Source organism: Salarias fasciatus, unplaced genomic scaffold (assembly GCF_902148845.1).
Source record: "Salarias fasciatus unplaced genomic scaffold, fSalaFa1.1, whole genome shotgun sequence".
NCBI lineage: Eukaryota > Metazoa > Chordata > Actinopteri > Blenniiformes > Blenniidae > Salarias > Salarias fasciatus.
The window spans coordinates 1474193-1546086 of record NW_021941373.1 but is presented as its reverse complement, the minus strand read 5'-3'; the positions used below and the strand labels follow the sequence as shown (position 1 = coordinate 1546086).

General features: G+C 45.2%; 2 protein-coding genes, 1 long non-coding RNA gene and 2 other non-coding genes across 5 annotated transcripts; 1 reads left to right on the top strand and 4 right to left on the bottom strand.

Moving 5' to 3' along the window:
• Nucleotides 1-9458: 9458 nt before the first annotated feature.
• Nucleotides 9459-9530, bottom strand: trnap-cgg (transfer RNA proline (anticodon CGG)). Its single transcript has one exon. It is a non-coding gene; the product is annotated as a tRNA-Pro (tRNA).
• A 1785-nt stretch (nucleotides 9531-11315) lies between these two features.
• On the top strand, nucleotides 11316-11387 carry trnae-uuc (transfer RNA glutamic acid (anticodon UUC)). The gene has a single exon. It is a non-coding gene; the product is annotated as a tRNA-Glu (tRNA).
• Nucleotides 11388-29860: 18473 nt separating this feature from the next.
• On the bottom strand, nucleotides 29861-30489 carry LOC115384924 (uncharacterized). Its single transcript, XR_003931004.1, has 3 exons — nucleotides 30426-30489; nucleotides 30021-30103; nucleotides 29861-29937 (listed from the first exon to the last, which is right to left on the bottom strand). It is a non-coding gene; the product is annotated as an uncharacterized LOC115384924 (long non-coding RNA).
• Nucleotides 30490-33121: 2632 nt separating this feature from the next.
• On the bottom strand, nucleotides 33122-40670 carry LOC115384895 (scavenger receptor cysteine-rich type 1 protein M130-like; the record flags this gene model as incomplete). The annotated part of the gene is given in 5 exon segments (XM_030087067.1): nucleotides 33122-33140; nucleotides 34088-34127; nucleotides 39096-39380; nucleotides 39465-39779; nucleotides 40565-40670. Coding segments are annotated over 5 exon segments (765 nt in total), but the record flags the coding sequence as incomplete, so codon positions are not given.
• An 8310-nt stretch (nucleotides 40671-48980) lies between these two features.
• LOC115384894 (scavenger receptor cysteine-rich type 1 protein M130-like) lies at nucleotides 48981-67095 on the bottom strand. Its single transcript, XM_030087066.1, has 10 exons — nucleotides 67086-67095; nucleotides 66634-66879; nucleotides 65716-66030; nucleotides 65347-65631; nucleotides 58439-58753; nucleotides 58070-58354; nucleotides 53308-53347; nucleotides 50810-50814; nucleotides 49103-49185; nucleotides 48981-49019 (listed from the first exon to the last, which is right to left on the bottom strand). Exons 1-10 carry the CDS (start codon nucleotides 67093-67095, stop codon nucleotides 48981-48983), a joined length of 1623 nt encoding a protein of 540 aa, XP_029942926.1.
• Nucleotides 67096-71894: the final 4799 nt, after the last annotated feature.

The following is a 71894-nucleotide window of genomic DNA, read 5'->3' as shown; positions in this document are numbered from 1 at the left end:
TCCATGTGTTTCTATACCTGCTTCTGCTCTGTCTCTGTGTTCTGATCTCTGTCCTATAAAGCCTCAGAGTGTCCTGAACAGCAGTAACAGCACAGAGCTCAGAGGAGGACAACGTCCAGCAGAGTCCTGAGCTGCTTCATGTGATCTTCAGATCAGCTCCAGAACAGAGCAGAGAGCTTCATGGAGGGTTTTCATGGCTGAGCAGCTGCATCAAGCCTCACTCTGAAGACATGGACCTGCTCTCTAGCTGGAGACCAACAACCAGAGACAAAGACCAAGAGGTTTTCCACTCTGCCCACCAGATGAGAGCTGCTTTAATATGGCCCATAATCCTCTGCTGCCTGCTGAACCAATACTCTCTGACTCTCTCAGCCTGGTCTTCATGCAGGCTGGTGGCGGGATGGATGAAGCACCGAGCCCAGGAACCCGGTTGACTCTTAGCCAGCTAACAGCCACCTGGACAGTTCTGGAGTGCCCCCCGAGCAACAGCTCCAACCACCTGCTGCACAAAAACAACTGACTGAAACAACAAAAGGCTCCATGTGGACATTAGTGGCCCTCATTGCTGGAACCTGCAGGAAGATGGTTCCCAATGGACTAACAGCCCTCAGCCAGTCAGCAGAGCAGGAAACAACCTCCTCAGCAGGACACACACCAAGGTTTCTTTTTTTGTTTGCTTTTTCTTAAATTTTATTTTCTGTGCTGTGTGTATGTGATCCTTATCAAATCAAACTTCAGAGGAGCAGAGACCAGTCCTGGTGACTGACAGCCTGCTCAATGTCCTGGAGCAGCTCAACACACACCTGCTGCTTCACACACACGGTCCACCTGGCCTCAGCAGCCGGTCTGAAGCTCCTGATGGTCACACGCCTCCTGGGAGAGTGAAGCACATGGCATCAGGACCACAGCCAGCAGTGTCCTCAAAGAGAAGCTGAAGAACCAGCAGCTCTCTACCATGTGGCGACCCGGTGGAGCAGTGTGCTGCTCTGCTACAAGGCTCTGAGCAGCAGCTGCAGTCTGGGGGCCCTGCTCCAACCCCAAGTCCACACAAATGAGGAGGATGTGAGAGAAAGCGGCGGTGAGGAAATATTTGGGATTTGGAAGGAAAGACGCTTCACAGACAAAACTCAGCCGTCAGCAAACAGAGCCAGTGGGAGTTCAAATACTCGGGAAACAACAAACTGAAGCAGCAGCAGGGACTCCACCCCCATGCTGGCTCCGACGTCACGCCAGCTTTAACCAGTTTCTCTCCACAAACACTGAGCAGAGCCTCAGAAAGAGCGCTGAGGAGAACAGACGCCGTTTCAGATTCCATCTGTAAAGATATGAGAGCTCACAGTGTGGTCCAGAATGACGGCTTTCTCCAGCTGCTACATCCTCTGGACCGCCAGATAAAATCCCTCCAGACAGACGATGTGAAGAAGACATCAGCAGCTGAAGACTCGGTTCAACTCCTGGATAGGCATGTGCCGATATGAAAATTTGATATCACGATATTGGTGGCCCAAAATATCACGATTCACGATATTATCACGATATTTGGCGCGTTGCTTTTAATACTATTGAAAATGCTCAAAAACAGTGTGAAATCCATCAACATCTGTCAACAACACTGTGCATTTTAACACACCTGAGCACATTTTGATAAAGTAGAGGGAAAAAATTAAACTTTTACCCTCGCCTGTTTTTTTTTCCAGATTCCATACTGAAAAACACCATGATAACAATGAAGCAGCCATAAAGCTGCCACTGACTGCATTCAGCAGCTCCTGGACTACAACTGGACCAGGTTTCATGAGATCAGCATAAAGCACACAGATTTTATAGTGTTTAGTTTGGACAGAACCAGGAGAACCCTTCATTTGGCCATTTGGAGACCAACCTATGCCAAACTATAATAAGTAGGTTTATAACTTATTTGAAAGGAATCTGACTTTAAAATACTTTTAATTTCCACTACAGGAATCTGTATGCAATGCAGCCTTTGGCTCTGATATTTAGCCACTATATCATACATTTCTGCACAGTTTTTGTGCAGAAACTTATAATTTTGCACAGTACTGTGCACAGTATAAAATACTTTTTTTAATAAATGACTGAGCCATAGCATTTAGTTTCCAACTGAAATATATTTATAATAATAAAATCAATACAAAAATAGCCAATTATATGACAGGGAAAACAAAAAAAATCCCCTTTGCAACATGTAAACACATGAAGAAAAAAACAAAAACAATGTGCAATGAGCTGTAGAAACGCACAATGAAGATAAATGTGCACGTTTCAGAATAAAAAAATTGCCAAATATCACAGAAACAATCACTGATTGTGTGTGTCGCGTGTGTCTCGCTCTGCGGTGCGCACTGCTGCGTCTTTTAGAACCAAGATGGCGGCGGCGCTCGTGCGGTTATGCTAAAAGATGTCTCCCAGCTGGATGATGCCTCAGTCACGTGTATCATATCGTATGAACGCTCACCAGACGCGAACAAGTGTCAACAAACTTTATTTAAACTCCCAAGATTAACGACAAGCCCACAAGATGGCGACAATAACATTCAGGCGCATGACGCGCTGTCACTACTGCAGAGGATTATGAAGTTAGTTTTGGTCAGAGGAGAGCGTGGATAGATGGAAAATGACCACAGAACGGTAAGGAAATAAAACATGTGGTGTTTGGTGTGAATAGCTTTGAGATTTGGTGAAGAAGTGTGAGAGAAACGTGCAATCTGAGGCGCTGGCTGTGAAATGTAAAGATCGGTTTTGGGTTTGTTTTGCCGCTGACGGGAGGCGGTCGGCTCAGAGAAGATTCTGCCTGGTGTCTCTTAAAGAGCAGGTTTTCTAGTTTCACGTGAGGCCCAGTATGTTGGGATGGAGCAGACGGATCTCTGGTTCTGTTGCGTTTTGTGTCGGGATGTGCGCTGAGGGGGTGGTACAGTGTCTGTCGGCCGAACGCGTTAATGCCTCGTTTTAATCATCCTGGCATAAAATTACTTACTTTAGGGGTTTTCTATGGATCTGGGACTTTTGTGGTGGTTTGCAGTACATTTTGCTGCAGAGGCTTTGACACCTTGGGTTAGATCAGTAGCTGTTTCAATAACGGGCTTGTCTCCAGATGAAACAGACGATATCTTGTAAATGACGTGATATGATAATCTCGGCTGTCCAATATCATAAATCGCGATTATATCGTAAATTGGCACATCCCTACTCCTGGACCAGTGGAAAGAGCCACGACCATCATGTGAGGAAGAGCAGCCACAGTGTCTATGACTGCTCCTCTCACAGCTCAGTGATTGGAGCGCTGCATGATCTCAGAGGAAGACTCCGGTTCAGTCAGAGAGATGAAGCAGACCATGTCCCAGGAGCTCCAGCAGCCATATGTCCTGCAGAGAGCCTCTGCCTCAGACACCAGCTTCAAGAAGCTGCCGTTCCTCAGTGATGAGGAGAGAGATCAACTTTCCAGAGTGTCCAACACGAGGCTGAGAGCTGTGGGACCAGACACTAAGATCACATTCTGCTTCAGGATTGCTGCTAGAAATACTGTTGTTCATGAAGAACAGATCAGCTGCTGCTTTATGATTAAAATACTGACATTTGTTTTAATGACCTGCAGAAGGGCCCAGAGCCACAGCTTGAGAACCAGCTCTTCACTCTGCTGCTGATCAGCCTGACCTGGTGACGGCGTCTCAGGTTCAAACCCTGGACCAGGTGTGTGTTTCCCTTCTGTGGGAAGTGTGTGATTCAGTGTTAGAGAGCAGTGAATGAGTTCATGAACAATCAGCTGATCAGTGTGAGGAGTGAACAAACCAGAGATTTCCCTCTGAAAGATTAAAACATTGTCTTCTCTGTCATGTCAGATGATGTCCTGCTTTCTAAAAGTCTCCGGCCCTTGAGGATCTCTGGTCCTCCTTCACTGTGGACCCAGCCGGACTGTCCAGACCTCCAGAGAGCTGGCCCACACTGAGGCTGCCAAGTCTATCAGCTCAGCATCTCTGGTCCTGGAGGGAGGCTGCTGGAGGCTCCCTCCTGGCTAAACCTGGTCCCAGTGGACCCTCTGAGCCTGGATTCAGCACCAGGAGACACTGTGCCTTCAGAGCAGAGTTTTGTCTCCTCAACATGTTGATCAGCTGCTTTTTGGAAGAAAAACCTTCCAGAGAAGAAAACTACAAGACAGCTGTAGAGTAAAAGCCAAAGAGCTGCTGATCATCACCTGCAAAGGATCTGCTGAAGGATTTACCTTTGTTCAACTGCTTCTCAGCTGAAATGTCTCACTTTGTTTGGACTGAGAACTAAATCAAAAGTTCCTCCAGAAGAAGAGGCTCCTGGATCTAGTAGCTCTGATGCAGGATGAGTGAACTGCATCTGGAAGAACAGGGTGAGGAGGGATCTCCGCTCACTTCTCTCAACACTCTTCTGTTTGACACACTAAAACATGAGTGAAGCTTTCCACTAAAATCCTGCTTTCATTGATGGAAAGAGGACTTGAAGCTCTTTGAGTCTGGTTTTCCAGGATGGGAATTGTTCTGTATGACTGAAAGCTCATCAAGGCTCTTTAAGCTCACTGAGAAAAAATGCTCTGAAACATCAGAAATGTGAGACCATAGTGCTCTATTTTCATTTGATTCATTTCTTTTTAACTCCAGAAGAATCCTGTTTGCTCTGTTTAACTCCTGACACCATAAAGACCTTAGAAATAAAACGGTTCAATGGTATTTCAGTGTTTTCAGTGAGTTCATATCAATGTAAATGATGGTGAGATGAGCATCGTATCGACTGCAGGCTGGAGAATCCAGTGGAATTCGTCTGGTGACAGACTTTGTGATCTGGGCCAACATGGTGTGGTGATCCAGAAATATGGACATCATATCATCTGCTGATGAAGCTGGGATTTACTCCCCTAATGTCAATATAAAGCTGGGATTCAGAAAAAAAGCCCCTTCCTCCCTCTCTGAGCTGATCTGGACTGAAATCATCACTTCACTGCTTTGATCTGTCTGAGCTTTGAGTTTAGTTCCTTCTCAACCTTGATTTATTGTGAAAAACCAAGCAGCTGATTTCAGAGCAGTAAAAAGGCCTTTTATTCCCGTCAGGAGTGTTTTCAGTTGACAGGAAGTTAAAGCTTTAATGGCTCTATTTCCTCTGAGGGAGTGTTTAGCTGTGCAGCCAGCAGTCCTCAGTGCCTGCAGTGTGTTTTGATCTGCTGAGATCTGCTCCAATAGTCTTCAAACATCTCCAGGATACACTGCCCTGACTTGAACCTCATTTCAAAGCTTTGACTTCACAGCAGCTGAGCAGCCAGACTTCATTTCCACCAGGACTCTGGCCCTGAACAAAGCTGCTGCTTTCCTCTAGAAGCACTAGAAGCTCAGCCGGGGCTGGATTCACTCCAAACTCTCTGCTCCAGACTGACACACACACTTTAGACAACTGGATGGAGTTCAGGGGAAAACCTGGCAGAGGACACATTTCACTGCCGCCACTCACTTCCACAAGCTTCTCTTTAGCCTGGAGCGCCACCTGCTGGCTGGGAAACTCCCCACATTTCTGAGGAGAACAGCTGCCTCCATGTTAGAAGAACGGCTTGATTGCTGTTCTGCTTTTTATTTCTATGTTGTCAGTGCTGTCAGGGTTTCATCTGGAGCTCAAAAGAAGCTCTAAAGCAGAAACTGAAATGTTTCCTGCTGGTTGGTAAAGAGCAACAAGGACCTTCAGACCGGCTCCCTTCATGGAAATGGACTTTCCAGTCCTAGAAAAGGCTCCAGATGCTGTCTGAAGCAGCTCCAGAGAAGTCCCACATCACATTCTGAAAGAAACACAGCTGCAGCTGCTCAACAGGAAAAACGCCTCCTCCTTTAAAACCTCCTGGACTGGATGGTGTGTGAAACCCACAGAGCTCTGATCTGGACAGAGGACCCAGACCTGATCCTCCAGACACAATGAGAGCTGCTGATCAGAAGAAGACAGGAACCAGGTAGAGACTCCCTGCTTCCTCCTGGACGCTCTTTCTATTGAGGAGGCTGATCTGAACAGTTGCTGAGAGCATCAAGTTCCTACCAGCACCCTGGATCCCAGCAGGACGGAGGAGACCAAGGGGCTGGAGGACATGAAGACCAGGATGGAGGCAGTGGAGATCCAGGGCCTGAGGAGAGGAGGATGATGATGAAGAGCAGGACTGACTGGAGGAACAGTCTCAACAAGATTCACTCCCTGCTCCACATCTACTGATTCACTCTCACATTTCTCTCAGCACCAACATATGAAGCTCATATCAAACCATTTCACATTTTAACAGCATTTCTTCACATTTCTCTTCATCCTGACTGAATCTAGTCTGTAGATCCTGATAAAGCAGTTTACTGAGGCCAGCAGCAGCATCAACACACTAAATATACAACACTGCTTCACTTTAACCTCCCTGCAGCCTGATTTAAGGCTGGAAACAGCTTCACCAGCTCACTGCTTTCATTCTCAAGGTCAACATGTGCTAATTAGCTGTTAGCATGCAGCTAGCTCACCGGAAGTCCTCCAGAAACGTGGCTTTGAAGGAGCTGCAGCTCCGTGGCTGTGGTTCAGCTTCTCCAGCAGCTTCCAGCAATATTTCCACCTTATCAGGACTTATTTTCTCCTCCAATCCAAGAGCTTCACTTTCTTCCTCTGGCAGCAGGACGCTGCTCGCGGGGGTTTCGGATTAACTGGTCTCCGTGTTAACTGGTGCCCCACTTCCTGTAGCGTCTCTGCTGCTGCTAAAAGCAGATGTTAAAAACCGACAGGAATCAATCCGGAGCTTCCTGGAAAACTCACTTTAACCGCTCTGAACACAAAGTTTAAAGAGTTGGACCTTTACTGAGTCTGGATCCTTGTTGGACCAGCACGTGTCAGACCAGGACTGGCATCAACCATAGATATCATATAAAACTCGATGCCTTAAGGCGGAGTCAGCAACGTCGTTCACTGGCAGCCATCTTAGTACAGTGGACCACTCTGGGGCGCTCTGTGTAATCGAAGGGAAGGTGAGTGATTTACACGAACTAAAATACTCAACTCACTGAATTCTTCATGGATTTACAGACAGTTCGATTCATTACTAACGTTACGTTGCTATGATGCAGACTAAATTTTAATATCACAACTTTTCTTTTTGCATGCAGTTAAATGCCTACATGTCTGACGCTTATAACAAACCAAGTCGTTTGAAAATCAATTGAAAATTGAGCAATCTATGGCTATTTCAAAGTTGACGCTCAATTGACATTAGTGTGATGAGTGAGCGAACGGCCCTGTACCAAGATGGCCGCCATGTGACGACGTTAGTCCCCATTGGGTTACAGCGCGCATGAGCCATCTAGTGTTTCTATATATATCTATGGCATCAACTGCAGCTGCAGCTTCTTCTTCTACTGACTTCCGGCAGGCTGGACGCTGGATCAGCGGAATGCTGCCCCCACCTGGTCACTGTTCATACTGAGAGGTTGGGGGAAGAAGAAACTTTACAACTGCCTGATCTAATGGCGAGTTCAGCCCAGACAGAAATATCCTCTTTAAAGAAAATGAATGAAGCCGAGGCCTGAAAGCTCTTTAAAGTCCCGCTCCAGTCCTCTTTTGGAGCTGTTTTAAAGTGTCCTCAGGAGTCTTTACATTGTGACCAGGAAGTTTTTAGCCAACATCACTAAACCTGAGTCATTTTCCAGCCTCTGTATCTGCAGAGCTCCAGAGATCATTAACTATTTGCTGCTGGGTGAAGACCGGCTGTGGGGGGGACTGTCCCCCAGTGTCCAGACTGAAGGCTGTGGGGGGACTGTCCCCCAGTGTCCAGACTGAAGGCTGTGGGGGGACTGTCCCCCAGTGTCCAGACTGAAGGCTGTGGGGGGACTGTCCCCCAGTGTCCAGACTGAAGGCTGTGGGTGGACTGTCCCCCAGTGTCCAGACTGAAGGCTGTGGGGGGACTGTCCCCCAGTGTCCAGACTGAAGGCTGTGGGGGGACTGTCCCCCAGTGTCCAGACTGAAGGCTGTGGGTGGACTGTCCCCCAGTGTCCAGACTGAAGGCTGTGGGGGGACTGTCCCCCAGTGTCCAGACTGAAGGCTGTGGGTGGACTGTCCCCCAGTGTGTGTACAGTGTTGTCCCCATGTCCGTCCACAGAGCTGTGGTCTCCCGTTGTCCTGGACTCCTCCAGCGTCTCCACTGCTTCTCCTCTGTTGATCAGCAGCTGGTGAGCATCACTCCAGTCAGCAAAGCCGTCCTCTGCAGAGCAATAAAGACTAACGTGGCGTCTGCAGAGGGACGTTCCAGCTGTTTTAAAACAGCTGCATTAGAGTTAAAACAGCTTCACTCGTCCTCCGGTTCCTTTTGTATGTGAATGGGGGAGGCAGGGGGGGCACCGGGGACACCTGGGCGTACGTCATGTGGAAGCGCTGGCTTTATTGTTGTATTCCGAATTTCAGAATTCCGCTCGAGGGCGACCGAAGTTACGCACTATAGTTTTAACAACTCAGAGCACACAGGTTTTTTGTGTTTAAATGAGGCAGTTTTCTTTGTAAAGAGCTGTTAGAGTTTCCTCATTACAGTTCACAGTAACAACAGTCCAGCTTGGTGGTCTGTCCAGACGAATGTCCAATCCTCCCATTGTTAACAGTGAACCCAGAGCCTTCCACCAACACACACCTACAGCAACCAGACACACAACACAATCAAAGCTCTGACAGTGAAGGTGAAGATCTGCTTTTCAGGAGTTTTCCTCACTGACTGTATGACGAATCCTACAATAATGAAACAGGGGATGCAGCTCAGTGGTTTAGCATGTATGAGGTCCTGGGATCAATCCCCAGCATCTCCAGCTTTATGTCAGTGTATGACTGTAAAACCTCAGCAGAGGAACTCACTCCAGCTCAGCATCAACTCTTCCAGCTCTCCACTGACAGTCATTCAGCAGCAGAGCTCTGGAGAAGATCAGTCTTCATTCTGGTTCTCAGGAAGCAGGAACCCAGGTCAACAATGACTTCAGACCAGTGGCTCTCACCTCTCATCTTCTCAAACCACTGGAGACACATTTTACCGTTCCAGCTGAATCAGAGGGAAAGAGGTTGGTGTGTCTAACACTGGAGCCAGTTCAGCAGAGAGATCCCAGAGCTGCTCTATAGAATCTAGAAGGGATCATTATCCAGTCACCATCATGGGCCAGGAAGTCTTGGAGCTCCCTAAAAACTCTCTCCATCCATCCTGTTTCCTCCAGAACTCACTGCCATGGAGGAGAACTTTCCTGATGACAGCTCTGATCATGTGAAGGTTCTGTCTTGCTGGAAGGATCCTCTGGGATGTTCTGAGCTCTTTGTTTTGAGATTGATTTTATCTCACAACCACCAAGAGACACTCAGCCTCCATCAATGTGCTTGATGATTGATGTTCGACCTGAAGCTTGGAGACACTGGGGGTTGATCCCAGGAGGACGGGGATGGTAATAGAAGGGCTCGTCCGGGAATTGAACCCGGGACCTCTCACACCCGAAGTGAGAATCATACTCCTAGACCAACGAGCCGACAAGTTCAAGAAGCAAAAGGACTGAACTGACTGTCATAAATCAGGCAGGTGATCCAGACTCCTGACAGCCTGGACAGAGCTCAATGAATGACGACATCCTGACTAAAGGACATGAAAACAGTCATGATGACCTTGTGTTCAGGTTTATGCCTGAATATTTTTGGTTTCTAATGAATGAAAGAAGCTCTTTCACCAGTTGATAGTACCTTAGTTTGTCAGGAGCCTCTATGTTCAGTAGAAATGTTCTCTCAGTTGATGGAATCAGGCAGAGGTTTCCTGACCAGCTGGCTCTGGGTGGAGCCCGGAGAAGCTGCCTGCAGAACTTCAGCCAGAAGCTGCAGAAGCTGCAGACTGCTCTCAACAGGAAGTGGAGTCCTCTTTAACACCAGGCTCACTGTTTGTTTCCACACAGGAGCAGCAGGCAGCTCAGCGGCTCAGCAACAGTGAGCACAGAGCTGTTCACATGTTTCTGAAGTCTCTGACAACCTTGGAAAATGTTTCCAAAATGCTTTTCCATTTTCAAAATGCTCCTAAAGACCTTCCAGACATTACAGGGAGGCCTTCATACAACGAACAACAAACATTCACTCATTTCTGTCAGAGATTAATTTAAGTATTTGCTCACATGGGGTCTCAGATTTAAAAAAAATACTGGTAATCCAGGTTCCCATGACTGCATGTTCTATAAACCTTCTGGTGTTAATAACCAGATGGACTCCAGGAAGAATTAAAAGTCAGATTGATTTTCTGATTCATGATCAGGAATGAAGTTCTCTGTTGAGGAGTTCCAGCTTCTTTTATCCACTTCATCTTCTCAAATTCTAACAAACAGACGTCCACTGGTTTCTATTCAGTCACTTTAGAATCATGTTTGGTGTTAAAGTCCAGCTCCAGCTGTGTTTTTCTCCACACATCTGGTTTGTTCCAGTGGTCTCTGTCTCAGTCCGACTGTCAGACACACAGGAGGAGGAGCTGTGAAGGAGTCGGCTCCTTCTAAAGACATCTCTCTGTTCAGGAGCTGATTGATCAGAGAACATCAGCTTTACTTTACGGCTCTTTGATGAACAGGATGACAGCAAAGTGAGAGCAGGGCTTCACTGCTGACATGAGAGCAGCATCAGAAAGGATCCTGACCGTTATCAAGAACACAGAAAGAGGACTGGTGTCCAGCACCTCACATTAGATCTGAGTAGAACCAGAACCAGGGCAGTGTGGTCAGAATGGAGCAGAAACACAGACTGAGCCTGGATCTGGATCCATTCAGAGGACTGCTGGCTCCAGGGTCAGGGGTCAGGGGTCAGGTCATCTGTGGAAATGAAGTGTGATGATTCTCTATCAGAAGTTCAGCTTCAGGTGTGTATTGAGGCCAGTTTTAGTCCTGCTTTAATGATGTTTCCATGGTAACAGATGAATATAACCTGCAGAGCTCCACTGAGTTCCTGATCACAGATGATGGAGGCTGCAGTCCAGTGAGAGCTGGATTCAGAACAAACAGCTGAATGACAGGTCTGATTTCTCTGGATCACATTTCTATTGATTATTTCAGACACTGATTGATGAGCAGATCCACTCAGGGAGACTCCTGCTGCTCATCTGGTCTTCCTGCTTTAATCAAGTCAGGAGCCACAAACTGCAGAAACTGACAGACTGACCCTCATCTTCAGCTGGACCAGAGTTCACCTGGTGGTCCAGAACAGAGTCTGGGGGAGTTTTCTCACCTGACTGAAACTAATTCTGGTCCAGACTGGACCAAACAGAGCTGATGTGTCCTGGTCCCTCAGTCTCCCATATGGTCTAGTGGTTAGGATTCCTGGTTTTCACCCAAGTGGCCCGGGTTCAACTCCTGGTATGGGAAAGCTCCTTTCTTGATATGGAATGATGCTTTGTTCCAAGGTTTCAGGAACACAGTGACATATGCAAGGCCGCCCTGTTTGTCTCCACTTGTTATTCTCGCGTAAGATATAATCTGGCATCTCCGGAAGTCATGCCAGAACTGGGTTGGATCCTCTTCGGAGCAGCAGCCTCGTTCTCGATCAGCTGATCTGTGTGTGTTTCCTCTGCAATCCTGAATAAACTCTCCTTGTGCAGCGTCAACACCTTGACTCGTCATCTTTGGCTCTGTAGCACCAAAAATTCCACAACAGTTTGGGGGCTCGTCCGGGATCTAAATACAACATAAAAGAGGTAAGTGCAAATGTTTCCTTCTTAATTCTTAATAAGGAAGTAATGCCTTACCTGTGGGAATGTTTGACTAGATAAAAGAACTATTTCAAGGTTGATTGGAATTGTTAAAGCAAATTGCTAAAAATAAAGAGCCAAGGATGTCCCTAAATTTTTGATTGATTCTTATCAATCAATTGTTAATCATTGATTAGTAACGATTGGGTTGTAATAATCATTTTATCCTAATTCGGAACTGTGGCTGAGAGAGCTTAGGAAGAGTTTCTAGACTTGGAGTCTGGACGGCCCTGGGGGCCACTGGCGTGGAAGGGCTGAGCCCCTGAAGCGACTTTGTTTTCACTCGGATTGGATCCGAGATTGACGCACCGCAGAGCTTGGGGGGTATCTTAATATAGCCTCTTCACCAGGGCGGGCCTGGTGCATGTAACAGAAGGGTTGATGATTTCCCTAACGGGCTGACCTGTACTGTTGCAACTGTGGGGGCGTCGCATGTGGAAGTTTCTACCGGTGAAACTTTTTTTTGAAAACTGGGTGAGTGTGAATTCTGCAGGTCACCTCACGACTCTGACTCTCTCTTTCACTATAAAAAGGGTAAATAAAAAGACGGTCACGATGCTGGAGAAGTTTTTCAGCTTTGTAAAGGACGTGTGTTGTTGTTTGTGTTGCTGTTTTGTGTGTTGCTGGTTTTTTTGCTAACCCGTTATTCAACATGGGAACAAATCAGTCCAAGCCAGAAAAGAGGACTGATAAGCAACAAAATAACAAGCATGTAAAAAAAAGAGGAACGGCACGGCTTAGCTCGCCGTGGCCGGGTGTAATGTCTGATCCTGTCGAAAGTTTTCAGAAACTATTTGACGAATTTACACCAGCTGGGGTTGTCGGCAGAGCGGAAGGCTGGAGATATGTTTTTCCTTTCACTTCTGTTGTGTTTGATAAGACGAAGGGTCAGTGGCCCTATGAAGGTTCTTTCAGTAAAAAGAAGCTGAAAGTTGTCGAGGAAGCGCTGAATTCCAAAGACAGCTATGATGCTTCTATCTGGGATGGCAATTATATCTCAGTATGCTTGGGTGTGTGGAAGCGTGTGGCTGAGCGTGTGAAAGACAGAGAAGACCTGCAAGAATGGATCACCAGTGAGTTGAGATCTGCTGTGAATGTTGCGGTGAGGAAGATGAGTGGTGTGCATGTTCCGATGCTTGCTGCGGTTTTACAGACAAGAGCTGCAGAGCTGGATAAGATTTTGGAGGATTCTGATGATGCACAATCTGCTGCCCGAGCGATAATTTTCGGCTGGTTACGCAGACAACCGAGTAATATGAGAACACCGAGAGAATTAAGGTACACTTTAATGCATGGTGGTCTGGCATTTGCTGGTTCTGTGTTAAATGCTGATTGTGATTCCTCGCTTGTTCAAGCCACAAAGACGGTTGTGGAAGACAAGCAGAGGGAGAGAGACGCTGGGGTGGGTGAAGATGATTTGTTTTTGTTAGCAGCAGCGGCTGTGGAGAACGGACGGAAACAGAGAGAGAAAGAAGTGAGAGGAGCAGAAGGAGGAGAGTCAGGAGAGTCGGAAGAAGATGGTGAGAAAGAACATAAAGTAAAGACTGAAGGAAAGAAGAAAGTGAAGAAGACAGTTGAGCCTAGAACCATGCACCTCAGGTCAGATCAGGAGCAAGCAGGAAGTTCAGGGGCACTGCAAGGGCCTAAGATCATGATAGGTGATGCTGCAGTGTGTAAGCCGTGGACTCCAGGTGAGATTAGAGAAGGTGTAGCGAAAGCTCCGTCTCCTACATCTCAGCCTGTGCTTTTCTTCAAGTGGCTGAGACAGTTGTGTACCATTTACAACTGTTTGATCCCTGATGTAAAGTTGCTTCTGGCATCCACATATGGTGTGGAATGGTCAATCTGTCAGAAAAGGTTTGTCTTTCCGTCGACTGATGATGGGCAGTGGCCAGATGATCAATCCGCGGAGGTTTGGTTGGACAATGTTGCGATTCACGCGATTAAAGCATGTGCAAGGGAAAACAGTGATTTTTCCAGGATTGTAAATTGCGTGCAGGGGGAGAATGAGACGCTGATTGAATTCATCGGCCGGTTTGTGAAAGTTTGGGATGAATATGCTGGATTGGACCGGGAAGCAAATCCTGAGTTTGCAATGCAGTCATTTTTGCTTAACGTCAAACCACATATTGCATCTGTGTTTAAAATGACAAACAGAACATGGAGTTCTAACCCTTGGGATAGAAACATTGAAGAGCTGTTGAAATTGCAACGGGAGAAGGCATTTGCCCCCCCGAAACGAACTGCGAAGCAGTTTACTCAGCAGCTCCCTGCTTGTCAGCTTGCGTCAAGGACAGAAAAGGAGAGGCCTCCGAGGCCTAACAAAACATACGGCACACAGCCTAGGGAGAGAAACAGGGGACGCAAGTCTGGGAACTGTTTGGCTTGTGGGCGAGAAGGTCACTGGGCTAAACAGTGTACGTTTCCAAAAGCTGATGGGGGGAAATCAGATGACAAGGGGAACGAGAGCAAAAAGGAACAACCACCAAGCAAAGGAAAGAACGCATAGGGTTGTCATGGGAACAGTGAGACATTTCAACTTGCAAAAACCACATCAACTACTTTCAGATTATCCAATTCTCCCAGAGAAAATCCTGTCATTCCTATTGAAATTGATGGCAATGTAATTGATATTTTGGTGGATAGTGGAGCAACCCTGTCAACAGTCAAAACAAATGAAAATGTTTGCACACCAAGTAAGCATACAGTTCGGACAATTGGAATTTCTGGAGTTCCTATTATTGAACAGTTGTCTAAAAACACTCCTGTAAATTTGAACAGTACTGAATTGCATCATTCGTTTGTAATTTCAGATACCAGTCCCACCAACCTGCTGGGGAAAGACTTGCTTTGCAAATTGCATGCATCGATACATTGCACTCCGGATGGATTGTTTTTGTCAGTGCCTGAGGGGAGAGTTATGCAAGCTATGCAGGCTCTTGAAGCAATAAATGATAAACTGTACTGCTGGACATTGTCTAACTTTGATTTGCAAGATTTCTTTTCAGTTCAAAACATCCAGAAGCTTGCCAAAGATTCACCGGCTTGTGCGGCGATGATGGCAGCAATGAGGCCTTTGCTGAACTGCCATTGTACGGCCGCGTTTAACCCAGTGGTAAGCTATGAGGAGAAAGTTGCAAATCTTCTAAATTCTAATGATTCTCTCACTTGTGATCAGGTTCTATTCGTGGGTCCACAAGGCTGTGCAGTGCCGGTGAAATTGAGTGAGAGACAGCAGTCTGCATTCAGTGTGAGTCACTCCTATCCTCATATCACTGTGGCCTTGACGACTGGGTGCGAGGCACATCATCTGGGTGAGATGGTCTTAAAGTGCAGAACTTTAAGAGAAAAGATACCGGGGACTAACACACAGCAAATTGTTCATTTGGGTGAAGATTTGTACATGATCAGGCCACAGACACCAATTGATTTACCAGAAACCAAATTCGAGCTTCAGCATCCACCAGAACGGGTTTCATTTGCCCCTCCATCTGATCTGGCTGAAGTACCTGCTAAATTGTGGGCTAAACATAAAAATCATGTAGGCTTAATCACCTCAGCTAAGCCACACAAGGTCACACTAAAACAAGATGCCAAACTGCCACAAATTAGACAATATAACCTTTCTCCGAAAGCCGTTAAAGGTATTGAAGGTGTTATAAAGTCTATGATTGATCAAGGGGTTTTGGTTGAGACAGAAAGCCCATGCAATACACCAATTCTTCCTACGCCGAAACCGGGTAGGCCGGATGAATGGAGATTTGTCCAAGATTTGAGGGAAATTAACAAAGTTGTGGTGCCAGTCACACCTATGGTTGCTGATATTAACACCATTTTGTCTTCTCTACCCCCAGACGCGTGCTACTATACAGTCGTTGACCTGTCTGCTGCATTCTTTTCAATCAGATTGGATCCTGAAAGCCAATATTTGTTTGCATTCACCTACAAAGGTAAACAGTATTGTTTCACAAGGCTTCCCCAGGGCTTTGTCTCTAGTCCGGGAGTGTATGCATCAGCGGTGAAGAGGGATCTGGAAGATCTGGAACTATCAGGAGGGAGCACTCTGATACAGTATGTTGACGATCTTTTGATTGCATCGAAATCAAAGGAGGCCTGTAAAGCTGACACTATTTTGCTCCTGAAGCGTCTTGCTGAAGGGGGCCACCGAGCATCCTTAGCAAAGCTGCAATTTTGCCTTCCAAAGGTGAAATACCTTGGATACGTGCTGGAGGAGGGAAAACGACTCCTCTCCCCGGAGAGAGTCGCACTGCTGACCAACATGCCACCTCCACAAACTAAGAAAGAGATGTCCTCTTTTCTCGGTATGACAAACTATTGTCGTCACTGGATTTTTGATTATGCAGCTATGGACTCTGTGCTCAGAGCGGCAACAAACAAGGATGCTCCAGCCAAAGTGCAGTGGACAGAGACGATGTCGCAAGCCTTCCAAGATCTGAAGCAAGCCCTAACATCGGCACCAGCTCTGGGATTACCGGACTACAGGCTGCCCTTTCATCTCTATGTCCATGAGAAAGGGGGGTTCGCTACAGGTATCCTGGTTCAGAGACATGGATCACATTTTCGCCCTGTTGCTTATTTCTCTTGCAGACTTTCGACTGTAGTCCTTGGGATGCCGAACTGCTTGCGTGCCGTTGCGGCCACAGCGGAGATGATAACCAAAACAGCACCCTTGGTTCAGGATAATGACTGTGTAGTGCACGTGTCTCACTCAGTGTGGCTGTTGTTGAACAAGTCGCAGACGCAACACATTTCAGCTGCCAGAAGGTCGGGGTATGAAACTATTATTCTGGGCAGTCCAAACATTACCTTGAAGAAATCAGCTCCAATTAATCCTGCTACTTTTCTTCCAATGTACGAGGAGGGGGAGGGGGAGCATGACTGTGTGCAGACTGTTGAAATAAGCACTTCCCCGAGGCCTGACTTAATGCAAACACCGATACCAGAGTCAGACATGATTCTGTATACTGATGGATCTGCGATCCGACCATCAGATAATTCGCATTTTGCAGGTTACGCAGTAGTTAGTGATGAGGGGGTCCTGGAAGCAGGTGCTTTACCTCCTGAAACATCGGCACAGGCTGCAGAGTTATATGCTTTAACCAGAGCCTGTACTCTGGCAGCAGGCCAGGTTGCTACTGTGTTTACAGATTCCAGGTATGCTTTTGGTGTTGCACACGACTTTGGCCACATGTGGAAAATGAGGGGTTTCCTGACATCTTCCGGTAAGAAAATTCGACATCACGCATTAGTCGCAGATTTGTTACAGGCCATACTGCTTCCAAAACGGTTGGCTATTGTTAAATGTGCGGCTCACACTTCAGGTGATGATCCTGTCTCACGTGGAAATGCACTGGCTGATGAGTCAGCCAGACAAGCTGCATTTTCCTCTGTTCCTGTGATAACCCAAAGTTTGTCAGCCTCTTCTGATACTACAGATACTCCTTCCTTCGATGATGTGCTGGGTTTGCAAAACCGTGCTGATGACCAGGAAGTGGAGTCATGGGTGAAGAGAGGTTGCACCAAAGATCCAACGACCGGCTTGTGGTCAAGCTCTGATGGCCGAATGGTCTGTCCGCGCGCTTTACTTCATGTTTTGGCCCGTGTTGCTCATGGACCGGCTCATGTGGGTAGGAGTGGGATGGCGAGGATGATCAGCTCTCAATGGTTTGCTCCAGGTGTTACAAGTGTGGTGCAGACACTTGTAAACAGATGTATGATTTGTCAGCAGACTAGAACGAGAGAGAACGTGATCAAACATGACCATTTGGTGCCTCCTACGGGGCCTTTTGTAAATATGCAAATTGATTTTTCACATATGCCTGCATGTCAAGGTTATAAATATCTGCTTGTGATTACTGATCAATTCAATAAGTGGACTGAAGCATTCCCTACGAGGAAGGAGGATGCAAGAACTGTTGTGAAAATTCTTCTGAAGGAAATCATTCCTCGATTTGGTGTGCCCTTGGAAATCAACAGTGATAGAGGCCCAGCCTTCACTGCCAAGATAACACAGGGACTCTCTGACCTGTTGGGATTTAAATGGCAACTGCATGTTCCTTATCACCCACAGAGTTCTGCACAAGTTGAGAGAATGAATCGTGCGGTGAAGGAGAAGCTCACGAAGACAATGATGTCAACGGGTCTGAAGTGGCCAGATGCCCTTCCACTGGTATTGTACGCTATGAGGTCTTGTCCGAATGCTACTACCGGGTTATCACCCCATGAAGTGTTGATGGGAAGACCGATGAGTACAGGAGTCACACCTCCGCTACCGCCTCATAAAGCTTCTTTGATGTGGACTGAAGAGTTTCTGTCTGAATATGTCTTGAAACTAACAGACTCACTAAGGAAGTTTCATTTGCAGGTGCAGAAAAGGTTGCCAAAGCCTTAGGAGGAGCCGATCCATCCCTTCAAGATTGGTGACTACGTGTTGATTAAATCACTTGATAAAATGTGTTTAACCAACAGATGGAAGGGTCCGTTTCTGGTCCAACTCGTGACCCGAACAGCCGTGAAGGTGGAAGGAAAGGGCGAGTGGATTCACACGACGCGGTGCCGGCTGGCACCCAGGGAGGCTGGGTCGGACGACACCAGCTGAGATGCGGCATGGCTATGCTGCTTACCCTGCTGCTGGGAGGCGTGCTGATATCCCATGGGATGCTGGGAGGTGATGAGAGGTCCTCTCTACCGAGAAGGGAGGAGTACAACCGAGACGGAAGTGATCACCGAGGTCGTGGACATCTTCCTACTGCTGGACCAGCTGTGGGTTCTGGGGGAGTCTCTGATCATGCAAGGGAGAAGCGTGACATGGACATGAGGCTGCCGGCTTCTTACGTGGCTTCTTACGTTGCATGGTTTGGGAGCCCCACTGAGGACAATGACATTGTGCCGGCCAGCGGTGATGGAAAGAAGATGGGAGCTCCTCGAAGGAGGGCAGTATCATCTTCTAAGGACAATTCTGCGTTGCGAATGATGTCTGACTTTGTGAGAGAACAGAAGCTGAAGGACTGTTGGTTGTGCCAGAACATGCCACAATCGATGCATTCACCAATGTTTTCCCCTGTCCCATTGACCAAGGCTCAATACAAGTCACTGGACTGGAATGATGTGGCTGTGAGAGTCGAATCGAGCTTTGACAATTGTTTGTTTCCTACCCACCCGGTGGTGGTTAACAAGGATGTGAAATACGCCAAGATTGCGAAGTTGGTTACAAATGAGGTCAATGAGAAATATCTGCCTGCTGGGTTTAATCAAACAGAGCTTTTGAGAATAATCTATGCACAGTTCTATGTTCAGGTGGGGATTCAGTACAGGTTACAGGTGTCTTTGATTCAGACTAACTGTTCGAAACCTGATGTGAGGCGCAGTTGTATGCCTCAACCTTTTTCTCCAGCTATAATTGCAGAAGCGTTGGTGGAAGCTGCTCCATGGGTCGGGTCCGTTAAAGTCGCCTCGGTTCACATCCAGGTGAAGGACTGCGAGAAGCCGATTTATGGTGCTAAAATGGTTCTGCGTGACTGCAGTGTTGATTTGCCACCGATCCCGGTGCATAAGCTGGTTAATGTTTCAGTTTGTTTCCAGGATGAAGCTAAGGTGATTCGGGAATCAGCTGAGGATGCATGTTTTTCTGTGTTTAATGTCACATTGAAGGAGAAGGCGTTGCCTGAGGGGCTGTATATGATCTGCGATGACCAGGCTTACAGGTGTGTGCCGGAGGATGTGGGAGCCAGGTTGTGCTACTTAGCCTATCTGATTCCGCTCATCAGGAAGGTAGATGCTGCCGAGATTGCTGGTCTGTATGCTCCGTTGCACAGAGAAAAGAGAACGATTTTGACTGCTGATGAGGTTTTCAGCGTCCTGTTGCCGTGGTACGGTGTTTATGTGACTGAGGAGGAAACCAAGTCCTTATCCACTGTCGTGGAGAGACACATGAATCTGTCTACCAAAGCGGAGGTTGCGGTGAATGAGGAGTTGCAAGAGGTGAAAGGTGTAGCGTTGGGGAACAGGATGGCATTGGATTTGATATTGGCTGCCCAAGGGGGTACCTGTAAGGTTATTGGTAGAGAATGCTGTACTTACATCTCTGATGCTACTGCTCAGGTTTTGGATTTAGCTCATGACACCGAGCTTGGGGTTAAAGAACTTCACGTGAACCATGGGTTTGAACTGGGCAACTTTTCAAAGTGGCTTGGATCCTGGGGAGCAGGTGTTCTGAAACTGCTGGTGACGGGTGTGGCTGTACTGGTTGGCGTTGCTCTGGTTTGTGTCTGTGTGGTTACTTGTGTGAAGATGATCTGCAGGAGGAGGAGAGCTGCGGGTGCTGTCATACAAGCCACTCAGAATGTGGAGGTTGAGCTGAAACTGAGGGGCTTCCAGTATTAGTTCACAGACGTTGCTGAAGTGAGTTCGGTATTGGGTGTATAAGATCTAAACCCGTTTGCTTCTTTACTCTTGATTATATATCTTGGGTTATATCTTGTTGATGTCATTCTGATACTTTGATCAAATTCTAATCACTTGGAGTGTTGGATGCGTACGGAGTACTGAAGGAGGATCATATCCGGTGGTTTGCGTTTGGGTGTAGTAGTACTACAACAATGATTTTTGATAATTTCTAGACATACAGTATCAGAATGTCAATATATATTCACCGATAATTTCTTCCTATGTTTATCACACGTCTGTAATCGAAATGCAATCAATGATGTATTCGCTATATGTAACTCCTGATCTTGCTGATTTTTTATTTTTTTTCCTTTAGGTTAGTTTGATTGGACACATCGCGGCCACTGATTGTCTTTTGCTTTCCTGGTTGATTGGCCTGGGCCAGGACTGTTGTTTGGCATGAAGGTATTTTCAGCTGTCACTGTCCCATGGTATGCTGGTTTTTTTAAATTGTGCATCCATGACTAAGTGTTACTTGGTGTTTTTGTGCCAGTGGATCAGTTGGAAATGGTCGTTGAAATTTAGATAATATAGGATAAAAAAAATAATAAAATCTCTGAAAAATGGCGCTGCATTTGGAGGTACTGACTTGTTAGTGTGCTGCTGTACATTAATATTGAAGTGTGACACAAGTATTTGTGAAGTTATTATGTCTGACTCTGCTGTCTCCGATAGTGGGTTGGGTTATTGTTAAAATTCGAAATTGTTTTGTGTCCTGCTTAATTTGAAATTTAACAACAGGGGGGATTGATATGGAATGATGCTTTGTTCCAAGGTTTCAGGAACACAGTGACATATGCAAGGCCGCCCTGTTTGTCTCCACTTGTTATTCTCGCGTAAGATATAATCTGGCATCTCCGGAAGTCATGCCAGAACTGGGTTGGATCCTCTTCGGAGCAGCAGCCTCGTTCTCGATCAGCTGATCTGTGTGTGTTTCCTCTGCAATCCTGAATAAACTCTCCTTGTGCAGCGTCAACACCTTGACTCGTCATCTTTGGCTCTGTAGCACCAAAAATTCCACAACAGTTGAGGTTCAAATCTCATCTCTGAAGTGGTCAAACCTGAGTTCCCTGCTGATCTGTCAGACCCTTCATGCTTCACACTGCAGATTCACTGTGGCCTCCATGCCATCCAGAGTTGTTTGTTTCATAGAGACTCAAGCTTTGTGTTGTGTTGCTATGTCGACTCCACCCACACCAAGTCAGTACTGAGCGGAGTAAGGCTGAGAAGGAACCAGTGGAGAAGGACTGATAGAGCTGTCCATGGTGCTGAAGTCTCAACTTCATCTGCTGAAATGATGTGAAGACATCAGATCTGAGCAGCAAGTGGCTGCAGGACAATATTTACATCCAAGCAAGTCCCTTCTTCCTGGAGTCCATTAGGAGGAACAACAAGGACACGGCTGGCAGACACATGTGATATGGACCCACAAAAGACATACCAACATATCAATACTGACTATTTGATCAGTGTGTCAGTAAAATGAGAAAAACTAACAGCAACCAGCAGAGCAACAGCTTTGTTGAGAAAGCTGAAAGAATAAACGATGAAAGGAAAAACTCCAGATCACATCCATAAAGCCAGTGGATTCTCTGAAGATAAAGTGTGTATTTGTCTTTGTTTTTTTGAGGTTCATCCTTTGATCAGTTTCAGAAACTATTTTAAAGATTTGGTGATGTTTTGAAAATTAAACTGAAGTCATTATTCAATGCAGAGCATCGTGTTTATGGTCAGATGTAACGACTTTCAAGAGCAACCTGCCCCTTTAAAAAAAAAAAAAAACACTCCGTCTGGTCCGTGATCACATGTGTCTGTGACATTATCGACATGTCCACTAGGGGGCGTTTGGTGTGAACCATAGCTCTTGGTGAGAATTTGGGGTATGAATTAAGGAACATTGTGGTGGTTTTCTCAGGAGGACAGTCTCTTAAAGCAACACTAAGGAACTTTCAGTTTTCATTGATTTTGGCGGCGCCAGTGGACAAAAGCGGTAGTGTTTTGCCTGAAGGAATACTACAGTTCCCATGAGGCCTAGGCCTAGTGCGTGGCGTGGTAAAATGCTGCTCCTGGTGGCGTGCTGTCGGACTGAACTCACCTACATTTGTTTCCAGTGGCTGTGTGAAGGACGGATAGCGACGAGGTCATGAATCTAATGGTGGATAAACAATGTTCTATCATGATGTGACTCATGCCGTAAAGCAGTCGTGGCTTCTGCTGCTCCGCCATCAGAGCACGTTGTGTGGATGTGCCGCAAATCAGTCGACAGTCGTAAAAGCGTCATCAAACCAACAACATAAAATACCCAGATAACAAAACACAGTGTGAATAGATTACAACAACCTAAAATGCAAATTACAGCTGGGTTTAAATAACATAAATTACAGTTGAGTTTAAATAAAATGAAATAAAATAAATTACAGCTGGGTTACAGAACCACTGCTGAATATCTGACAAGCTGAACCATGATGTTCATCCACAACTAGTGACCATGAATCAGAAACCACTGAACAGAAAGTACTGGAACAGTAAGGTTACCTAGAAAGACATGACAGCATTAAAATAAACATACTGACTAATATGTGTCAAGAGAACGCTACACTGCCACAAAAAGATTGAACTATTCCAGATTAACAGTTAAAACTATGTTTTCATGAAGACACACTTAAGAAGATGGAACATGAAGTCAGAACTGGTGAAGATAATGGTAATTAATAAACCTTTCCAGACAGTCAGTGGAGAAACGAGAATGAAAAACACGCAGGAAGCTGCTGGAATAATGAAAGGATGACGGTGGTTTCTTTCTTAGATTTATTACCATCTGACATGCATGATTTAAGGAACACTTTCAAATCCTTGCAGTTGAAAAGCTACATATCCTCTAAATACAAACAGATCATGTGTCTGCCACCTCCAACAACACTTGAGGAAATAACAAAGACAAATGAAGGAAGAGGCCAATAGCGAACAATTATCGAACACCTCGAACGGATGGAGCAAATGGATTAAATGTACAAAGTGTCTTGTGGGACGAGACCCAGGCTATGCCAGGTGTGTGTCTGTGCCTCGGCTCCGAGGCACTGGGGGCCCTCCTGACCTCTCATACTATTGTTTCGATACGAGGCAGGAAGAAAGCTGCGACATCCTTGGATGGCGGCTCTTCCTATCATTGTGAAGCAGAATTCACCAGCATTGGACTGTTCACCCACTAATAGGGAACGTGAGCTGGGTTTAGACCGTCGTGAGACTGGTTAGTTTTACCCTGCTGATGATGTGTTGTTGCAATAGTAATTCTCAGAAGTCTGAGCAGAAACCTCTGTGGTGGCGACGGCACGTTCATTAATCTGCCTCCTGTAGCGATCACGGATCAATTGGACAATCGTCCGGTGTCCACTCGCTACCGTAGGCCCCTCTGTCCAGAGCTCTGGGTTTATTTCAGATGGCTCAGGCACGAGGAAGGGGAGAGGAGCGCAGCTGTTGAGTTTACTTAAAAAGATTTAAAGGGACTGAAGGCAACTTTACAAAATGTACCTCAGTGCTGCCGTGATAGGCGCTGTGGGGAACTGCAGCCAGCAGCCAAGGTGGCACGGGAGCGCACAAACATTTTACAGAAAGTCAGTCTTCACAGCGCTGCACCAGGGATGCTCCTGCTGTTTACAACCTCATGGTTTACTGCAAGACCGCAGTGCATACTATGTGATTTTCACTCCCAAATGCAGCTGAAGTTCCTCCATGAATCAAACGCATATCCAATATTTATTCGGGTGCCTGCGGCTTTGGTCTTTTTTTTTTTTTTTTGGACTCACGACATAATGCTGAAAAAGTCCTTTTTTTCTTTGTGGTGTTTTTTGTGGGCTTTGAGTGGATGCAGTTATCCGATTGCATAGAGGGGGGGAGGGGGAAGGGGTGCTCGTGCTTTGATTCACAGATGGGAGCAAATATATAATATTACCGGGAGAGCGGACAAATGAAACAACAAATAGAACTACAGATGAACTTTCTTCTGTTGATTCTTGGTTTGTCAGCAAGTGAGCAGTGGCGTATTTGCGCAGCGTGATTCATTTGACGTGTGGACGGAGCAGTGTGGGTCTGCTCTCTGCTCTGCCTGCAGCAGGGGGCGCTGCTGAGACTGGCCGCCTGTGAGATCTTTGGGACGGGGGAGGGGCTCACACAGCACCCGCTGCTTGCTGAGGACAGCGGAGACGTCCTGTCACGTCTCCAGAGCACCAGAAAAAGTCGCTAAATTTGTCGCTAGTCGCTTTTGACAAAAAAAGTCACCAAGAGGCTTTAGAAAGTCGCCAGATTTAGTGAGAAAGTCGCCAAGTTGGCAACACTGCCCGCCCCTGATCCCAGCAGTGTTTGAGTCCGTGTCCATGGCGGCCATGTTCTTCCTGTTTGGCAACGCACATACAGCGTCAATTTATGTCACATCCCCACGATTGCGCGGGAAATTCGGACCCCAAACAGCAACAAATTCTGTGGCACACAGCCTGTATAAGGCAACAGACAGATATGCGGATTGGCCTGTTATTTTAGGTTTTTAATGCTTCACGGCCCATTAGCACTGAATAAACTGGAAATGCATGTAGAGTTTTTCACAAATCTTGCCTTAAATCCCTTTAAAACTATTTATTCTATAGCTGGGCTGTTAACGGCGATAACGTGCTGTGATATCGCGAGAAAAAAATGCCGTCGTTAATTTAATCCAGTGGTTCCCCCCCCCCCCCCCCCCCCCAACCCCAAGGGGGGCGGGTGTGACTGTGGGGAACATGCTTTTTTTCCCGCCGGACTAAAATAAAGGGTAATTGCACATCCACTCCAGTAGTTGGCAGTGGCGCTCTCACTGTCAGAGTGTGCAGCTCTACGTGGAGGTTTTTTTTGCAAGAAGCTGCGATGTGAGGCCAGTAAACAAACCCTGAGACAACAGGAAGACATTTTTAACAGGGACGAATAGAAAGGCGGAGAGAGACGAAGACAGTGAGTCAAAAGAGAATTCTGAGTAGAGAGGCAGGATCCACTCTCAGGGCAGAGGTCTGTGGGCTTTGCTTCCTTTAGCAACATCTTACCTTTGTGAAGCCAAACCTCCTCTGAGAAGCTGTGCACTGCAGAATGTGCTCATTGTAGCCATTAATCCTGGCTTCCTCATTTTGATAAAAAAAAGGAAAAAAAATCAGCACAAATTGTTTTATTCGTTTTTTTTTTGTTTTTTTTTTGTAGGTTAAAGCTCGGGTTGGCGATCTTTGAAAAGTAGCATGTAGCACGAATGTAGCATCTCCCCAAGGCTCCGCCCAGCTCCCACCCCATTGGAGGAGCTCTGTTGGGAGCGGAGACGCAGAGACGTTCCACGCGCGCGGTGCGCGCGGCACTTCCGCGTCGAGTACGTTCCTGGCGTAACCTGTCCTCAGCGCTTCGTTTCTTGATTTTTCTTTATTTGCACTATGCCAAGTATTGCGCACTCACCGGTAAGTAAACCCCCAAACATTCTTCTCCGCCATTCTGCAACGACGCTCCGTCCTTCTACGCGCGCACTGAACCAGGGTCAGTGCACGCCATTGACATGTACGCGCAGGGGGCAGGTCGAACGGCGAAGGGATTTGATTGGTTTAAAAAAAGGTGTCCCGTCAAGACGATTGGTTGCTGTTTTTCCCGTTTTACTCCTGCTGTAGATAGTGGATATTTTCCAAACTACTTTAAGAACACGCAATGAATTGTTTCCCATCGGGTCATAAAGATCATTTTAACCAGTATTTAAAAAAATGTATCTCATTCAAATCGCCAACCCTGAGTTACTGAGTTAATGTTGCTGAAGTGAATTTGAATTTATTATTTATTGATTTTGTTTAATTTTATTTTCCAGCAGCAAATGGTGCAATAAGTCTGTCAAAAATGTTTACAGTTTAAACAAGGATATTAGTATTTTTTGAATTTCAGGCAAATTGATGCACTTAAAATCTTTTCTTTTACAGACTAATAAACTGTAAATAAAGTCACTCTTGTAAGTTGAACGATATCTCTTTCTTTTTTGTTTTCTTTAATGTCAACAAGGATGTTATGCAGAGGTGTACCCAGGGCCGGCGATTAGCCTGGGCACCCGGGGCACTTGCCCAGGGCGCCGAACCACTGGGGGAGCCTGCGGCCATGAGGCGCGCGGCCCAGGGTGCGCCGCTGTGACGGCCAGTTTGTATGGGTGGCCGTTTGTGCCATACATCGCCTGCTGCAAAACGCCGTTAAGAACGGCGCTTTTGACGCTGAACGGCGCCAGGCGCTTTTATTTTGAAACGCCTTCCAGCGGCGGAAGGCGTTTGAGACGCCGGAAGGCGTTTCAAAATAAAAGCGCCTGGCGGCGTTCGGCGTCAAAAGCACCGTTCTGAACGGCGTTTTGTACCAGGCGATGCATGGCACAAACGGCCACCCATAAGTTTGCGCAGCGCACTGCTTGGCTTCGCTCGCTCGCTCACTCGCCCCCACCCTCGCTCGAAAACTACCGCCGACTCTCTAATCTGCTCTAATCTGTCCTGTGCCCCGAGCCCGAGAGACACACCGCGCTCCAGCTCAGCGTCAAAAAAACACACACGCGCTTTTAGCGGTGAAACACATTATTATAAACACTCATTATTTGCCATATTGAACTCGGCCGAATTATCAGAAAAGTCACGAGGAAAATGCTGGTTGGTGATTCTCTGAATTCGGTGCTCTTTGAGTTCTCTGAGTATTAAAAAATATTTAAAAAAAAATTGTGTTTCTAATAATTGCATCTGATGAAGGCATATTTGAACCTCAGAGAAAATAGGAATTCCCACCTTTAGGCATGAAATCCAAATGAATGGGAAATATTACTGATTTAAAAGGGACTGGCTGGTGCAACATTCAGCCCCGTAGCAGCGCTTCAACCATGTAAAACCATGTTCCAGGGTTGAATGTTACGGGGTTGAAGATTTTAAATAAAAGTAATCACACATCCACATTAACCAGGGTGTAGAGCATCATATACCATGAGGAAAACAAGAAATTCATGTATTTTACCAAGACAATTATTTGCTTTTACTCAAACAATAGTAAGTATCATTTATGTATGTAACAGAGTTGAAAGGTTGAACTTGACGATGTCACTCTGATGATAAAAACAATTAAATATCACAAACAAAGTATGTTAACTCTTACCTCTCTTAACAGAATGTGCGGGAAAATGATGAGAGATGTCACTTTCTGGATGCTGAAGAACTTGGGCTGAACCATTATTTTGAAAAGGCTGACGGTACATACGTTGTTACGGGGTTGAACAAAACTGAGGGACATGGTTAAATGTAGCCATTGTATAAATTTTTAATGTATTTTTCTTATATTTCTTCAATTTAGGTAATCATAGACAGGAAAATTATTATATTAGCAAAAAAATATATAGTTACTGGATATTTTTATTTGGTTTATATTCAATGAAAAAGTAACTTTGGTAAGTGGGGACATGTACATTTGGCAGACCTCTGGGCCTCGACAAGTCATAAAATTTTTCTAAACATAATTTTTCAAATATTTTTGTGTGCTATAATGCAAATACACATGGATCCTTCAATTTGTTGACTTAAAATGCCTTTTGTGATTCACTTTATTTGAAAACCTTTGAGGTAAAAGCGTAGGACACCAAAGTGCACCGAATTCAGAGAATCACCCTGGTATGAGGCACAAACTGAAATCAGGAGCGCAAATATGAAGAAAATGAAAGTGAAACTTAAATCACGAGTTTTGTCGGTGCAGCTTTCGGCCAGCTGGACGTTTTTCAGGAGCTGAAAACACGCAAAATAAAGTACATTTCCCTTCAACACACAATCTGGCTTAATAAAGGTCAGTATGAGGCACAATTCGGCGTGACTGAGTTTAGGCTGTCTCGGAGATAGGATGAAGTTTGAGGAAGTGAGCGCTCATAAGAAACTTCTATTTTTCATCTGCTCTGTTATTGGTGGTGTGTGTGTGTGTGTGTGTGTGTGTGTGTGTGTGCGTGTGTGTGTGTGTTGGGGGGCAATCTTGGTAAAGACTTGATATTTTAAGCTATTATAAATCATATTTGATGAATTGTAAAATTAATTATGTAACATACACACATTTTGAATGGAATTGGCAGACTTCAAATGAGCCATTGTAATCGCAATTAATTGCGATTAACTCCAGGATTTGGGTGTGATTAATCGCGATTAAAAAATTTAATCGTTGCCCAGCTCTAATTTATTAAAAAAAAAAAAAAGCTTAAATGATGCTATATAAACAACAAAAGGTAAAAGTCCAGTCTTAAAGAGACCAGGAAGGGCGTGAACAGCTGTCCCACTTAACTTCAGTACTAAAGAATTTCATCCCCTCAGAGAATGAAGCTTCTCCCAGAACTCTGGATCCCCTGATGGTCCTGGTGAGGGGTTCTACTCCAGGTTCCCTACCCTGTCCATGTGGTGTGTGTGTGTGTGTGTGTGTGTGTGTGTGTGTGTGTGTGTGTGTGTGTGTGTGTGTGTGTGTGTGTGTGTGTGTGTGTGTGGGGTCAGTCGTGTGCCGTAGTTTGGGTTGTACTGGAGGCTCAGGGCCAAAGAAACGTCTCTCACTTTTGAAGAAGAAACCTGATTCCAAGTACCATTTTAGTCTCACTCAGAGAAATAACACCACTCCACCGGAGGTTTGAAATTTTCACAGGATCTTTATTCACTCAAAGGATTACAGGTTATAATTCAAAATTGGTAAAAAGGTAAAATAGCAAAAAATGAAGAAATCAAGAACTAATTTTGTGTTGGTTATTACATGTCTCAAATTTCAGACGTGTTATTTGAATATGGCGAATTTAGGTGAGCGGTTTTTAGATTTTTCTGCTCATAATAATCTGTTTTTAGTCTGAATTTAGTGTCTGGCTGACATCTACCTTGGAGGTCTACTCTCTGCAGATTTCAGGAAATTTACAAAGATCTTTCTTCTGCCAATTCAGAAAGGGAAAATTGACAGCGTATCACCCAAAGAGCTCCGGCGGCGGGGGGGGGGGGGGGGGGGTCTGAGCACCACCCACTGGAAAATAGGGTCGACTGATAGTCATCCCGTGATGCTGTGCACCTTTTTCATTACCAAGGAAACCAACTGCAGCCTCAGTTCTCAAAAAAAAAAAGAAAAAAAAGAGAGATAAAGAGAGGAGAAGCAAACACATGCAACACAGCACACATGAGATCCACACGTGAGTTCTTCAGGCCCAGATCAACCACTCAGGACGAAATACAACCTGGTGAGGTTCCATACGGTCCAACACCTGCTGCAAACCACATTCTGCCTCACCTTGGTGCTGAAAAAGCTAATAAGTTGGATTACAGTCACAAAAACATCTCATCAGTTAAACACAGTCATCATCATGAGCAGGAGCAGATGATGATATATGATTAGATGAGCACACATGATATGACTGAAAACAAATGAAAAAGGAGTAAAAACGGTAAAAAGGAGATTAAAAAAGACATCCACCGTGGTCCAGTTTACGGACCACAACGCTCTTTTTTTCACCACAGTCCTCAAAAGGAAAAGGAACCTTGTTCCACTGTCTGTAGGAACGTGATCAGATTCATCATTTCTGGAAAAAGCTCATAAAAACCATCTGGTCGTCACAGCAGGAAGGTTCAGAGGACCGACTTCATCCCTCCACTGCACTCCGCTCAGCGTCCGCCCGGTCTGCCGGTCTGCCCCCTGCTGGCCTGCAGAGACATGACGACACAGGAGTGAGGAGAGTCTGGCTCCACCCAGAGCTCCAGAGCATCAGCAGAGAGGAGAACAGTACCTTACAGTACAGCCACAGCGCCCCCTGCAGCAGCAGCAGAGACAGCGGCACCACCACCCATCTGGCGATCACAGCTGTTGGATCTGAACACACAGAGAACAATCAGCATCTGTCTGAGGACTGCTGGAAGTGAGACCATCAGAGTCCTCCATCTGGGCTCCCTCTTGGTCTGGATCAGGTCTGGGTGGCGCTACAGAGACCAAACCCCTCCAGACATGTCTGTCCCTTCCATCTTCCTCCAGCTCTGCTGGCTGGACTCCAAGTCTCTCCCAGACCAAAGCAGAGAGTCCTGGACCCCCTCGGGGCCTCCTCCCAGTGGGACCTCCTGCTGGACCTCTAAAGGGGGGAAAACCCACACATGTTCTCTGGAAGGGTGGAGTAAAGGAGGAGTCAGCTTCTTCTTACCGAACACAGACAGAGACAGCAGGCGGCTCTCTGAGGAGAAGTTGTGTCCAAAAACATGGAGGTGATAAACACAGCTGTAGTTTCCCCGGTGGGCGGGCTCTGCGGCAGGAAACAGGAAGTGTGCAGAGTGATTGACGGCCGGCTGGGTGGAGTTGTAGGAGGTGTTGGAGGAGGTGAAGGTGAGCTGGAAGGAGCCTCCTGGGTACTGTGGCTGGATGGAGCAGCTGATGGTGAAGGTGGAGCCCCAGACCACCTGGAGCCCCTGCTGCTGGGCCTCAGAGACCCCGAGCATGGAGGAGGAGGAGGACGCGGAGAGGACTGGATGGAGCAGCAGGTCTGGAACACACACACACACACACACACACACACACACACACACACACACACACACACACACACACACACACACACACACACACACACATCATTCACAGAACTTAACTCTGACTGTGGCGAGTGAGGAACACACCACTGATGAACTTACCTGAGCAGATGAGATTACTGATGAAGTTAACTTCATCGAAGTCTGAACACTTCATGACATCAAACCCAGGCTGAAAGCAGTAGTCCCAGATCGTCACTGTAAGTGTGTAGTTGACTGAACGTGTCGTATCTGCAGACACGGCAGAGCCGCAGTGAAGATGTGAACAGAGAACATCTGCTATCTCCAAAGACAACACATCGATAGATATTGGTCTCCAAACTCCAGAGCTTATGATCTGCAGAGAACCTGCACAGAGACTGTTTTCTCCCACCAGCCTGATTTCAGGAAACCCTGAACGAAGAGAAGAGAGAGAGGATGGAGTGAGAGTGAAGAGAAGAGCAGTGGAAGCTGCAGCTCCTCTTCTACCTGAGCAGGTGAGTCCAGCAGCTTTACCAGGTGAGCAGCTGCTTCTAGCTGAGCCTGAGCTTCTACAGTCCAGCAGAGCAGACTCATGGCCTCCACACTGGAACTCTGGGCTCCACCTGGGAGTCTGCACGTCTCCATAGAACGCCCCCTGCAGGACTGAAGGAGCCCCGCAGCCCAGCTCCCGACACACCACCTGTGCATCCTGCAGGTCCAGGTCTGCTTCACACACTGAGGACCAGGTCTGGTCAGACGGGTTAGTCTTCACCTGCAGTCTGCCTGAACAGCCACTGGATCCATTCAGCAGCCGCACCGAATCTGAACACCAGGGTTGGGGAGGAACGCAGTACATGTGACACAGTTATGTTAATAGGACACAAAAGAAGTGTAACTGTAGTCCTTTACTGTACATAAAACATTTGTAATCGCATTACAGGTATATCTGATAAAAACATGGATTACTGAGTGGGATTACATTTGAAAATCAGAGTGAATATTCCAGACATATGAGCTGTCCAGACTTTACAGCACAAACCATGACCCTACCATAGATACATGAAGAGCAGTGATGGGAGGAGCTGCATTAAAATAAACCTCGTTACTATTTTTAGTCTCAAGTAATCTAACTACTGACTTTTCCCAGCGTTATACCGTTACCATTACTGACAATGAAATTCTGTGTTTCCGTTCCTTATAATTCACCCTTTCAGCTGGTTCGTCCTCCTCCATCGTCCAGTGGAGTTTGTTTAGAGAAAGAAGGAACCTGATTGGTCCAAAGTGTGTCACGTGACGTGACAGAGATACAGCCACAGAGCCCTGATCATTGAAAGGCTTTTAAACTCAATGGAAGTTCAGACCTCTACTGACAAATATCCATGTCAGTAGCTGTGGAAATGTGATCTGCAGAGACAAACCAGATTTGATGGTGTCTCAAATTATCACACAATAACATTTGAATCATTTAGATTAATGGAGTTCTTCCTGTTTGTAGTTTAGTCTGTCAAGTGTCCATTTATTTCATGGATCATAAGTTCAGTTTTATAATAAATAACTGATCAAGCATCTTAAAGTTACATTCAGAGGGATCCAGATTCTTTGAAGGATTTAAACTATTTTATCTTGCGACAGTAACACAAGAGTGATTTTCCCTTGTAATAAAAAATATTATAACTCAGTTACTTTCTTGAAGGAGTAACTAGTAACTATAACGAATGACATTTTAAAAGTCTTTTGCCCAACACTGATCAAGAGTGGACTGTTGGTCCGGACTGCATTTGAACTGACTGTTCTTCCTCGTGGCCACCAGGGGGCACAGCAAACCAAAGCAGCCCAGCAGTGACTGTATGAAGAGCAGCTGCTTCCAGCTGATCCAGCTCCTGGACAGTTCACCTGTATAGAGCACAGCTCCTCCTTCAGGGACTGCTTCCTGGACGCTTGTCCACACTGACCACAGCAACAACCGCTGCTGGGAGCAACTGAGGCTGAGCACAGAGCTCAGCAGGTAATCAAATTACTCAGAGTATTCTGTGTTTGTGGAGAGTGAGAGTTGTCAGAACACTGAATGGATGACACACTGTGTTTGTCCTTGTCTTTATTTCTGTTTACTGGTCTAAAACTAACGTAAACTACTCTGATACATAACTTTGTCTTCACTATTTCAGTAGTTAGAGGAAGTTACTGACTACATTTCATACAGGTAACTTGTAACTGTACTGGATTACATTTTAACATAACCCTCCACACCCTGCTGAACACATAAAAGAACATCAACCAGGGGAAACAGTCGAACCTCAGATGAATCAGGAAAAGCTCAGGGGAAAAATAGAACCTCAGATAAATCAATAGAACCTCAGAGGAAACAGTAGAAGCTAAAAGTAAAAAGTCAAAACACAGAGGAAAGAGTAGAAACTCGTACAAGACGATAGAAACTCAGAGGAATTGATAGAAACTCAGGAAACAGTAGAACTCAGCTCAGCTCCAGCAGTTGAGGTATTTTCATCCTCAGATCTTTGTGGATTTGAGGTTTTTTTCTGACAACATGATTTTGTTGGAGACCAATCAGCTGATCTCTGGTTTGAGGAACAAACTGAAGCAGCAGAGAAGCAGCAGGAAATTAATCTGCTGTCAAACCAGGAAGGAAAGATTCATTTTTTGAAGTCAGCAAAACATACCTGAGCAGGTGAGTTTCAGGGTGTGAGAGGATCTCAATGATTCCACACAGTTCCACAGACTAGATGGAGATTTAACACATTTTGAGTCGATTCTCCACATAGACTGATGGGACACACCAGTTTTTTGGATAGAAACAAGAGAGCCACAGTTCAGATGTTCACAGATGAGAGCTGCTGTCTTCAGGGTGAAGCCATCATCCCTCACAGGTCTCTGTTCACCAAGAACTTTCAGCTCCAGACTTCCTGCACAGCGACTGGCTCCTCCCACCAACCTGAACTCATCCCCTGAACCCAGAGCAGAGAGAGAAGAGAGAGAGGATGGAGTGAGAGTGAAGAGAAGAGCAGTGGAAGCGGCAGCTCCTCTTCTACCTGAGCAGGTGAGTCCAGCAGCTTTACCAGGTGAGCAGCTGCTTCTAGCTGAGCCTGAGCTTCTACAGTCCAGCAGAGCAGACTCATGGCCTCCACACTGGAACTCTGGGCTCCACCTGGGAGTCTGCACGTCTCCATAGAGCGCCCCCTGCAGGACTGAAGGAGCCCCGCAGCCCAGCTCCCGACACACCACCTGTGCATCCTGCAGGTCCAGGTCTGCTTCACACACTGAGGACCAGGTCTGGTCAGACGGGTTAGTCTTCACCTGCAGTCTGCCTGAACAGCGACTGGATCCATTCAGCAGCCGCATCCCGTCTGAACACCAGGGTTGGGGAGGAACGAAGTACGCGTGACACAGTTACGTTAATAGGATACAAAAGAAGTGTAACTGTAATCCTTTACCACACATAAAACATTTGTAATCTCATTACAGGTATATCTGATAAAAACATGGATTACTGATCAGGATTACACTTGAAAATCAGATTGAATATTCCAGACATGCGAGCTGTCCAGACTTTACAGCACAAACCCTGACACTACCTTAGATATATGAAGAGTAGAGGCCAGACATGTATAAAGAGAAGACACCATAGATATATAGCGAGCCTTGATGGGAGTAACTGTTAGTTTGTCTCCAGTGGTTTGGTTCATTTCTTCAAACAGAAATTACCTTTCAAACCTCTAAGATCATTTGGCAAAACAGTCTGACAGTTCTGCACAACACCAGATTAATGTAGCATTTCCTGTTTGTCACTTTTTCAGTCAAGTGTTCATTTATTTCATTAATCATATATTTAGTTTTGTAATAAATAACTGAACATGCACCTTAAAGTTCCAGTAAGATTGGATCCACATTGTTTGACACATTTAAAGGGACTTAAGGCAACTTTACAAAATGTACCTCAGTGCTGCTGCCATAGGCGCTGTGGGTAACTGCAGCCACCAGCCAAGGTGGCACGGGAGAGCGCACAAACATTTTACAGAAAGTCCGTCTTCACAACACTGCACCAGGGATGCTCCTGCTGTTTACTACGTCGCGGTGTACTGCAATACCACAGTGCATATTATGTGATTTTGTCAGCATCCGTTTTCACTCCCAAATGCAACTGAAGTTCCTCCATGAATCAAACGCATATCCAGTATTTATTCGGGTGCCTACGGCTTCGGTCTTTTTTTTTTTTTTGACTCACAAGAGAAAGCTAATAAAGTCCTTTTTTCCTTCGTGGTGTTTTTTGTGGGCTTTAAGTGGATGCAGTTATCCGATTGTATGAGGAGCGTGGGGGGGGGGGGTACAAATAGAACTACAAATGAACTTTCTTCTGTTGATTCTTGGTTTGTCAGCAAGTGAGCAGCGGCGTATTTGCGCAGCGTGATTCATTTGAAGTGTGGACGCGGAGTGGTGTGGGTCTCCTCTCTGCTCTGCCTGCAGCAGGGGGCGCTGCTGAGACTGAGACTGGCCGCTGGGAGTGCTTTGGGACGGGGGAGGGGCTCACGCAGCACCCGCTGCTGGTTGAGGACAGCGGAGACGTCCTGTCGCGTCTCCAGAGCACCAGAAAAAGTCGCTAAATTTGTCACGAGTCGCTTTTGACAAAAAAAGTCGCCAAGAGGCTTTGGAAAGTCGCCAGATTTAGCGAGAAAGTCACCAAGTTGGCAACACTGCCCGCCCCTGATCCCAGCAGTGTTTGAGTCCGTGTCCACGGCGGCCATGTTCTTCCTGTTCGGCAACGCGCATACAGCGTCAATTTACATCACATCCCCACAATTGCGCGGGAAATTCGGACCCCGAACAGCAACAAATTCTGTGGCACACAGCCTGTATAAGGCAACAGACAGATACGCGGATTGGCCTGTTATTTTAGGTTTTTAGTGCTTCACGACCCATTAGCACTGAATAAACTGGAAATGCATGTGTATTTTTTCACAAATCTTGCCTTAAGTCCCTTTAAAGGTGCATTAAAGAGTTTAAAACAATAAAAATATTTATTTTCCACCATGAATATGTCACAAATATTCAGTGATGTGTAGAATGTCCCTGACATATTCATTGCAAGTACTGCTAACAGCGCTAACTTGTCACTTGAATAGTTACAGTGCCGGTCCGGCAATTTGTGTTTCTTGGGGAAATTTGAGAGGATGTGACCTAATGCGCCTCCAGCTGGTCTGACTTGCTTAGCTTCCGTTTTGTCTGCCATTACTCTGCCAGATGCTTAGCGAGCAACAACTGAGCAGGATGAGGATGGATCTTCCAGAAAGTAAGAAAAGACCGGCTTCCAGCACTGCCACAGCTCCAGCACAGACCCACCAGGCAGAAGAACCTTAAAGGTTACTGCAGCGCTGCCAACAGAGCGAGGGAGGAGGCTGACCAAAAGTACTTACTTCAGTTGAAGCCATTCTTGTGAATCAATCACCTCTTCTGCATGCCAAGGCTGCTAATGCAGGTTTTTTCCCCTCTTCTGTGCACGTACATGGACGCAAGCCACAGGCACCAGTGTTTCACTGAGCTGCAGTTACGCCCAAGGCCTGAAGGGGCCGCTGTTTCGCATGAAACATGCAAACTCCTTAATGAACCTTTAAACACATTTGTTTTCTGAAGTAATGCAAAAGTTATTTTACCAAGTAATTAGTGATTTTCAAAATATTATAACTCGGTCACTTTATTGAAGGAGTAACTAGTAACTATAACTACTGGGTTTGAATCTGCCAAATCTTCAGTGGTACTACTGGGCGGCTCAAATACGAGCCTCAATGTTCTATTTTGACAGGAATCATCTGCCAGCTTGGGTTCTAATAGAAACACATCTCCTAAATATTCCTCCAAACCTTTATATGTATTCGGCTAATAAATGCAAACTTCTTAAAAACACTAAAAATCCATTTCTCAGAAACGCGTTGTCAGTTTGGAATACTTCTCTCGCATATTTGGGAGAGGTTGCTGAACTTTCCCAGTTCTCCTCAATCTATGGCAATGATGATTTTGTTCCCGGCAGAGCAGGGCATCGCAAAGATGTCAGACTTATATGATGAAAACGAAACCCTTATGTCTTTTGAACAGTTAAAAGCAAAATACAATATTCCTATAAAACATTTTTTTTAAATACCTGCAACTTAGAAGTTTCATTCTTTCCAGGCAGAAAAACAATTTGACACTCCCAACATTAACTGCTCTTGAAGACTGTGCTTTGAATGGGTTACACTCTAAAGCCCAGGTTTCAATTCTGTATCGGATCTTTGTAAGCAAATCCAAAGAATCATCTACTCAATCTCTTCAAGCATGGAGACAGGATTTATCTGAAGGAGTAACGGGGGAAGAATGGTCACGAGCTTGCTTATTAGCTCAGACCCAATCTATTAATACAAATTCAAAATTGTTACAATTTAAATGGTTGAGCAGGTTATACATTACACCTGTTGAACTCCACCGATTTAACCCCTGCATACCCGATTTCTGTGTGAAATGTGGGGATCAGAAAGGCACACTTTTTCACTGCATGTGGGAGTGTCAGCATGTTTTATCTTTCTGGGGAAAAGTGTGAAATCTTGTGAGTGAAATTATAGGCAGGAAAATTCCTGTATTTCCTAAAATGTGTCTGTTGAATATTTATCCAAAAGAAGTTGTCGTGTCTAAAAAAGTGAAATCTTTGCTCAATACATGTTTACTAGAGGCTAAAAGGTGTATCACTTTGTCATGGAAATCAGAGACTGTTTGTCCAGCTTCACAGTGGCTGAAGGGATTGACTTTCTATCTCGCTTTGGAAAAAATAAGCTACACAGCAAAGAACAGACTTGACAAGTTTCAGGAAATATGGAGTCTTTTCTATAAATTTCTTGAGAAAAATAACATATCTGTTGATGGCTGGATGGATGACTGCTGATTTTCTTTGATTGATTTTTCTGTTCTAAATGAGCAACTGCCTTCCATTATAGTTTCTAATGTCATCACTGTTATTTCATCCGGTTATTAGAAATGAGGTGCCTCGCTGTGTGTGTGCGTATTTTTTTGTTTGTTTGTTTGTTTTGTTTTGTTTTATTTTGTTTTTGCTGTTTTGTCTGTTTTTTGTATGTTCTGTTAAAATAACAAAAAATTAATAAAAACATGTTTGACAAAAAAACTATAACTACTGACTTTTTAAAAATAACTTGCCCATTTGACATCCCAGTTTACAATGCAGGACTGAGCTGTGCTCGGTGTACAAGTTGAAAATGTGCTGGTTGTTGTTTTGGTGGGGTGTTGTTGTACAATGTACACACTGTTTGATGAGAATGTGGTGCTTGATTGTTCAAAAAAAAAAAAAGAACCTAACCCGCCCAACACTGATGAAGAGTGGACTCTTGGTCCGGACTGCATTTGAACTGACTGTTCTTCCTCGTGGCCACCAGGGGGCACAGCAAACCAAAGCAGCCTAGCAGTGAATGTATGAAGAGCAGCTGCTTCCAGCTGATCCAGCTCCTGGACAGTTCACCTGTATGGAGCACAGCTCCTCCTTCAGGGACTGCTTCCTGGACGCTTGTCCACACTGAGCACAGCAACAACCGCTGCTGGGAGCAACTGAGGCTGAGCACAGAGCTCAGCAGGTAATCACATTACTCAGAGTATTCTGTGTTTGTGGAGAGTGAGAGTTGTCAGAACACTGAGTGGATGACACACTGTGTTTGTCCTTGTCTTTATTTCTGTTTACTGGTCTAAAACTAATGTAAACTGCTCTGATACATAACTTTGTCTTCATTGTTTCAGTAGTTAGAGGAAGTTACTGACTACATTTTATACAGGTAACTTGTAACTGCACCGGATTACATTTTTAACATAACCCTCCAAACCCTGCTGAACACAGAACAGAACGTCAACCAGGGGAAACAGTAGAACCTCAGAGGAAACAGTAGAACCTCAGATGAATCAGGAAAAGCTCAGGGGAAAAATAGAAGCTCAGAGAAATCAATAGAACCTCAGAGGAAACAGTTGAAGCTCGAATTAAACATTCAAAACACAGAGGAAAGAGTAGAAACTCGTACAAGACGATAGAAACTCAGAGGAATTGATAGAAACTCAGGAAACAGTAGAACCTCAGAGGAAAGAGTAGAACTCAGCTCAGCTCCAGCAGTTGAGGTATTTTCATCCTCAGATCTTTGTGGATTTGAGGTTTTTTTCTGACATGATTTTGTTGGAGACCAATCAGCTGATCTCTGACTTGAGGAACAAACTGAAGCAGCAGAGAAGCAGCAGGAAATTAATCTGCTGTTAAACCAGGAAGGAAAGATTCATTTTTTAAAGTCAGCAAAACATACCTGAGCAGGTGAGTTTCAGGGTGACAGAGGAACTCCATGAATCCACACAGCTCCACAGATCAGATCCAGATTGAACACAGTCCGAGTCGATTCCCCACATAGATTGATGTGACACATCAGTTGGTTGTACAGAAACAGCAGAGCCACAGTTCAGATGTTCACAGATGAGAGCTGCTGCCTACAGGGTGAAGCCATCGCCCTCCACAGGTCTCTATTCACCAAGAACTTTCAGCTCCAGACTTCCTGCACAGCGACTGGCTCCTCCCACCAACCTGACCTCATCCCCTGAACCCAGAGCAGAGAGAGAAGAGAGAGAGGATGGAGTGAGAGTGAAGAGAAGAGCAGTGGAAGCTGCAGCTCCTCTTCTACCTGAGCAGGTGAGTCCAGCAGCTTTACCAGGTGAGCAGCTGCTTCTAGCTGAGCCTGAGCTTCTACAGTCCAGCAGAGCAGACTCATGGCCTCCACACTGGAACTCTGGGCTCCACCTGGGAGTCTGCACGTCTCCATAGAGCGCCCCCTGCAGGACTGAAGGAGCCCCGCAGCCCAGCTCCCGACACACCACCTGTGCATCCTGCAGGTCCAGGTCTGCTTCACACACTGAGGACCAGGTCTGGTCAGACGGGTTAGTCTTCACCTGCAGTCTGCCTGAACAACGACTGGATCCATTCAGCAGCCGCACCCTGTCTGAACACAGGACAGGAGGTCACTGCAGCCACTGTACCTACAACCAGAAACACTGTAGCTACACTCAAACACAGGACAGAAGACAGGATCACAACACAAAACATGTTTTCACAACAGCTGTTTCCTGACAGTGAAACTGAAGACAACTGAGATGGAAATATTTTGTGTGCATGTGTACACACACACACACACACACACACACACACACACACACACACACACAAACACACACACACACACACACACACACACACACAAACACACACACACACACACACACACACACACACACACACACACACACACACATACACACACACACACACACACACACACACACACACTTTCATCTGGTCCTCTTGTTGTTTTGTGTCTATTCTTTATCTCACTCCTCCTGAGTCTTTATTTGATTCTGCTTTTGATAAATGAATCTGTTTTTTTAACTTGACTCCACAGAAACATGAAAGCCTGTGTGTCTGAGCTGCTGGTTTATGTGAACAGATGGAAAATAAAAGCCTTGAATCTTTCCTGACTGATCCATCCTGATGTCATGTTAGAAGCTTTCTGTCTGAACTCACCATGTAGAGAACATGCAGTTAATGAAACCTCACTGGTCTTACCTGAGCACCTGACATTAATGGAAGAGGAAGAATCATAGGGCCAGAAGCAATTCTTCAAATCTGACAGAGGCCCTGAACATCGAGGGAAGACCCTCCACACAGCTCTGATTGAAGACTCAGATGTTGTATTGATGGAAACAGCAGAGCCACAGTCCAGACGTTCACAGACTGCAGTTAATAACTTCAGGTTCCAGCCATAGTCGTCCACTGGTCTCCATTCTCCGAGGAGTTTCAGCTCCAGTTCACCTGAACAGCCAGAGCTTCCTCCCACCAACCTGAACTCACCATCAGCCTCTGAGCAAAGAGCACAAAGTCAGCAAGAACACAGATTCTCTTTCTGTCTTCATCTCTGAGGACTTTCTTTACCAGCTGGATGGTTTCTGTCTTCCAGATGGACTCCTGAGGGGAGACAGAGACAGAGTTCAGGACTCATCAGGTTTCAGTGATTCTCACTCATCGTTGTTGAAATGTTGTTGTGTGAACAGGACCAGAGAAACTAAATCTGGGAATATCGTCTGAAACCATGACGTGGTTCAGCTCTCAGGCAGGTTTTGGAGTCACAGCAGGTTCGTTTTGTGCTGGTTTGGGGATGGTATCGATGTGACGATCAGCTGTCTGTCTCTGCAAACTGGTAAATTCCCAGGAGATGAAAACGACTGAAGTCATTCCACTGGACAGAACTGGAGACACCAGATCAATAAAACAGGCCCGTTTCTTTACTCCCAGTTTTCCAGAACCACAGAAATAGTTTTCACTGGATGAATCCACTGACAAACACAAGCTGCTGTGTGGAAGTCACCATGGATCCAGATCACAGAGATCCACATCACTGCATGAACAGAGTCCATGGAGAGAACCAGCAGCTCCACACACACAAAGAATTAAAGCATTTGTTTAGGTTTATTTGAGCATTTGAACATTTCGGGAAACCAATTCATACAATCTTCGAACAAATAAATTAAAAAAAGTTTAAAACACGAAAAGAAAACAAGAAAAGAAGTCAAATAACTCAAAAGGAGTAGGCTGAAGCTAGATAGATAGATAGATAAAAACTTTATTAATCTCCCAAGGGAGAAATTCCGGTGTCCAGCAGTACACAGATCATTCACATGCAAATAAATAACAACTACTGCTTATATATGCCTCATTACAGTCTCTTAGTGCTGCTACGTGTACTAAGACTTACGTGAGAACTGCAACTGCAAATATATTTACGTTTTACATGCACATGACCCCACCCATAGAACCAGAACCCACAATTTCCATCCCAGCCACGTACACACTGTAGTGCAGAAGTGTCTGTCCATGGATCCATTTACTTGTTTTGGGGGTGAGTTCACTCATTGCTCTTTAGCATATTCTTTAAGGGCATATATTTTGCATAGTTTTTTAAATTGTGATTCACCACTTGGTGTTGTCTAATTCATTCCACAAGTGCACGTCTTTTCTGGTGATACATTGGCTCTTCAGGGTTGTACGCATACACTGGACTTTAAGGTTTTGTTTCCACCAAAAATTATCTCCACCTTCTCTTTCTAAGAACCTGTTTTGGATGTTTCCAGGAAGTTTACTGTCAACGGCCTTAGTAGGGTTTTCAGCTTAATAATCTCCTTAAGTTTTACAATTTGGGATCTTTGAAACAGTGAGTTAGTATGTTCACTAAAGCCAGTGTTGTGTACAATCCTTATGGCCTTTTTTTGTAATCTAATAAGAGGTGACAAGTGGCTAACATAGGCCTTTCCCCAGATCTCAGAACAATAAGTCATGTAAGGCAGAATTAAGGAACAATACAACAGAAAAAGGTTTTTGATCTGGTATATCTACAATCTACATTTGCCTATTATTGCAGTATTTTTTGCTATTTTTTGGCATATACTGGCAACATGTGATCTCCAGCTAATGTCGTGAAGCATTTCACACAATAAATCATGAAATACTCATCAATAAACTGGAGTCCTGCTGTCAGGGGCGTGGCTTCACACTGGAGGAAAAGTTAATGAAGCAACAGACAACAGTTTGTCACAATGGGAGAGTTTCAGTCTTCATGCTTGGACATTGCTTGTGGTGTCCACCAGGGGTCAGTATTGGGAGCAAAATTCTTTATTCCAGACATGACAGGTTTCAGAACCTGTGGAGTGAGGAGTGATCAGAGTGATTGATCCTGTGGAGTGATCAGAGTGATGATCCTGTGGAGTGATTAGAGTGATTGATCCTGTGAAGTGAGGAGTGATCAGAGTGACTGATCCTGTGGTGAAAACTGAGTAGAAAACCTGAAAAAACGTGTCACTTGTTCAAAATGGAGAGTTCATTCCTGAAAAGCAGGTTTTCCTGTCATTAAAAGTGTCTTTAACATTAAGTCCTTTCAACACAACTTGTTGCAGCTAAGAAGATCAGATCAGAAAATTCTCCACACACTCATCAGTGAAAGCTGAAGTTCACCTGAGGATAGTACTTCAATTTAAAAGACATTTTCAGGAAAAACAGATTAAAAATGTCTCAAATCTGCTTGACGGATTTTGACAGCCAAAATGTCCACTGAGCGTCCTGCTCTTCTCTCAGCTCCAACAACGCAGCGCTGCGCTCACCACCTCTCTGGATCCTTCAAACAGCTGCTTATCAGAGCACATCAGCCTTCACAGGGCCCAGCCCACGTTTACTCCTTCATCCTGCAGACTTCATTACCCATACTGCCCTGGGCTTCACCACAGAAGTGCGCATGCGTCATTCAAAGCGTGTGTGGAACCGGAGCTCTTAAGTTAATAAAACACAAGGAGAACTCTGCCATGCTCTCCTGGCTCAAAGCTCCAACAAGAAGAGAAAGACGATTCAGCATCACAGCAGAGTTCATCTGGACTGACGGGACATGAGCAAACCATCATGTTATCACACAGCACAGAGCTGGAGGACAGCAGCTGAGGACTGTCCACAAGCAGTGGACACTTGTTAGAAGGAAGAGAAACTGCTGCTGTGATGAGAACAAATGACTGAATGTTGAGGAGGCTGAACTGACTGCTGAGCAGCAGGAAACAGTCCTGAGAGAAATGCTCCAAAGCCACCGAGAAAAGCTGTCATGAAGGAGGTAAAACCTGGAAAATACTGCAGTTTATCTAGTTTTCTGATGACACAGATATTTTCTGTCCAGGGAGAATTTAGAGCAGCTCTCAGAGGAAAAAGCTCACATCAAACATGCTGAATCCAAAACATCCACAAGTCTTCCAGTCCTCAGCAAAGCAGAATCCTTCCTGAACAGCAAAGGTCTCCAGATGAGATCTTGTTCCCTGATACTGTCGTACTGGAACCACTGCCTGGAGGTTTGGAGCAGCAGCTCCACATCCTCACCGCAGAACAGAGCCGTCAGGAGGATCCATGAAGCAGCTTTCAGGACCACACTAATGTCTTCCTTCTAGTGTGGAGCAGTAAAACTCCCAGATGGAGGAGAATTCCCAGCAGAGAGAGAAGCAGCAGAGTCCTACCTGAGCTCCACAGCAGCAGCAGCAGCAGCTTCAGCTCCATGTTCCAGGTCGACCACGTCTCTCTGAGAGTCTGATCAGCTCTGTCTCTGGATATGTCTCCAGGTTGCGAAACTTTTTTCACCACGTTGAGCAAGAAGTCATTTCCTGAGAAAGGGACTTGTATAATCAGATCTGATAGGAGGCTGCTGTCACGTCAGGATGCGGTTGTGTTTCCATGACAGAATCAGAGATCTCCTCTCAGATTAAAGCAGTCTGATTTATCTCTGTGTGTCTTCTGCAGGCTGAAAACTGACGTTCAAACACCCCAAAATGTTTGTTTCTTCATTCTTTATGTTCTCAAACAGGATTTCAATCAGTAAATTCCAGTCAGGCTGGATCAATCAGTAAAACCTTTCTACAGCTGGAAGATCCAGAAGCTCCCAGCTTCATGCAGAAACACTGCAGGATGGATTTAGTCCTGATCTCTGATGATCAGCGTCAGCAAAGGCCGACTGATGGATGAGAGAGAACCACATGGTGTCTGATGGTGCTGTGTTCTCAAAATACATTCAATATACATGACAGTGAAATATGTTCACGATAAATGACAGTGAAATATATTCAGTGTTTAAAGTGGCTCAAAAAAGGTGCCGGGACTCTCTTTTGCATCAGTCAGTCTTTAAAAAATGAAATAAATCCATTACAAACTGCACGCATGGCGCATCCTGAAATGAACTTGCCTCTTGATACAATAACTGCTCATTCAAGTCACTGCTGCAAACTCTTTTTTTTACGCACTGGGCTGCAACAACAACGTTTGTTGAACTTTACTGAACAGGTCAAGGAGCAGGAAGAGCGATCTGAAGGATTAAAGTTAGGCCAGGGGTTAAAGTTAAAAAAAATGATTTGACTGAAAATTTTCGAAAAAAATTTTTCAAGTGAAACTTTGTGCTTTCTTCTCAATTTAGATTTGAACAATGTCCTTTATAACAAACAACATCGATATTATGGTTCAGCCAAATCTACACCACAGTTAACTTTCTCTTAAGATTCATAAATTTGTATTAATTGAATCTTTTGTTTTGACTGATTTGCTGTCTTTTTTTTACACAGGGATTTAAGAGCATCTCTTTATAAAGATAAAACTGTCCAGAAAGGATTATTGAATTGCTCTGATATTTATACCCTCAAATGGAGACTGAATGGACTCAAATATTTGTGACAACCTCTATATGTCAGTGGCTGCATACTGGTTGACTCTCTGTAGGATACATCTGTACTTAAATTCCTCCTCATCTCTCTCTAAGGCACACACAACGGCTGGTGGATGCCCTGTGCACGCCACTCATGTGGGTTCAGTCGCACAGCTTTTTGTCATAGTTTAACACACAACCACATCCATGCACACACTGATAACTGACAATCTGTGAAGTTTTTCACATTTTGTAAATAAAAAGTGTTTAGCCCTGCATCCTGGCCTCTTCGCCGGTCTTTGTTGCAGACTTGGAGCTCCTGGTTGTAAAACACACAGCTTCACTGCCAGGTAAGGCTGGTCTCTGCACAGGTAGGTAAAACAGTCTCTCTGGTCTCTTCACTGCTTTAAGAGCAGCAGAAACCAGTATTAATGAAATCATAGATATGAATCAATATAATTAGACTGGGAAATATTAAAAAAGACTGGCTTGAGTTTGAAACAGTTTAATACAAAAATAAAATCTTTATTGACAATGATATTCTGCAATAAAATCATTCAGGAACTGACAAGAATTTATAGTGAAAATAAAACTGCATGAAACTAAAGAGGAGAAAACACAACAGAAGGTGTAAAGCTGGCCTCCACACAACTCCAGAATGAGGAGGAGATTTTGACAGGGTTTCCTCATCCTTCATCCCACCAGCATCTTTGTCCACCTGCCACAGTAAAAACAAAAACTGAAATTATCAAAGAAAACACCACTGAACAAGCCCTAAAATAGTATATTAATATAATATATAATCAGGAAGCAGTCTTGGGTGTTTTACTTGTCATCAATAGGATAACGCCTGTTAGAGCTGGAACAGAGCAGAACCTTCCTGCAGTCAGCATCAAACAATCCATTTTTTCCAATTCAGGAAGACCTTAAATTTCACTGTGGTTCACTTGAAGTCCCAATTTCTCCTTTACTGTGTCATAATTCATTTATTTTAACTTAATTTTGTAAAGAAAAAAAAACACAAGCAAAGAGTCTGCCTTTTTTGTTTCACTGTGAATTCAGACAAAACATTAGTGAATTTATTCTATTTTATTTGGATGTTTCAGACTTCCAAATACATCTAAAGTTTCTCAAGCAGGTTCCAGTCACCTTGCTCTTGTAAGTTAACGTTGCCTGTGACTGATGATTCTGTCAACATAGAATCATTTGAAACAGTGACTTCTATATCTTTTTCTGTAATGAGCATAAGGCTGTGGCTGTACAGCTACAGCAAGTAATAGCAGTGTGTATCAGTTACCTGTTCTTCTGCCATTGTTCCCACGAAGACATGACTTCCAGCAGTTTGGTGAACAGAGGGTGAAAGGTTTGCCACGCTCCATCCTCTACAGTCATCGCTGTAGCTGTTCTAAAAATAGAATCTTCTTCCATGCCGTCGCCGTGGCTGTGCAATATTTCTCCAACTCGTATCTTAAAGCACTGAAGCCCACTGGCTGAGGGCGCAGTAACATTCTCCGACCTGAGCATCACCGAGGCACGCCCTCTGAGTCCCCTGACATGATGGAGTCCGAGTTTTAACTTGAGCGGGCCTGAAAACCAATGACGTACAGAATTACTGGACCGCTCGCTGCTCGGCGGACAGCAGCGGCGCCATGGCAAATCGGCGCTGACTTCCGGTAGGGGCAAGAAGCTGTGGGGCGCTGTGGAATCCAGTGTAAATACACTGACTTCAAGGCTTGCTTGTCATCACTGATGGGACAATATGTGTTATGTTATGGCTTTTACTGTTAGCAGACAGTAAAATCTCTGTCCTGGGCATGCTGTCATGGCGACCACAGCGCTGTTTAGCCTCACAGACAAGAAAAAAACAAAGCATGTTTGTAGTTGACAGATACGGAATTTCAGTCTTAAACAAAACGTCAGTAACTTACAAAGGGCGCCTGCATCCCATCGCTGTGAGGTGGACGACATGCTACAAGCTCATTTTTATTAAAAGTATGTGTCTATCAAGCATCAGAAACAATATTGATTTCTATAAGCAGCCGCTCCTGCTGTGGGGTTAAGGGACCGTCTACAATTTACAAGACGCTGCAACAGTGAAGATAAACACCAAAAAAAAAAAAAAAAAATAAAAAAAATAACACAAAGAAAGAAAACGTAATGCCACCAGTGGGATTCACTTCAGTGTCACCATAATCACCACAACCTTCATTTGTCTCCTATCAAATTTATTGGATATGGCGTTTGTCTTCACTGTTCCAGCGTCCTGTAAATTCTGGATGGTCCCTTAACTGCTGATTGAAATCAATGTTTCTGCCAAAACAGAAATAATGCCAAATAAGAAAGTGTTTTAAACAATTTTTCTCCAATTCAAATTATTCAGTTGGACTTTCACAGCTGCTCAGACCCACATACCTTGGAATGGTTGCTTTTTTCCTCCCACAAAAATGGCGATAAAAAGTTTCTGGAGGAGCAATTGTTGCAGTCAGAACATGCACAGTATTTATGTAGTAATGCTTTAATGCTCAATAAGAACTGAACTGAACTGAATACCTTAACATACACAGAGGTTTCTCAGAGTAAAATGTAAGAGATAAAGTAGTGTAATAAAAAATGAAGTCAATTTAAGCAGTGGGGGTCCATTGAATACAACGGACACTTATTTCTACAATAATTACAACAGATTGAGTGAAACAGCCAAAGGAAGACAAGAAATGGAAAAAATGAAAGCATGAAACACAGTAACTGCAATAAAAATTAAAAGTTTATTCACAGTAAATGAAAAAATGCACACAATGACATATTATTAATTGCACATTCCGTAGTCGCAGGTTACACTTGTCTTTGTGACTTCTGTTTCAGAGGAGATAAATAAATAAAAAAAAAACTCCTGGGTCTCCTGGCTTGGTGTTCACAATGTATCTCAAGCATTGTGACTTGATTCCAACACAGAAGTTTACTGTACCTTGGTAAATCATGAAACACAAAGTCACATACCGTGCTGGCGTCCCACTCTGAATCCGCTTTTTGCCCCTACCGGAAGTCAGCTGCGATTTGCCGTCTCTCAGGGGGCAGTGAGCGGTCTAGTAATTCTATACGTCATTGCTGAAAATGGACAGCCTCCATGCGTTGGTTCACAGACCCCGAGCAGACGCTCTGACTCCCGCGGTGTCCTCCCCCGGCTGGAGCTAGCTAGCCTGAATAAGTAGCTCCTGATGTCCCGTGTGCTTTTAACGCTGCATTGTTCTAGTAGATTGTGTAAATCAGGTCATGTCTTCAAAACCGCAATGATAAATGTATTCCTTACAGCGGAGAAACTCTTCTTCGGCTGTAAATTCATGGCAATGTGAATATGTACATGTACTTCCCGCATCACCTACAAAATAAAAGTCCCCATGTACTCCTGCTATCACGGTAGATTTATTGTGATGAGGTGCGACAACAACAAAGCCTGTAACCTTGCGCATATGACATTTTAGACCAAATGAATGAAACAACTTCATTGAAAAAGTACGCAAGCCAGAAAAAGAGGCACCCAGTCAATATGCGCTCATGATACGTATTTTTTTTTCTCTTAATTTTTTCAACTGACGGAATTCCGTCGTGGCAACGGAACTCTTTAAGCCCTGCATTAAACACAGTCAGCCAGAGCGGAGCAGATGATAATATATGATTAAATGAGCATCCATGATATGACTTAAAACCATAAATGAAAAAGTGTTAAAAGGGAGCTTAGAAAAGGACATCCACTGTGGTCCAGTATTCGGCAAAACAACACTCTTTTTTTCACCACAGTTCACAAAAGGAAAAGGAACCTTGTTCCACTGTCTGTAGGAACGTGATCAGATTCATCATTTCTGGAAAAAGCTCATAAAAAACATCTGGTCTTCACAGCAGGAAGGTTCAGAGGACCGACTTCATCCCTCCACTGCACTCCGCTCAGCGTCCGCCCGGTCTGCCGGTCTGCCCCCTGCTGGCCTGCAGAGACATGACGACACAGGAGTGAGGAGAGTCTGGCTCCACCCAGAGCTCCAGAGCATCAGCAGAGAGGAGAACAGTACCTTACAATACAGCCACAGCGCCCCCTGCAGCAGCAGCAGAGACAGCGGCACCACCACCCATCTGACCACTACAGCTGTTGGATCTGAACACACAGAGAACAATCAATCAATTTATTTTTGTATAGCCCAGTATCACAACAACAGTTGCCTCAGAGAGCTTCAAGAAGTTACATTGGTCGGTAAAAGTAAAAACAGTGAATAAGCATAATGGTAATATGTCAATATTTACAGTAACGAGACAGAACGAAGCAACCACCGCCTTCGACCCTCACATCCGATCAATCAGCGTCTGTCTGAGGACTGCTGGGAGTGAGACCATCAGAGTCCCCCATCTGGGCTCCCTCTTGGTCTGGATCAGGTCTGGGTGGTGCTACAGAGACCAAACCCCTCCAGACATGTCTGTCCCTTCCATCTTCCTCCAGCTCTGCTGACTGGACTCCAAGTCTCTCCCAGACCAAAGCAGAGAGTCCTGGACCCCCCCGGGGCCTCCTCCCAGTGGGACCTCCTGCTGGACCTCTAAAGGGGGAAAAACCCACACATGTTCTCTGAAGGGTGGAGTAAAGGAGGATTCAGCTTCTTCTTACCGGACACAGACAGAGACAGCAGGTGGCTCTCTGAGGAGAAGTTGTGTCCAAAAACATGGAGGTGATAAACACAGCTGTAGTTTCCCCGGTGGGCGGGCTCTGCGGCAGGAAACAGGAAGTGTGCAGAGTGATTGACGGCCGGCTGGGTGGAGTTGTAGGAGGTGTTGGAGGAGGTGAAGGTGAGCTGGAAGGAGCCTCCTGGGTACTGTGGCTGGATGGAGCAGCTGATGGTGAAGGTGGAGCCCCAGACCACCTGGAGCCCCTGCTGCTGGGCCTCAGAGACCCCGAGCATGGAGGAGGAAGAGGACACAGAGAGGACTGGATGGAGCAGCAGGTCTGGAACACACACACACACACACACACACACACACACACACAGGTCATTGATAAAACTTTAACTCTGACTGTGGTGAGTGAGGAACACACCACTGATGAACTTACCTGAGCAGGAGAGATTACTGCTGGAGTTATCTTCAAAGAAAACTGAACACTTCATGAAATCAGATCCAGACTGAAAGCAGTCATCTCTGATCACCACTGTAAGTGTGTCGTTGACTGAACGTGTCTTATCTGCAGACACGGCAGAGCCGCAGTGAAGATGTGAACAAACAACAGCTGCTGTCTCCAAAGACCAATCGAGGATATATGTTGGTCTCCAAACTCCAGAGCTTCTGATCTGCAGAGAACCTGCACAGCGACTGTTTTCTCCCACCAACCTGAACTCATCCCCTGAACCCAGAGCAGAGAGAGAAGAGAGAGAGGATGGAGTGAGAGTGAAGAGAAGAGCAGTGGAAGCTGCAGCTCCTCTTCTACCTGAGCAGGTGAGTCCAGCAGCTTTACCAGGTGAGCAGCTGCTTCTAGCTGAGCCTGAGCTTCTACAGTCCAGCAGAGCAGACTCATGGCCTCCACACTGGAACTCTGGGCTCCACCTGGGAGTCTGCACGTCTCCATAGAGCGCCCCCTGCAGGACTGAAGGAGCCCCGCAGCCCAGCTCCCGACACACCACCTGTGCATCCTGCAGGTCCAGGTCTGCTTCACACACTGAGGACCAGGTCTGGTCAGACGGGTTAGTCTTCACCTGCAGTCTGCCTGAACAGCGACTGGATCCATTCAGCAGCCGTACCCCGTCTAAACACCAGGGTTGGGGAGGAACGCAGTACATGTGACACAGTTACAGTAATAGGATACAAAAGCAGTGTAACTGTAATCCTTTACCATACATAAAACATTTGTAATCTCATTACAGGTATATCTGATAAAAACATGGATTACTGAGTGGGATTAAATTTGAAAATCAGATTGAATATTCCAGACATATGAGCTGTCCAGACTTTACAGCACAAACCATGACACTACCATAGAGATATGAAGAGCAGTGATGGGAGGAGCTGCATTAAAATAAACCTCGTTACTATTTTTAGTCACAAGTAATCTTACTACTGACTTTTCCCAGTGTTACACCGTTACCATGACTGACGATGAAATTCTGTGTTTCTGTTCCTATAATTCTCCCTTTCAGCTGGTTCTTCCTCCTCCACAGTCCAGTGGAGCTTGTTCAGAGAAAGAAGGAACCTGATTGGTCCAAAGTGCATCACGTGACGTGACAGAGATACAGCCACAGAGAGCCCTGATCATTCAAAGGCTTTTAAACTCAATGGAAGTTCAGACCTCTACTGACAAATGTCCATGTCAGGAGCTGTGGAAATGCGATCTACAGAGACAAATCAGATTTGATGGTGTCTCACATTATCACACAATAACATTTGAATCATTTAGATTAATGGAGTTCTTCCTGTTTGTAGTTTAGTCTGTCAAGTGCCCATTTATTTCATGAACCAGAGGTTCAGTTTTATAATAAATAACTGAACATGCATCTTAAAGTTCCATTCAGAGGGATCCTGATTCTTTGAAGGATTTAAATGATTTTATCTGGCGAAAGTAACACAAGAGTGATTTTGCCTGGTAATTAAAAATATCATAACTTAGTTGCTTTCTTGAAGGAGTCACTAGTAACTACAACTAATTTTAAAAACTAACCTGCCCAACACTGATGAAGAGTGGACTGTTGGTCCGGACTGCATTAGCACTGACTGTTCTTCCTCGTGGCCACCAGGGGGCGCAGCAAACCAAAGCAGCCCAGCAGTGACTGTATGAAGAGCAGCTGCTTCCAGCTGATCCAGCTCCTGGACAGTTCACCTGTATGGAGCACAGCTCCTCCTTCAGGGACTGCTTCCTGGACGCTTGTCCACACTGACCACAGCAACAACCGCTGCTGGGAGCAACTGAGGCTGAGCACAGAGCTCAGCAGGTAATCACATTACCCAGAGTATTCTGTGTTTGTGGAGAGTGAGAGTTGTCAGAACACTGAGTGGATGACACACTGTGTTTGTCCTTGTCTTTATTTCTGTTTACTGGTCTAAAACTAATGTAAACTGCTCTGATACATAACTTTGTCTTCACTGTTTCAGTAGTTAGAGGAAGTTACTGACTACATTTTATACAGGTAACTTGTAACTGTACCGGACTACATTTTTAATGTAACCCTCCAAACCCTGCTGAACACATAACAGAACGTCAACCAGGGGAAACAGTAGAACCTCAGAGGAAACAGGAAAAATCTCAGGGGAAAAATAGAACCTCGGAGAAATCAATAGAACCTCAGAGGAAACAGTAGAAGCTCGAAGTAAACATTCAAAACTGAGAGGAAAGAGTAGAAACTCATACAACACGATAGAAACTCAGAGGAATTGATAGAAACTCAGGCAACAGTAGAAACTCCGCTCAGCTCCAGCAGTTGAGGTATTTTCATCCTCAGATCTTTGTGGATTTGAGGTTTTTTTTCTGACAACATGACTTTGTTGGAGACCAATCAGCTTATCTCTGGTTTGAGGAACAAACTGAAGCAGCAGGACATTATTCTGCTGTTAAACCAGGAAGGAAAGATTCATTTTTTGAAGTCAACAAAACATACCTGAGCAGGTGAGTTTCAGGGTGACATAGGAGAACAATGATGATGACGACACACAGTTCCAGAGATCAGATCCAGATTGAACACAGACTGAGTTGATTATCCACATTGATAGAAGTGACACATCAGTTGGTTGTACAGAAACAGCAGAGCCACAGTTCAGATGTTCACAGATTAGAGCTGCTGTCTTCAGGGCGAAGCCACTGCCCGCCACAGGTCTCTGTTCACCAAGATGTTTCAGCTCCAGTCTTCCTGCACAGTGACTGGCTCCTCCCACCAACCTGAACTCATCCCCTGAACCCAGAGCAGAGAGAGAAGAGAGAGAGGATGGAGTGAGAGTGAAGAGAAGAGCAGTGGAAGCTGCAGCTCCTCTTCTACCTGAGCAGGTGAGTCCAGCAGCTTTACCAGGTGAGCAGCTGCTTCTAGCTGAGCCTGAGCTTCTACAGTCCAGCAGAGCAGACTCATGGCCTCCACACTGGAACTCTGGGCTCCACCTGGGAGTCTGCACGTCTCCATAGAGCGCCCCCTGCAGGACTGAAGGAGCCCCGCAGCTCAGCTCCCGACACACCACCTGTGCATCCTGCAGGTCCAGGTCTGCTTCACACACTGAGGACCAGGTCTGGTCAGACGGGTTAGTCTTCACCTGCAGTCTGCCTGAACAGCGACTGGATCCATTCAGCAGCCGCACCCCGTCTGAACACCAGGGTTGGGGAGGAACGCAGTACATGTGACACAGTTACATTAATAGGTTACAAAAGTAGTGTAACTGTAATCCTTTACCGTACATAAAACATTTGTAATCTCATTACAGGTATATCTGTTAAAAACATGGATTACTGATCAGGATTACACTGTAAAATCAGATTGAATATTCCAGACATATGAGCTGTCCAGACTTTACAGCACAAACCCTGACACTACCATAGATATATAAAGAGTAGAGGCCATAGATTAAATAGTAGACCATAGATATATAAAGAGTAGAGATCATAGATATATAAAGAGTAGAGGTCACAGATATATAAAGAGTAGAGGTCATAGAAATATAAAGAGCAGAGGCCATAGATATATAAAGAGTAGAGGCTATAGATATATAAAGAGTGGAAGCCATAGATATATAAAGAGCAGAGGCCATAGATATATAAAGAGCAGAGGCCATAGATATATAAAGAGTAGAGGCCAAGGATATATAAAGAGAAGATACTATAGCTATATAGCGTGCCGTGATGAGAGTAACTGTTATTTTGTCTCCACTGGTTTTTGCTCATTTCTTCAAACAGAAATTACCTTTTCAAACCTCTAAGATCATTTGGCAAAACAGTCTGACAGTTCAGCACAACACCAGATTAAGCAGATGTAGCATTTCCTGTTTGTAACTTTTTTGGTCAAGTGTTCATTTACTTCATTAATCATATGTTTAGTTTTATAATAAATAACTGAACATGCACCTTAAAGTTCCAGTAAGTGGGGACCCAGATTCTTTGACACATTTAAAGGTGCATTAGAGAGTTTAGAACAATAAAAATATTTATTTTCCACCATGAATATGTCACAAATATTCAGTGATGTGTAGAATGTCCCTGACATATTCATTGCAAGTACCGCTAACAGCTCTAACTTGTCACTTGAATAGTTACAGTGCCGGTCCGGCAATTTGTATTTCTTGGGGAGAACTTGAGAGGATGTGACGTAATGCACGTCCCGCTGGCCTGACTTCCTTAGCTTTCGTTTTGTCCGCCATTACTCCGCCAGATGCTTATCGAGCAACAACTGAGCAGTACTGAGGATGGAGCTTCCAGAAAGTAAGAAAATACCGACTTCTAGCACTGCCACAGCTCCAGCACAGACCCACCAGGCAGAAGAACCTTAAAGGCTACTGCTAGGGGTGGGCGGATCGATCCAAATATCGATAGTATCGATACCAAAGTTAGTATTGGTATCGGATCGATACCAGGACGTTGAGATCGATTCTTTTTTTTTTTTCATCTGCTCTGGCAGAGTTAGCGCAGCCTCTCTGTCGGACCTCAGCTCACTTCAGTGCTCAGTCGCTGTTAAGGCGCTCTGCGCTGCTCCTTCCTCGCTCTGCTCTTCACTGCCCTGTCAGAGCAGAGAGAGAGAGGGAGAGAGAGAGAGAGGAAAAGCGATGGTGGACAGATAAAGAAGCTTCGCATGAACTTATTTCACAGCTTCAGACAAAGACACTGCATCACGTAAGGTGTGCAGGAAGGTAATTCTCTGCTGTGGTAACACCACCAACCTGCACAAACATTTAACAGCAGCGTGAACGGAGGGAGGAGGAGGGAGAACCCCGATTGACCAGACCCCGACACAGACAGTGGTCTCTGTCTGAGGTTTTCAACAGAAGCCTCCAGAACATTCAGGGAGTGTTTTAGAGAAGTCAAGTTAAGATTTTGGTATTTCCAGCATAATATGACGTTACTTTTCAATTGGTCATCAATGTCATTTCAGCAGTGATTAAACTATTTTTAAATATTTAGTCAATTGAAATAAATCCTGATTGTGTTAATGAAGCTAAAAAATATATATAGTATATATCGAAGGTGGTGGTGAATGACAACCAACTATAGTTTACAGCATATTTAAACTGATGACTGGAGCTGTTTAATGTGGTTCAGCATGTGACTCTGAACCAGATGCTGTGTCTTGACACAGCAAATGTGTTTTTAAAGTTTTGTTTATCGTGTTATTTGTTGTGCATTTTCAGGTATTTTTTTTAAAATGTACTTATTTACTGTAGTATAACTGCTCACGATACCGAGAGCAAAACAAGGGACCTTAACTCTCTTTATTGGAAACCATTTCAACATAACATAAGACAGAGAGAACTTAAAGAATATTACATTGTTCTGGTATTCGTGTGTTGGTTAATAAAATTGTTTCTTTTATTTGGTTAAAATCTTGGTCCTGTGTTTTATTGTCCAGGTGAGGTCGTTCACTCAGGCTCAGTGAGACAGTCAGACAGACAGACAGACTGGCTCATTAAGGCAATGACAAGATGAGGAAGAGGAGCAGGAACTGTTGGGAGCTACTTTACAGCGTCAGACAGCGTTACTGCTACCTGTGATGTATGTAAAATAAACATAAAAATATATTTTAAAAAAATGAGTGAAAAGTATCGGAATCCGTATCGGTATCGGCGATACTGGCCCAGTAATTACTTGGTATCTGATCGATCCCAAAATTTGGAGTATCGCCCACCCCAAGTTACTGCAGCGCTGCGGAAAGAGCGAGGAAGGAGGCTGACCAAAAGTTACTTCCGTCAGTTGAAGCCATTCTTGCAAATCCATCACCTGTTCTGCGTACCAAGGGTGCTAATGCAGTTTTATACCCTTCTTCCGTGCACGTACATGGACGCAAGCCACAGGCACAAGCGTTTCACTGAGCTGCAGTTACGCCCAAGGCCTGCAGGGGGCCGCTGTTTCACATGAAACGTGCAATCTCCTGAATGCACCTTTAAAGGGGCTGGATCATGCTTTTTTAGCTAGTCCAAACCCTAGAAATGGCATTAACATGGTAATAGTTTATTTTTGGCGCTAAGGAAAAGTCATTTTGTGTGAAATAAAAGATTTTCTGGGGCTAATTGTGAAACCCGGAAGAGAAAACGCTCTGATTAACTGAAAATCCCGCCTCTCCCCCTGTGGACTTTGACTGACAGCGTACTTCAGCCAATCAGCGCTTCAAAACAAATACGCTAGCTAGCTTTAGCTCTTTAGCTCTAGCTTGTCTACACACAAAGACACGTGAAAACATCTTTTCCTGTGAGAAACTCACCAAGTGCAGACCCTTCAGACCCTTCAGACTCTTGTTCTTGCTTGACTGTTGCTCTCAGATGATGGTTAAAGTTTATCTCCGTAATCCGAGTTACAAAAAGCAGCAACGCTGATTGCTGAGGGCCTGCGGGGTGGGGGGGGGGGGGGGGGGGGGGGGGGGGGGGGGGGCTCAGGGGAGCCATCTCCACCTTGTGACGTCAATGTGGGAAACAGAGCGTTCTCACAGGTGCGGGAGGGGCTGCCTCTCTGAGCAGCACAACAACGAGGAAAGCTCAAACACACAGGCACGAAGGAAAAAAACCCTTTGGGGGTGTTTTTGGTGAGTGTTTGGTTAAAACATACAGAAACTGAATTTTGCATGATACAGCCCCTTAAAACACATCTGTTTTCTAAAGTAATGCATTAGTTACTTCACCAAGTAATTAGTTATTTTCAACATATTATAACTCAGTTACTTTGTTGAAGGAGTAACTAGTAACTATAACTGCTGACTTTTTAAAAGTAAGTTGTCCAATTGACATCGCAGTTTACAATGCAGGACTGACCTGTGCTCGGTGTACAAGTTGAAAATGTGCTGGTTGTTGTTTTGGTGGGGTGTTGTTGTACAATGTACACACTGTTTGATGAGGAAGTGGTGCTTGATTGTTCAAAAAAAAGAAAAAAAACTAACCAGCCCAACACTGATGAAGAGCGGACTGTTGGTCCGGACTGCATTTGAACTGACTGTTCTTCCTCGTGGCCACCAGGGGGCGCAGCAAACCAAAGCAGCCCAGCAGTGACTGTATGAAGAGCAGCTGCTTCCAGCTGATCCAGCTCCTGGACAGTTCACCTGTATGGAGCACAGCTCCTCCTTCAGGGACTGCTTCCTGGACGCTTGTCCACACTGACCACAGCAACAACCGCTGCTGGGAGCAACTGAGGCTGAGCACAGAGCTCAGCAGGTAATCACATTACTCAGAGTATTCTGTGTTTGTGGAGAGTGAGAGTTGTCAGAACACTGAGTGGATGACACACTGTGTTTGTCCTTGTCTTTATTTCTGTTTACTGGTCTCAAACTAATGTAAACTACTCTGATACATAACTTTGTCTTCACTGTTTCAGTAGTTAGAGGAAGTTATCGACTACTTCTTTTTGACAGGCAACTTGTAACTGTACTGGATTACATTTTTAACGTAACCCTCCAAACCCTGATGAACACATAACAGAATGTCAACCAGGGGAAACAATAGAACCTCAGATGAATCAGGAAAAGCTCAGGGGAAAAATAGAAGCTCAGAGAAATCAATAGATCCTCACAGGAAACAGCAGAAGCTTGAAGTAAACATTCAAAACTGAGACGAAAGAGTAGAAACTCAAACAAGACGATAGAAACTCAGAGGAATTGATAGAAACTCAGGAAACAGTAGAAACTCAGTTCAGCTCCAGCAGTTGAGGTATTTTCATCCTCAGATCTTTTTGGATTTGAGTTTTTTTTTTTTTTTTTCTGACAAGATGATTTTGTTGGAGACCAATCAGCTGATCTCTGGTTTGAGGAACAAACTGAAGCAGCAGAGAAGCAGCAGGAAATTAATCTGCTGTTAAACCAGGAAGGAAAGATTCATTTTTTAAAGTCAGCAAAACATACCTGAGCAGGTGAGTTTCATGGTGTCAGAGGAGCTCCATGGTGACACACAGCTCCACAGATCAGATTCAGATTGAACACATTCTGAGTGGATTCCCCACATAGATTGATATGACACATCAGTTTCTTGTACAGAAAGAGCAGAGCCACAGTTCAGATGTTCACAGATGAGAGCTGCTCTCTTCAGGGTGAAGCCATAGCCCGCCACAGGTCTCTGGTCACCAAGAACTTTCAGCTCCAGACTTCCTGCACAGCGACTGGCTCCTCCCACCAACCTGAACTCATCCCCTGAACCCAGAGCAGAGAGAGAAGAGTGAGAGGATGGAGTGAGAGTGAAGAGAAGAACAGTGGAAGCTGCAGCTCCTCTTCTACCTGAGCAGGTGAGTCCAGCAGCTTTACCAGGTGAGCAGCTGCTTCTAGCTGAGCCTGAGCTTCTACAGTCCAGCAGAGCAGACTCATGGCCTCCACACTGGAACTCTGGGCTCCACCTGGGAGTCTGCACGTCTCCATAGAGCGCCCCCTGCAGGACTGAAGGAGCCCCGCAGCCCAGCTCCCGACACACCACCTGTGCATCCTGCAGGTCCAGGTCTGCTTCACACACTGAGGACCAGGTCTGGTCAGACGGGTCAGTCTTCACCTGCAGTCTGCCTGAACAACGACTGGATCCATTCAGCAGCCGCACCCTGTCTGAACACCAGGGTTGGGGAGGAACGCAGTACATGTGACACAGTTCCAAAAATAGGATACAAAAGCAGTGTAACTGTAATCCTTTACCACACATTAAACATTTGTAATCTCATTACAGGTATATCTGATAAAAACATGGATTACTGATCAGGATTACACTGTAAAATTAGATTGAATATATTGCAGACATATGAGCTGTCCAGACTTTACAGCACAAACCATGACACTACCATAGAGATATAAAGAGAAGACACCATAGATATATAGCGAGCCTTGATGGGAGTAACTGTTATTCTGTCTCCAGTGGTTTGGTTCATTTCTTCAAACAGAAATTACCTTTTCAAACCTCTAAGATCATTTGGCAAAACAGTCTGACAGTTCAGCACAACACCAGATTAATGTAGCATTTCCTGTTTGTCACTTTTTCGGTCAAGTGTTCATTTACTTCATTAATCATATATTTAGTTTTGTAATAAATAACTGAACATGCACCTTAAAGTTCCAGTAAGATTGGATCCACATTCTTTGACACATTTAAAGGTGCATTAAAGAGTTTAGAACAATAAAAATATTTATTTTCCACCATGAATATGTCACAAATATTCAGTGATGTGTAGAATGTCCCTGACATATTCATTGCAAGTACCGCTAACAGCACTAACTTGTCACTTGAATAGTTACAGTGCCGGTCCGGCAATTTGTGTTTCTTGGGGAAATTTGAGAAGATGTGATGTAATGCGCCTCCAGCTGGCCTGACTCGCTTAGCTTCCGTTTTGTCCACCATTCCTCCACCAGATGCTTGGCGAGCAACATCTGAGCAGGATGAGGATGGATCTTCCAGAAAGTAAGAAAAAAACCGGCTTCTAGCACTGCCACAGCTCCAGCACAGACCCACCAGGCAGAAGAACCTTCAAGGTTACTGCAGCGCTGCTGACAGAGAGAGGAAGGAGGCTGACCAAAAGTACTTACTTCAGTTGAAGCCATTCTTGTGAATCAATCACCTCTTCTGCATGCCAAGGCTGCTAATGCAGGTTTTTTGCACGCACATGGACGCAAGCCACAGGCACCAGCGTTTCACTGAGCTGCAGTTACGCCCAAGGCCTGAAGGGGCCGCTGTTTCGCATGAAACATGCAAACTCCTTAATGCACCTTTAAACACATTTGTTTTCTGAAGTAATGCAAAAGTTATTTTACCAAGTAATTAGTGATCTTCAAAATATTATAACTCGGTTACTTTATTGAAGGAGTAACTAGTAACTATAACTACTGGGTTTGAATCTGCCAAATCTTCAGTGGTACTACTGGGCGGCTCAAATACAAGCCTCAATGTTCTATTTTGACAGGAATCATCCGCCAGCTTGGGTTCTAATGGAAACACATCTCCTCAATATTCCTCCAAACCTTTATACGTAAGTATTCGGCTAATAAACTAACTAAAAAGTCATTTCTCAGAAACGCCTTGTCAGTTTGGCATACTTCTCTCGCATATTTGGAAGAGGTTGCTGAACTTTCCCAGTTCTCCTCAATCTATGGCAATGATGATTTTGTTCCTGGCAGAGCAGACTTGGGATTTCAAATTTGGGCCGCCCAGGGCATCGCAAAGATGTCAGACTTATATGATGAAAACAAAACCCTTATGTCTTTTGAACAGTTGAAAGCAAAATAAAATATTCCTAAGAAACATTATTTAAATACCTGCAGCTTAGAAGTTTCATTCTTTCCAGGCAGAAAAACAATCTGACACTCCCGACTTTAACTACTCTTGAAGACTGTGCTTTGAGGGGGTTACACTCTAAAGCAGGGGTCACTAACTGGCGGACCGCGGTCCGGATCCGGACCCAGACGCCATCCAATACGGACCTGGACTTATATTGAGCGGAGCGGAGCACGGCGTGCTGAGTAGTACGGCGTGCGACGCGCGGATCTGTGAGGCGGCGCACAGAACGGTGCGGCACGGTGCCTGCATGCGGTGCCCGTCCATGCTTCACATGTTCACATGTTCGCACGTTGCACGTTGGTCCGCGTGACGTAAAAATCGTCATGAATTCCTGTCCGCTAGGGTCCCGCGGAGCGATCCGCGGACGTCCGCGCAGCAGCCAGATTTTGAGACCGCGTTGCGCGCAGCTCGTGGCGGTGTACGCATGCGCCAGACCGCTACAGCAAACCAAACATGACGGTAAAAGTGAAAGTAGACGGAGCTCCAGCCTGATGGCTCCACTTAAAGACACCGAAAGAGTGAAAACCTGGTGGAAAGAGAGAGATACTCTGTCTGGAGGGAGGAGAAGATCCGCAGACAGAAGTGAAAAAGTAACTAATCGCTCCGGCGCCGCCCCCACGATTCAGAAACAGGAAAAAAAAAGCTAAATAAACTTTAATACTTAATGATAATGTACTGACAATGTATGTGCTTAATTTTCTCTAAATAATCTGTAATAAAGAAGCAGATAAACAGTCTGTAGTGCCGGAAAAGCTTCGAGGCTGCGTGGGTCAGTGTTCCTGCATTGAACATTGCGCACAGCTGGGCTCAAAATGTAGTCTGGGAGAAATATGGGAGAAAGCGCGTGCGCATCGGTGGTGCGCGGACACTCCAAAGCGGACACTCCAAAGCGGACACTCCAAAGCGGACGCGGAAACGCGTACATGTGAAGCATGGACCAGCCTATGAGTTGGGGAGGCGCGGTGCCTGCATGCTGCGTCGGGATCCGTGAGTGGGGTGCTGGATGCCCCCCCCCCCCCCCCCCCCCCCCCCCCACCCCCGCCTTTAATTCTGGGCCCCCCCAACCCTGGGCCCGGCACAACAGACCCGTTTGTCCCCCGCTGTCGGCGGGCCTGGAGCCCAGTATGATCAGTCCACCAGGATCCTGACAGTCACTCACTGCCCAGCAATGTGCAAATGAATGTTCCCTCAGAGTTGCTTGGATTTTGGGGCACCACAAAAACCATTTAGAGATGGGAGGTTGTCAAGGAGTGCATGAATTCAGTTGATTTGATAGTCAGCTATTGATGACATGCAGACGCTCATAGAACTACTAGGTTACATCAGCATATATCACACTAATTCAGTTAGACATTATGATGTTCCGGACCTTTGCTTTAAAAAAATATCCCTGACCGGACCTCTGTGAATTTTAGTTGCATACCCCTGCTCTAAAGCCCAGGTTTCAATTCTGTATCGGACCTTTGTAAGCAAATCCAAAGAATCATCTACTCAATCTCTTCAAGCATGGAGACAGGATTTATCTGAAGGAGTAACGGGGGAAGAATGGTCACAAGCTTGCTTATTAGCTCAGACCCAATCTAGTAATACAAATTCAAAACTGTTACAATTTAAATGGTTGAGCAGGTTATACATTACACCTGTTAAACTACACCGATTTAACCCCTGCATACCCGATTTCTGTGTGAAATGTGGGGATCAGAAAGGCACACTTTTTCACTGCATGTGGGAGTGTCAGCATGTTTTATCTTTCTGGGGAAAAGTGTGAAATCTTGTGAGTGAAATTATAGGCAGGAAAATTCCTCTATTTCCTAAAACGTGCAGGGTTGGGGAGTAACGGATTACATGTAACGGCGTTACGTAATCAGGATACAAAAAAATTGTAACTGTAATCCGTTACAGTAGGCGCAAAAAATATGTAATCTCGTTACAGTTACTTCTGATAAAAACACGGATTACTGAGCGGGATTACTTTTGAAAATCAGACGGAAAATACCAGCAACACCAGACGTCCGCGCCGTATACAGACATTGTGACACTTTACAGCACCTTACAGCACTTTACAGCACAAACCGCCATATTGTAGATCTATAAACAATAAACATCGTAGATATATAAATGATAGACGCCGCATCGACCGCTGTCTTGGAGCAACCTCCCGCTCTACTACCTTTAACGCGCTCTTCTACATTTAACCGTGAATGAAACATCCCGCGTTGCCGTGGATTTTACCCCCTGCTGCTGGAGTCATGGCTGCTCCAGAGAGAGAAACTCATTCTTTGGCTGGAAACGGAGACATTTTGTATCTAAGTCAGATGAGGCCAGAACTTCTCTTTAGAAATTAAATTCTGCCTCCCAGCCGTGAAAATGCTCTCAACATCCAGGAACTCATCAAACCTGAAGACACGTCTACAGGTATGAAACACACCTGAACTCACAGTGAAGCTAAAGTGTTGTTAGCCTGCTAGCCTGTCAGTAACCTTTTAACCTGTCAGGAACCTGCTAACCTGTCAGTAACCTTCTAACCTGTCAGTAACCTGCTAACCTGTCAGTAACCTGCTGCCGAGAACCACAGCCTCACCAGGCTGAACTCAGAAGAATCTGATGGAGGCAATAATATCTTAAGCCTGGATGGAGGATTTACTGGAGACTGCATGTTTCCTTCTGTCACTGAGGAATGAATCAACTCTGAACTCTTGAAAAACTACTTTGCATGGCCGACCTGAACACAAACCCTGCTCCTCACTGCAGCAGTACAGCTACACAGCAGACTGAGGATATAATATAAATGTGTGTTAACAGTGTCAATGCGGCTCCTGGTGCTGCTGGACTGCAGAACGACTGGAGAAACACAGCCTGAACTGATGGTTCTGATCCTGAGTCAGAAAGAAAGGAAGTCAGATTCTCAGTAGGTTTAGAGGTTAAAGGTCATGTTGTTGGTATTAATTGGGGCTGAACACAGAGTTCAGCAGAGTTCAGAACACTCAGAGCATTTAGTGTTTTCTGTGGAGAGTTGTCAATACACTGTGAGGACGACACATTGTATTTGTCTTTATCTCTTATGTTTGCTGGTGAAGTAATCTAAAAGTAACTAAAAGTAATCTGGTACGTTACTTTTTAATTGAAGTAATTAGAGTAAGTTACTGATTACATTTTTTGACAAGTAACTTGTAATTGTACTGAATTACAATTTAAAAGTAACCCTCCCAACCCTGAAAATGTGTCTGTTGAATTAATATTTATCCAAAAGAAGTTGTAGTTTCTAAAAAAGTGAAATCTTTGCTCGGTATATGTTTACTAGAGGCTAAAAGGTGCATCGCTTTGTCATGGAAATCAGAGACTGTTTGTCCAGCTTCACAGTGGCTGAAGGGACTGACTTTCTATCTTACTTTGGAAAAAATAAGCTACACAGCAAAGACCAGACTTGACAAGTTTCAGGAAATATGGAGTCTTTTCGATAAATTTCTTGAGAAAAATAACATATCTGTTGATGGCTGGATGGATGACTGCTGATTTTCTTTGATTGGTTTTTCTGTTCGAAATGAGCAACGTCCTTCCATTATAGTTTCTAATGTCATTACTGTTATTTCATCCGGTTATTAGAAATGAGGTGCCTCGCTGTGTGTGCGCGTTTTTTTTTTTTGTTTGTTTGTTTTGTTTTGTTTTTGCTGTTTTGTCTGTTTTTTGTATGTTCTGTTAAAATAACAAAAAAATAATAAAAACATGTTTGAAAAAAAAAAACTATAACGACTGACTTTTTAAAAGTAACTTGTCCATTTGACATCCCAGTTTACAATTCAGGACTGAGCTGTGCTCTGTGTACAAGTTGAAAATGTGCTGGTTGTTGTTTTGGTGGGGTGTTGTTGTACAATGTACACACTGTTTGATGAGGATGTGGTGCTTGATTGTTCAAAAAAAGAAAAAAAAAACTAACCCGCCCAACACTGATGAAGAGCGGACTGTTGGTCCGGACTGCATTTGAACTGACTGTTCTTCCTCGTGGCCACCAGGGGGCGCAGCAAACCAAAGCAGCCCAGCAGTGACTGTATGAAGAGCAGCTGCTTCCAGCTGATCCGGCTCCTGGACAGTTCACCTGTATGGAGCACAGCTCCTCCTTCAGGGACTGCTTCCTGGACGCTTGTCCACACTGACCACAGCAACAACCGCTGCTGGGAGCAACTGAGGCTGAGCACAGAGCTCAGCAGGTAATCACATTACTCAGAGTATTGAGTGTTTGTGGAGAGTGAGAGTTGTCAGAGCACTGAGTGGATGACACACTGTGTTTGTCCTTGTCTTTATTTCTGTTTACTGGTCTAAAACTAATGTAAACTACTCTGCTTCATAACTTTGTCTTCACTGTTTCAGTAGTTAGAGGAAGTTACTGACTACATTTTATACAGGTAACTTGTAACTGTACCGGATTACATTTTTAACGTAACCCTCCAAACCCTGCTGAACACAGAACAGAACATCAACCAGGAGAAACAGTAGAACCTCAGATGAATCAGGAAAAGCTCAGTGGAAAAATAGAAGCTCAGAGAAATCAATAGATCCTCACAGGAAACAGCAGAAGCTCGAAGTAAACATTCAAAACTGAGAGGAAAGAGTAGAAACTCATACAAGACAATAGAAACTCAGAGAAATCAACAGAACTTCAGAGGAAACAGTAGAACTCAGCTCAGCTCCAGCAGTTGAGGTATTTTCATCCTCAGATCTTTGAGGTTTGAGTTTTTTTCTGACAAGATGATTTTGTTGGAGACCAATCAGCTGATCTCTGGTTTGAGGAACAAACTGAAGCAGCAGAGAAGCAGCAGGAAATTAATCTGCTGTTAAACCAGGAAGGAAAGATTCATTTTTTAAAGTCAGCAAAACATACCTGAGCAGGTGAGTTTCAGGGTGTCAGAGGAGCTCCATGGTGACACACAGCTCCACAGATCAGATCCAGATTGAACACAGTCTGAGTTGATTATCCACATAGATTGATATGACACATCAGTTGGTTGTGCAGAAACAGCAGAGCCACAGTTCAGATGTTCACAGATGAGAGCTGCTGTCTTCAGGGAGAAGCCATCGCCCGCCACAGGTCTCTGTTCACCAAGAACTTTCAGCTCCAGACTTCCTGCACAGCGACTGGCTCCTCCCACCAACCTGACCTCATCCCCTGAACCCAGAACAGAGAGAGAAGAGAGAGAGGATGGAGTGAGAGTGAAGAGAAGAACAGTGGAAGCTGCAGCTCCTCTTCTACCTGAGCAGGTGAGTCCAGCAGCTTTACCAGGTGAGCAGCTGCTTCTAGCTGAGCCTGAGCTTCTACAGTCCAGCAGAGCAGACTCATGGCCTCCACACTGGAACTCTGGGCTCCACCTGGGAGTCTGCACATCTCCATAGAGCGCCCCCTGCAGGACTGAAGGAGCCCCGCAGCCCAGCTCCCGACACACCACCTGTGCATCCTGCAGGTCCAGGTCTGCTTCACACACTGAGGACCAGGTCTGGTCAGACGGGTTAGTCTTCACCTGCAGTCTGCCTGAACAGCGACTGGATCCATTCAGCAGCCGCACCCCGTCTGAACACAGGACAGGAGGTCACTGCAGCTACAGCCTCAGAAAACATTGTACCTACAACCAGAAACACTGTACCTACACTCTCAAAGGACAGAAGACAGGATCACAACACAAAACATGTTTTCACAAGTTCTTTCCTGACAGTGAAACTGAGGACAACTGGGATGGAAACATCACACACACAGACACACACACACAGACACACACACACACACACACACACACACACACACACACACACACACACACACACACACACACATACACATACACATACACACACACACACACACACACACACACACACACACACACACACACACACACACTTTCATCTGGTCCTCTTGTTGTTTTGTGTCTATTCTTTATCTCACTCCTGCTGAGTCTTTATTTGATTCTCCTTTTGATAAATGAATCTGTTTTTTTAACTTGACTCCACAGAAACATGAAAGCCTGTGTGTCTGAGCTGCTGGTTCATGTGAACAGATGGAAAATAAAAGCCTTGAATCTTTCCTGACTGATCCATCCTGATGTCATGTTAGAAGCTTTCTGTCTGAACTCACCATGTGGATAACATGCAGTTAATGAAACCTCACTGGTCTTACCTGAGCACCTGAGATTAATGGAAGAGGAAGAAACAGAGGACCTGAAGCAATTCTTCAAATCTGACAGAGGCTCTGAACATCGAGGGTTGACCCTCCACACAGCTCTGCCTGATGACTCAGATGTTGTATTGATGGAAACAACAGAGCCACAGTCCAGACATTCACAGACTGCAGTTAATGACTTCAGGTTCCAGTAAAAGTCGTCCACTGGTCTCCATTCTCCGAGGCGTTTCAGCTCCAGTCCACCTGAACAGCCAGAGCTTCCTCCCACCAACCTGAACTCACCATCAGCCTCTGAGCAAAGAGCACAAAGTCAGCAAGAACAAGATTCTCTTTCTGTCTTCATCTCTGAGGACTGTCTTTACCAGCTGGACGGTTTCTGTCTTCCAGATGGACTCCTGAGGGGAGACAGAGACAGAGTTCAGGACTCATCAGGTTTCAGTGATTCTCACTTCCCATCATGCAGCTTGAGTTCAGAGTCGAAATTCCAGTGAAACATGTTTGATCTGAAGATGAGCTGAAAGTATGAAGAGTTAGATTATTTCTAAAAGCAAATCTAACAAACTGAGTCTGACCTGAAGTCTTAAAGTGTGGGACAGAAAACTCCACATTTCAGTTTGGAATTGACACCGAGGCTCCGTTTTCACCACTTTTCAAGAGGAAACTCATCGTTGTTGTTTGTGTTTGTTGTTGTCGTCCGTCTCCTGAGCAGAGCAGAAGCCCTGTCCACCCGGCCGTGCTGTGCATGTGCAGCAGCAGTTTCCCCAGTCCACCAGGAGACGCTGTCTCCTTTCCTGTCCTCTACCAGGAGACACAGCCCAGTGTTTTCAACAACTTCCACCCTGGAAGCCATTTCCAAAAACTGCTGTTTTCAGAGACTCCTAGCATCGTTGTCATGGAAACAGAAACCCCAAACACAACTAAACTAGTGTTTTATTCATGAATGCAAAACTTCTCCAAAACAGAAACTCCAGAACTATTTGTTTCCTCTTGAAACGTTGTTGTGTAAACGGGACCAGAGAAACTCAATCTGGGAATACGTCTGAAAACCAAGACGTGGTTCAGCTCTCAGGCAGGTTTTGGAGTCACAGCAGGTTCGTTTTGTGCTGGTTTGGGGTTTTTCTCAGGACTGGGATGGTATCGATGTGACGATCAGCTGTCTGTCTCTGCAAACTGGTAAATTCCCAAAAGAGATGAAAACGGCTGGAGTCATTCCACTGGACAGAACTGGAGACACCAGATCAATAAAACAGGCCCGTTTCTTTACTCCCAGTTTTCCAGAACCACAGAAAAGGTTTTCACTGGATGAATCTACTGACAAACACAAGCTGCTGTGTGGAAGTCACCATGGATCCAGATCACAGAGATCCACATCACTGCATGAACAGAGTCCATGGAGAGAACCAGCAGCTCCACACACACAAAGAATGAAGCAGTTCTAGAATTAGGGCGACCAGATGTCCCGCTTTGTGCCAGACAATCCCACATTTTAAATACTTAAATACTAATTGTATCAAGGGCAAGTAAGGACAATCTTCCATAAAATATACAACTTTATTTTCTAAAAGAGTAGGAGTAGGGCATAATTTTAAAGTTAGATGGGGAAATAATAAACGGAAAAGATTATGTCCTTCAGTTCAAGGGGTAAAATTGTGGAACAAACTGGGAAGACTGGGAAGACACCTCAAGGAATGTCCAAATAGGAAATTATTTAAAAAGCAACCTAAAAAAATGACTTTTGAAAAATACACTAAGGAGAATGATTTTAGTTTATCAAAAAGGAAGTGTGTTATTAACTGTACTGAGAATATAACTGTGTTATAATGAAGGCTGTAATGACTTTAAAGAGTTTAAGTGAGGAGGGGTGGGAGACAATACGTTTTACTTCATCCCACTCCCTTTCCAGCTGATATAAATGTGCTTTGTTCTTGTATTGTGTTGATTTGGATTGTAATGAATTTTTGTTTCCTGCTGAGCACTTCCAATGAAATTCTGCTCGAAACAAAATAAACAAACAAACAATACGGTAACACTTTACTTGAAGCCCCCCTGCATAACACATTATAAGTACATTCATAAAGTATTATAATGCCATTATAACATGTGTAGCTATAGTTATAAACATTCATAGATGATCACAATGCCAGGACCAAACCCTAACCCAGACCCTAACCCTAACCTAAACCTAATTGTAACCCGAAACTAAAAATGATGTCTTAACCCTCAAAAAGGTCAAAAATGGTCTCTCAAACAGTGAGGACTGGCAAAAATGTCCTCACTTTCCAACAATTGTCCTCACTTGTAAGGTTAAAAACCCAATGTCCTCACAAAAGGTCCTCACAACATATAGCTGTACAAGTACACACACACACACACACACACACAAACACACACACACACACACACACAGCGGTTTGACTGTTTCAGCAGGACCAGCAATATTTGGATTTCTGTGTGATTCGTTATCACCGAGGGGAGAACATCTTCCTGCTGCTGCTGGGGACTGAGTGACACACACACACACACACACACACACACACACACACACACACACACACACACACACACACACACACACACACACACACACACACACACACAGAGCGGTTTGACTGCTTCAGCAGGACCAGCAATATTTGGATTTCTGTGTGATTCGTTATCACCGAGGGGAGAACATCTTCCTGCTGCTGCTGGGGACTGAGTGACACACACACGCACACGCTCACGCACACGCACACACACACACACACACACACACACACACACACACACACACACACACACACACACACACACACACACACACACAGTCATATATGGATGGGATGTCACATGCGGCGCCCGGACTGCCATCAACATCCGGTTTCCCCCGGGTGGGCGGAGCATGTCTGTGGGTGGGCACTGGTCCAGAAGAAGGCCCAGCAGCGTCTCCACTCCCTGAGAGTCCTCAGCAGGACCAGTCTGGACCGGGAGCTGCTGCTGGCCTTCTGCCGCTGGTCCATCCAGAGCCTGCTGACCCACTGGACAGGGGGAGGCTTCAGAGGACAGTCCAGGCTGCCCTGCCCCCTCCCTGATGGACATCTACTCCACCCGGTGCCTCAGCAGGACAGTTCGCCCCCTGCTGTCCTCTGGGAGGCGCTACAGCTGCATTAAAACACAGACTAACAGACTGAAGAGCCGTCACCACCCTGAACTGGGCTCTACAGCCACTCAGCTCACTGGAGGAAATGCAAATGAGCAACATGGTCACTCTGCCACTGCGGCTGCTGCTGCTTTTTAGATATACTGATTGATACTTTTCATTTATGACCTTGCACTGAAGGAGAAGCTCTCCAGTTCCGTTGTACACTTGTATAATGACAATAAAGGCTCTTCTATTCTCTTCTACTGTCTCCCTGAAGCAGGGTTTGAACCTCCACCCAGGATGTGTCTGTCTCCTCCTGCTGTCAGAGGGAGTCTCTCCTCTCCACCCTCTCCTCCCTCCATGTTCACGAGTTGACTTTTCCTCTGTGAAGATGTCTTGAAACGACTGGCTTGTATCTGGCTCTGCAGAAATCAGCCTGAACTGAAAAGCCAAGAGAGAAAGCCACACCGAGTCTCCACATCCAAGCCCCCAAGTCAGACCTGTCCCGGTCTCAGTGTGAGCCGAGGACGATGTGACTTCAGGAGGGTTTTTCCATGGAATCATTCAGCGTCTGGCTTCTAGCTGGACACAAACTGAAAGACTTTAAAAGAGTTCAGGTGAAGAATGAATTTGAACAACGCAGCACGCCTCTTCTGGTTGGTTCCTCTACAATTAAACAACAAAATAGTTACTGCTGAGAACAAATGTCAGGTTCTGTTACATCAGCTTTGTTTGTAGAAGCTTTTTCTGTTGGATACATGAGCTTTGACTCAATGAGAGTAAATCTGAAGACAAACTGAACTGTGATGATTCAGCTGCTTCTCCACTTCTGTAAAGCAGATTTTTCAAACAGCTCATTTAAAGAAAGGCTGTTAATTAACTTCACACTCAGATAATATGTTGTAAAATTAAACACTCTCTTTCCACTAATGTGAAGGACAGTAACAATCCTCACAGATGATGTTTTCTTCTCTCTCCTGTACAGTGTGTGCTATTAAAGAACTTTGATTCATTGACAAAAAAGAAAAAAAAAAAACAATTCTTTGTTCACTCTCTTTTCAAACTTCCAATAAAATCAAATTTTAATGTCCAATATTAGAAGAACATTATTTTCTTGGAGCCACAGAACAAACAGGTGAGACTGAAGTAAATCCATCTTCACAGCATCACCTCTGATGCTCACAGTTTGACGCAGAAATGAGACAGAACCAAAAGTGTTTCAAGAGGAAAGAAACACATCCTGCACTGAAAAATATATTCAGATCCTTTTAAAATGTCTCATATTTTAATCAATGTGATTTGAACAGAAATGTTATTAATTCCATCTGGAATTAAAACCACCTTCTCTTTGTCATGTCGGTGCAGCTTCAGCCTGTTTGCTGCTGCTGGTTTCCATGAATCCACTTTGTAATGCTCAGTAAAGACCGTCTAAATGAGAAGCTGCTGCTGCCAGCTGTTCTCCTCCACTGCTCTTCTTCACCTCTGGATCTTCCTCCTTCCTCATGAGGCGGTCCAGGTCTGCTGGATTTAGTCAGGAAGCTCTTCACCAACTGTGGAGAACGTCGTCTAGTTTGTCTCTTAGTTCTGATTCTGATCTGGACTCTGAGCTAAAGCTCCATCTTCTCCACATCTGACTCCAGCTGAGTTGTTACCAGGCAGGAAACCTGCTGCTTGATCCTGGCAGGGAGTCCAGGTCTGTTCTGAGTCTGTCTGGAACCAGGTCCTCCTGGGGAGGAGCAGCCAAGAGACACCGTGAAAGATCCAGTCCGTGAATCCTGAGCAGTCCCAGCTCCAGTCCCCTGGACGGCTCCGTCTGTCCACACTGCAGAGTCCTGACTGGAGGCTTCAGGGACGCCGTGCTGGAGGGGGACCCAGAAGACTCCAGAGCTTCTTCACCAGGCCGAGCAGCCAAGTCCAGGGACAGAAGGAGAGTCCAGAGGCCGGAGAAACCAGGATCAGGTGATCCAGCAAGACCATCTGGCAGCAGGGAGACAGACTGGACAGACAGGACGAGGACACTCAGCACCAGGAGACCTGGAGGGACAGGGGGGTGAGGGGACCAGAGGGAGGACAGGGAGCACCAGGGAACAGCACCAGGGGATTCCAAGGGGACCACCCCCCTCCCTCCCTGACCTGG

Excerpts from the sequence above, each read along its gene's own strand:
- LOC115384894 (XM_030087066.1), bottom strand. Across the intron at positions 66,031-66,633 it reads CATTAATCTCAGGTGCTCAG|ACGGGGTGCGGCTGCTGAAT; the intron begins GTAAGACCAGTG and ends TCCTGTGTTCAG. Across the intron at positions 58,355-58,438 it reads TGCTGGACTCACCTGCTCAG|GGGATGAGTTCAGGTTGGTG; the intron begins GTAGAAGAGGAG and ends CTCTGGGTTCAG.